Genomic DNA, 68,600 nt, shown 5'->3' on the forward strand with positions numbered 1-68,600 from the left:
GTCATGTCCAAATAACGCTTTTGTGTGTGTGTGTTTTACTGGGCTTTGAACTCAGGGCTACACCTCAAGCCACTCTGCCAGCCATTTTTAGTGTGTGTGTGAGATGGGTTTTTTCAAGATAGGGTCTCACAAACTATTTGCCCAAATTGGCTTCGAACCTCGATCCTCCTGATCTCTGTCTCCTGAGTAGCTAGGATTACAGGCGTGAGCCCCCGGTGCCCAGCCAAATACAGGGCTTTTGGAAATCTGGTGTTCTAATTGGAGGGAAAGTAGTTTAATAACCATCCTCTGAGTTCTGTCCTCTCTTTAAGCCTCCTCCTCCCCTGCAGGCCTTTCAGCCCCCTCCTGCAGCCCTTCCCTCTTTCTGAACACCTCCCCCATCCCTCCTCCAAGGTCCCTCTTGCCTGGGCCCTGGGACCCCAGCCAGGAGGCAGAAGCCTGGCCTTTTTTCCCTTCCTCGGAGTCACCCCTAGACATGGTCACCTTCTGCCCCAGCCCAGTGAGGCCCAGTATGGGGGCCACACCTGCTCAGCCAGTCAGTCTGGCCAGTCAGGCCTGTTCTGACCTGGCCCCAGACCAAAAGGGGGTGCATGGCCCACTGGTGTGGGCAGCCGAGATAAGGACCAGCACTCCTGGCTCAGCTGGGGCAGGGCCTCCAATCTGAGCTGAGGGTCTGTGGCTTTCTAGGGCCTGTGATGGCCTGCCCAACCCTGTCTAGTGGCTGGAAGGATGTCAGAGGCTATGGGGGGCCAGGGAGGGGCAGCTTCTGGGGCCTTTACTTCAAGCCTTCATGGAAAGTATTTGGTTCCCGGAAGAGGAAGTTGCCTGAGGGTCACCATGAACCCTCCAGATTCTCAAAGTCCCCAGCCCAGGAGCCAGCCTTGGATGAGTGTCCACTGTTACTCTTAATTCAGGAAGTGGGTAGTCTACACTCATGCATGTCCCTCCTTCTAGAACAAGCCACAGAAGCAGCTCTGAAGTGACCAGAAACACTTTACACCCATAGTTAGAGGAAACACATTCTCAGTTTTGTGACATTTTTTCATGGATCATTTATTTTTAAAATTTTATAACTTATACTGGGTGCTGGTGCTCACACCTATAATCCTAGCTACTTGGGAGGCTGAGATCAGGAGGATAGTGGTTCGAGGCCAGCCTGGGCAAATAGTTCACAAGACCCCATCTCTAAAAAAAGCAGAGCAAAATGGACTGCAGGTGTGGCTCAGCAGTAGAGCAGTTGCTTTGCAAGTGCAAAGCCCTGAGTTCAAGCCCCAATCTCACCAAACAAACAAACAGACAAAATTGTGAGGGGCTGGAGGAGTGGCTCAAGTGGTAGAGTGCCTGCTTTACAAGCAGGAGGCCCTGAGTTCAAACCCTAGTATCACCCCTGTACCCCCCCCCAAAAAATTGTTGTGTGGTAGGAGGCTTGCCTGGGCTTGCCTGGGTTTAGGGTTTCTGTCCCTAAAGATTCCAGGAGCTAGGTCCACTAATCTCAGTGAGATCGTCCCATCTCTGGACAGGGCCCCCGTGCAGGTGCAGAAAGACTCACCTCTAGATTCAGAAGCCAGCAGGGAGGCTCAGGTGTAGAAGCGAGGGAGATCATGTCTTTGAGGTGAAGGCTCAGAGATGGAATTGGCTTTCCCCCAGGGCACAGGGCCATGGATGGCCACTCACTTCTGGCCTTTCCTTTTCCCCTTCCCCGTCCCCTCCTTCTCCTTTGGTGGTAGGGTTTCAACTCCCTTGCCAGGCAGATGCTCTACCACTTGAGCCACGCCCCCAGCCCTTTTTACTTTAAAAGGGCTCTTGCACCTGAGATTCTCGCCTACCTCCAACTTCCACAGCTGAAATTACAGATGTGAGCCACCCTCCCAGCTTGGTTTTTGAGATAAGGTCTTGCTAACTTTCTCTTTTTTTGTCCAGGCTGGCCTCAAACTGAAATCCTCCTATCGCTCTGTCTTTTTGGAGGTACTGGGGCTTGAACTCAGGGCCTTGCGCTTGCTAGGCAGGTGCTCTACCACTTGAGCCACTCTGCCAGTCTCAGTCTCTCTCTCTCTCTCTCTTCAGTTTTTTGAAACAGTGTCTCACTACATAGCCAAGACTAGCCTGGAATTCTCCATCCTCCTGCCTCATCCTCCTGAGTGCTGGGATTACAGGTGTGCCCCACCACACCACACTTAGATAATACAATATTATCAGCATACATTTATACAGTGTATGCTGTGAGGGAGAAGAAATGCCAGGTCTGCATTCTATGCAGATACAAAGGTGACAAGTGGCAGACACGTTGAAAGACATCCAGGGTAGAGCATCCCCAAGCCTTGGGAGTGACCTTAGGCAGAAAGCTGGTGGTGAATTTCCTTGTCTTCTTTAAGGTGGGGCTAAGGGAGCCAGAGAGGCCTGCAGAGAGGTGTTTTGGGTGTGCACTGGTTTTCCTGAAGCAGGTGGCTGGGTTGGAGTCACCTGTGTCTTGGCCCCATCAGGTGTCAGCCATGTGTCCCAGCTCCGTGCCTGTGCTGTGCTCTCACTGGGTCTCCAAGACGCTTGCTTTAAATCTGATGCCATCTGTCCCTATGCTAGCCTGCTTCAGAGCAACCTGTCTTTTGGTCCCAGTCAGGTGTCAGCCATGTGTCCCAGCTCCGTGCCTGTGCTGGTCTCTCACTGCACCCCCAGGACACTGCTCTTGCCTCTCCTTCCTACCTGTGCCCCAGCCCCCACCTGCTCCTGCTCCCCTGCCCTGATGTGGTCTGCCTCTCAGCGGGTGTCCTGTCTGCCCTGCAGTCGCCTGACCCCCAGTCTTCCCTGCTCTGCTTCTGACATGCTTGGCTGAGCCCAGCAGGCAAGGACAGCTTCTTTGTCACTTCTATTGGGCACAGGTGGAAATTTCTAGGGCTGGCATCCTTTCTTCCCCCACTCCTGCTTCTCCAGTTCCATTTGGCTGTGTTCCAGGAGAGGGGAGAGCAACAACAGGAAGTGGGGGAAGGGGTGTGTGTGTGTGTGTGTGTGTGGCCATCTGGAGGGCTCCCTCCTGTATTCACAGAGCTTGTCACAGGGCCACCTGGATGGGAATGGTAGGGAGGGGCACCTGTTTAAAGTCTGCCTGTTGAGGCAAGGCCCTGGTTCTCTCTGGGCCTAGTTTACTCACTGGAGCCAGGGTCACAGGGCTGCCTACCCTGTATAGTGAAGGCTAGGCCAGGAGGAGGTCACAGGCAGGAAGGCACTTCCTGTCAGTAAGGATCTTGTCAGTCTGATCTCTTCTTCAGCCCACAGGACTGTTCCTCAGAACCTTGTAAGGAAAGCCCCAGGAGGCGTGGTCCAGGCAGAAACTGTCCTTGTTTTCCTTGGTGTGTGTCCCAATGTGGGGCAGGTGCAGGAGGGCGGCTGGGAAGCGGTGGATACCACTTTGGTCCGTGGCTGAATGTCCCTATGCACCTGCCACGTGGAAGTCCTGCACTGGGCACTGAAGTCGAACAAGGTGTTGCTCTGTGGGCCAGGACCCCCTCCTTGCCCCAGTCCAGAGGCGTGAGTGGTTAACCACCGGACAAGCCCTCCCACCTCTCCATCTGGGACATGGGTGGATCCCACTGGACTGGCCTAGCCACCCTCAGCTTCATGAGGAGTCCAGATCGTCTCCATGTCCCCCACGTGCCCGGTGCTCACAGGGCAGGCTAGCCCCCACCATGGCAGCCCGCATGATTCTCCCTGTGGAAATCCAAGGACTGTGAATCTGTCTGGGTCAGAATTGGATACACAGCCAGCCCAGGGCACCCTATGTGGGCCTGGGTAATGGGGGAGGGGGTTCGGAGACCCATGAAAGCACTGTCCCCTCAGGCACTCACCCAGCACGGTGGGAAGAGAGACAAAATGGTGAAGAGAAGCTGAGGGAATCCCTGGACCAGCTGGAATGAGCCCCTGTCACTGGTGTCACCCATCAGTGACTACTTCCTCTTGGTCTCTTCTTCCTCTTACTCTAAACCTGGCCCTTCCTGACCCTGGACCCTCTGTCCCACCCCTCTACCTGTCATCTGTCCCCAGATGCCTTTGGAACGTGTTGTAGACACTGTTCAATCTGCCACCAGATGCTCTTTCTCATGTCTGTCCTCTGTGCCCAAGCCAGGACTTGGGAACATTGACACAGAGATTTCACCCTTTCACTCTGGCTCCTCCCCCACAAGGCCAGTCTATGGTCAAACTGGATTCCTCCTTTCCCAGAAAGAGCTGTATTTCTCTACCTCCTTGCTGTTCCCTCCCCCACAATGTCCTCTTTCACCCAGACCACTGCCCTGCACAACTCCCTAGGGGACACCATCACAGGGTCCTCAGTTATTTGGTGCCTCTGCAACACAATCAAGAACACAGTGCCCCCTGGAGGTGTGCGGGCAGTACCTCTTCACTGTTGAGTCCTCCCCTCATCCCTCCTGCACCTGGGTCTGGGATCTCCCTCTCCTTTGAGATTTCATGGGACTTTGTACCCAATCTGCCTTTATCGGATGTCTATCTTCATAGAGTAAGCACCACTTACTGGGTAAGCGATGTCCCCAGGGTCTGGCCATGGCTTGCTCTCCCCCACCCAGTTCTGGCTGAGCAGGCTCAACCCCAGCAGGAGGAGGGGACAGACATCTGTGTCTCTTGCCCTGACTGAAAGCTCCAAGGTCATCTCCCCTGGCTGGGTAAGAAAGTGACATGAGAGCAACAGGGACCATGAAGGACACAGAAGTCCCTGTTCCCCCAGCAAGTCATTTCCCCAAACTCAGCCTCCATGGTCAATGACAGGAAAGTGGCTGGTGAGGCAGTGCCTAGTGATGACTTCATGATAATAATAGCGACAATGCCTGTGATGAAAGGGATAAGGACAGGATAACAGTAATTAAGGTGGCCTTTTTCTATGACCTTCCCAGGACTTCGTCCTCTACTTCCCATGAAGGGTCCCCATCCTTCCTTTCCACCCAAGCTTCTAGTGAGGAGCACTAGCGAGTGGGGACCCTGGTCTTGGGGCTGTGAACTTCCCCAGGCTTGGCTGCTGCTCCTCCCCCACCCCCACCCCACCTTATGAGCATCTAGGTGCCCCTGGGCTGTGACTCAGTGTCTGTCTCCAGGCTGACCTCAGCACAGACCTGGGGTGGGGGGGTTCAGGGGAGGGAACAGTTTCTTCTGATACTGGATGGTGACTCAGGGGCCCAGGGTTGGGGCCTTTCTGTGCCTTTGTTGGCCATGGCTCAGGAATCCAGAGAAACTGGTCACGGGGTGCCCCAGGGACTGTAACCCCTCCCTCTGCCCCCGCCCCCTGAGAGAGCCATATAACTACTCAACCTGTAGCTGAGATCCGTGTGGCAGCTGTTTGCAGAAAGGAACTGGTATGGTCACACTTGTTGGCTGGAGCACCTGACTCTTCAGAGACACACCAGTGGCTTCAGTGAGATCTCCAACTGGCTTTGTCCCACTGCATCTCACAAGGAAAGACTTTCTCTGGCCACTTTGGAATTCTAGGGCTCCCAGAGGCAGACCCCCACTGTCTTCGACATCTTCAACCTCTCCAGACGTTGAGCGATGGCTTCCATGGGGCTGCAGGTGTTGGGTATCGCCCTGGCCGTGCTGGGCTGGCTGGGCGCCATTCTGAGCTGCGCGCTGCCCATGTGGCGTGTGACAGCATTCATCGGTAGCAGCATCGTCACGGCACAGACCACCTGGGAGGGCCTGTGGATGAACTGCGTGGTGCAGAGCACCGGCCAGATGCAATGCAAAGTGTACGACTCCCTGCTGGCCTTGCCACAGGACCTACAGGCAGCCCGCGCTCTCATGGTCATCTGTGTCCTTGTGGCCGCCCTGGGCATGCTTCTGTCTGTGATCGGGGGCAAATGTACCAACTGCATGGAGGATGAGACTACCAAAGCCAAGACCATGATTGTGGCAGGCGTGGTGTTCCTGTTGGCTGGTTTGCTGGTGATTGTGCCCGTGTCCTGGACAGCACACAATATCATTCGTGACTTCTACAACCCACTGGTGGCCTCTGGGCAGAAGCGGGAGATGGGGGCCTCTCTCTACATTGGTTGGGCCGCCTCGGGGCTCCTTCTGCTTGGAGGGGCGCTGCTCTGCTGCAATTGCCCACCTCGCACCGACAAGTCCTACTCCGCCAAGTACTCCGCAGCTCGCTCTGCCCCGGCCAGCAACTACGTGTAAGGTGTCACCACTCTGCTCTGCCCCTTTTGACTTTGGTTTTGCTTGGACTGAGTTCAGCACAGCCTGTGATCCCAGGATGGCCCTGCCATGGGCCACTGGCTGCTGGGGGATGGGGAAGCAGGGACTGAGCCTGGACACTGGCCAGCAGCCCTTTGGCTCCTTCTGGGCCCACAGGGACACCTTCCCAAAGCCCCTCTGTGTCAGGGATAGTTGAAAAGAGGGGATAGGAGTTACTTGCCCTTCTGGGAATGTCTAATGGATCCAGGCGGTGGAGTGGGAGCTGGCCCCTGCTGGCCAGGACAGCTCAGCCGTGACCGTGTGTGCTGTCTGTGCTGGTGTGTCCACTGTTCCTATTCTGTCCTCCTCTCTTCCTGTGCCTGAATCTTCTGTTACCCCAGCTCTTCTCTTGCCTTTGTCCTGAGGGCACCTGGCCCTCCCAGGCCTTGGTGTGATGGATGGTTGGAGGACTGGCTGGGTTTGTTAGTGCGGCCTGGGCCCCTGCCATGGAAAACCCTGAGGCTGTGACAATGGCTGAGGCCTCACCCACCCACCTTCCTTTGGAATGGAATGCACAGTGGATGGACAGGTTTGAGGGAGGGGTGAAGGTAGAATAAACTGGTTTGGGTAGTGCCAGGGCAGGGGACCAGAGAAGCAGCCCAGGCTGCCTCCACCTCTTCCAGCCCTGCCTTGCTGCTGCTATAAGGCTCTGCCCTTCAGTGGAAGGACCCCAGGCCCCTTGAGCCATCTCCTTGCCATGGACACTAGCCAGCCTATGTGTGTGGGGGGGGATGGGAGGAATGGTGTCACCCCAGAAAAGCTGGGGCTCCCCCTGCCTGCTCTTTCATTTCTGTTTTTAATTTAAGAAGATCTGTTCATGACTGTAATTATTATTATTTTCTACAATAAATGGAATCTGTGCCCAGGATGAGTCCATGTCATCTCTGATTGTAACCATGGGTGGGGCAAGGCTGGAAGGTGAGCAGGGGGTCCACGAGGGACCACCCTGATGCAGCCAGGACATTGCAAAGAGTTTCAGGAAATTGTAAAAAAAAAAAAAAAAAATTGGAACCTGCCCCAATTTCTGGAAATTTCTGTTTAAGCTCTTTGTTTGTTAAAGGGGAAACCTTGTGTACGGGACAGTGTCTTGTATAGACCTGATAAGAACTGCCCCTTCTGCAGCCTAAGCCGCAGCTGGCTTCATCCCTTGCAGATCAAAGCCCCACTGCCCCTTATCTCCCGCCACCTCTCTTTGACCGTCCCTAGCCCTTGCTTTCTCCCAAATGCTACTTAAGGCCAGGCCCACCAAGAAAAGCTGCTGTGCCATTTTCTCTCGGCCAGCCCACCTGCTAATTAAACTATGCACATGAGATAACTCTTGTGAGCCTTCTTTGTGTGCGGTGTGCGGCGTTTTCCTAACATTTGGTGCGTTGGCCGGGAACAGGTGAGCTTCTGGCATTGATCTTCCTCTCCCAGTCAGCAAATTCAGGCCCTCACAGGTGGGAGCTGCCTTCCTTAAGCCTGGATAAACTTACTGGGATCTGAGCTGCTTTGCTGGGACCCCTGACCCCAGACTGGTGCCACCATTGCCACTCTCACTCACAGGGCACCTCCTCAAGGCCAGTGCACTTCCTGTAACTCACCCACCGCCAGCTGATTTACTCGGTTCTCCCCTGGTGAGTTCCCTCGGGTCGTGAGTCATGACTCTCTCTCTCTCTCTCTCTCTCTCTCTCTCTCTCTCTCTCTCTCTCTGTTGGGAAAATCCTAGTACTACGTCCCAACTCACTCAGCTCAGGAACCGGGTTCCTGAGGTGTGGGCGATCCTCTCGGTGAAAGACGTTCCCTTCAGGTCCTCCACTTCTCTGTTTCGTCCAGGAAAGGAATATCTTGGGGATGCCCGCTATATTCATCCTTGGACCGGGTCTCACCATGGGCACTGGACCTTCCAAAATTCCCTCTGGGCTGTCTATTGGCCAACCTCAAGCCCCTACGGCTCTCACCTGCTCTAAAGACAAAAAACCTCATTTTTCTTTCCAACCAGGCTTGACCACAATACCAATTGGACAATGACTCTAAATGGCCACCAGAAGGCACACTCGACCCTTACATTCTCAGGGATCTCTAACTTCTGTGATCGCACTGGAAGGTGGAAGGAGATCCCCTATATCCAGGCCTTCTCTTATCTCTGCTCTGTACCCTTTGCTCCCTGCCCAGGTCCTTCTGGCTACAAAAACCCCAACTACCCTCCCTGACTTTGACGCCTTCCCTTCTTTCGATCCTGCTAATGAGCCTCCACCTTATCAGACACAAGCCTCCAGTGTTCAGCAGCCAGGTCCCAGTGCTTCCCCCATCGCTCCTTCTGCCTCTCCTCCCGCTGCTCCTTTTGCCACTTCCCCCGCCTCTCCTTCTACCCCTTCCTCCACTCCTCCTTCCGCTCCCCCTTCCACTTGCCCTCCCACCAACCCGAAACCACAGGACCCCCTGAGTCCCCCACACACTCGCTCTCACGGTCCCCCCCAGCCAGCCGGTTTCCCCCTACCCTCTCTGGGAGGTGGCCGGCGCCGAGGGTATCGTGCAAGTTCATGTTCCCTTCTCTCTCACAGACCTGTCTCAGATTGAAAAATGCCTCGGTTCCTTCACCACTGACCCTGACTCTTATATTAAAGAATTTCAGTATTTGGTCCAATCCTATAGCCTCACCTGGCATGGCATTTATACCATCCTCTCCTCACCCCTCCTCCCAGAGGAGAGACGAAGGGTCTGGGACATGGCTAAGACACATGCAGATGACATTCACCTCACCACCCCTGCCCACCCCGTGGGAACGCTGGCAGTTCCAGAGGCAGAACCCCACTGGGACTATCAAACTAATGACCTAACTTCCAGGGACTAGATGGTCACCTGCCTAGTGGCAGGATTAAAGAGGGCTGCCCAAAAGGTTGCTAATTTTGACAAACTCAGAGAAGTTCAACAAGAGGAAAAAGAAAATCCAGCCAGTTTCTTGTCCCAACTTACAGAGGCATTACGACGCCACACAAAGGTTGACCCTAAAACTAAGGACGGGACAATTCTCCTTATGACCCACCTTATCTCCCAGTCAGCCCCAGATATAAGAAAAAAACTTAAAAGGCTGGAAAATGGCCCTCAGACTCCACAGGCTGAAATTCTAAATGTGGCTTTTAAGGTTTATAATTACCATGAGGAACAGCAACGGGCTGATAAGGAGAGGAGAGGTAAGACCAAATCCAGATGTTGGCCCAAGCCCTCCGGCAAACACCCCCGCCCCCACAAGGCCAGGGAAAATCCCGAATGCCTCCTGGCCCATGTTTTCAGTGTGGCCTTGCCCTAAGTGCAAACAGGGGGCCACTGGGCGAGGGACTGCCCCTCCACCTCTCGAGGTGGGGGTCTAGACCCCCTCAACGTTCCTCCTCCCTAACTGATTTTCTAGGACTGGCAACTGCGGCGGAAGACTGACTTCCAGGACTCCCAGGCCTGACGACCTTAACTTCACGGGAGCCCAGGGTAACAGCCATCATTAATGGCAGGCCTGTCTCTCTCCTCCTAGACTCCGGTGCCACTTTTTCTGCCTTGCCGGAGTTCTGGGGACCTACCAAGCCTTCTTCAACCTCCATAGTCGGGGTGGAGGGAACCCCCACCCAGCCCTTAATGACCTTTCCCTTAACTTGCATACTGGGAGACACCTTCTACCCATTCCTTCCTAGTGCTACCTAATTGTCCCACTCCACTCTTAGGTAGAGACATTCTGACAAAGTTTCAGGCCACCCTCACCTTACATCCATCCCCACAAAAGTCACAGCCCATCAACCCCTCGTCTCCATCCTTGCTTCCACAAGCTTCTCCCAACTCCTTGCCCCTACCGGCAACATTGGTGGACCCCATTGTATGGGATCTCAAAAACCCCTCCATTGCCTCACATCATGAGTCAGTTGTCGTCACTCTCAAAGATCCTTCTACTTTCCCAAATCAATCTCAATATCACATCTCTCTAACCCACCTACAGGGGCTAAAGCCTGTCATCTCAGAGCTTCTCGCTAAGGGCCTGCTTCGCCCAACTCACTCCCCCTATAACACTCCTATTCTGCCTGTACAGAAGCCCAATGGGTCTTACCGGCTGGTGTAGGACCTCCGCTTAATCAACGCGGCAGTGACTCCTATACACCAGTGGTACCCAACCCCTCACTCGTCTCTCATCCCCGGTACCACCACCCATTTCACAGTCCTGGACCTGAAAGATGCTTTCTTCACTATCCCTGTCCACCTGCAGTCCCAAAACCTCTTTGCCTTCACCTGGACTGATCCAGATTCTCACACTTCCCAACAATTAACCTGGACTGTTCTGCCTCAAGGGTTCCGGGACAGTCCCCACCTCTTTGGCCAAGCTCTGGCTAGGGACCTCCTTACCCTCCGTCTCTCCCTGAGTAAACTCCTCCAGTATGTAGATGATCTCCTGCTCTGCAGCCCCTCGCTCGAGGATAGCCAACAACACACTGCCCTTCTGCTCAATTTTCTGGGAAAAAAGGGATACCGGTGTCCCCTAACAAGGCTCAACTGTCTCTCACCCAGGTGACTTACCTGGGCCTATCTATCTCCCCTACTCATAAGGCCATCACCCTAGATCGTAAGGCCTTGCTAGCCTCTCTCCCTGCCCCCACCACCAAGGCTGAAGTTCTCTCCTTCCTCGGCCTGGCTGGCTACCTCAGAGCCTGGGTGCCCAAATTCAGTCTGATGGCCAAGCCTCTATATGAGGCATCCAGGGGTCCCATCCAAGAGCCCCTGGACTCCTCTCGGCCTGTGTCAGGCCATTTCAAGTGTCTGTTACAAGCCCCGGTGCGTCACCTGCCAGAACTCACTGTCCTTTTTTTCTTTATGTCTCTGAGAGACAGGGCTTTGACCTAGGAGTTTTAGGACACAACACAGGGCCCTCCTTTGCTCCAGTAGCACACCTCTCAAAACAGACCCCACAACCATGGGTGGGCCCCATGCCTCAGGGCCCTAGCAGCTGCTTCTCTCCTAATTCAAGAAAGTAAATAGCTCACCTTTGGGTCCCCTCTTACTGTTGACTCCTCTCATAGCCTCTCAGAGCTCCTTACATATAAAGGACTTCACTCCACGCCCCCCTCTCGTATCCTGTCCCTCCAGGTGGCCTTGGTTGAGGATGCCACACTAACTTTCGTCTCATGTCCCCCACTTAATCCAGCCACTCTTCCTCTCTCTTCAACACCCCTCATTCACTCCTGCCCCAAGATCCTTGAGGAGCTCCTGCCCAGACCACATTCAGGAGGACACCTTTCTCAGGCTGACTGCACTTGGTTTATTGATGGCAGCTCCTTTATTCACAATGGACAACGAAGAGCAGGCTATGCTATTGTCTCTAATTCCACTGTCATTGAGGCACGTCCTCTCCCTTTGGGTATGACTTCCCAAAAGGCCGAAGTAACTGCCCTGGCCAGAGCTCTAACCCTGGCAAAAAACAAAACTATTAATATTTACACCGACTCTAAATATGCCTTTCACACTTTGTTGTCCCACTCTGCAATCTGGAAGGAAAGGGGACTCAACTACAAAAGGAACCCCCATCATTAATGCTGCCTTAATAACCCAGGTCCTAGAAGCCTCGCACCTCCCTTCCCCACCTTTGACTTCTATACCTCTGTGGGAACCTGACCCAGACCAATACTCACTTCCCTCCTACACCTGCTATTACTCCTCTGTCCACTCCTCTTCTGGGCTGGTTTCCTCAAATTCTGTTGCTCTAATGTCTCTATAAGTACTGAAACCTTCCCGCCCTCTGGACGATACTCTGGTGCAAGGGCTCCTTACACACCTGTGTAAATGCCTCTACTCCAGGCCCCTGCCTTTCAGTAATAGCAGTTCCCCAACTTAATCTCTGTGGAAAGGCTGAATTCTTCTGGCTATACTCGCCCTGACAACCACGAGCCGCCTTCCTTCCCATTATGGTTGGGATTGGCCTGGCCTCCTCCATTGCTGCCACTGGGCTTACAGGTGGAGCCCTGGGCCACAGTGTCACCTCTGCAAAAGATTTTGAGGAGCACCTGCAGGTCACTCTTGAATCAACCTCAGTTTCTCTGGCCTCCCTTCAGCGACAACTCACCTCATTAGCTCAGGTTGCCTTACAAAACTGCAGGCCCTAGATCTCTTAACCGCTGAGAAAGGAGGCACCTGCCTTTTCCTCCAAGAGGAATGTTGTTACTATATTAATGAGTCAGGGCTAGTAGAACAGAATATTGATACCCTGTCTTGCTTAAGCGAAGAAATTCAACTTCGCAGGACTAAAAACTCCTCTGTCCTAGACTGGACTCAATCGCCTCTGCTCTCCTGGCTCTTGCCTTTCCTAGCGCCCCTTATTTTGTCTTTACCCTCCCAAGTTTTCTCCCCTGCATTATAAAAACTTTACAAAATGTTTTACAAGATCGCATATCTGCAGCCACCAACCAAAGATTCAATCAAGTCCTCCTCCAAGGATATCAACCTCTCTGGGGCCACCAAGGGGACCCCCACGCTAACCCCTAAGAAGACACCAAACCCTAAGGACCCCATCTGAGAACATGCGCTGCCCCCCCGCCAGCTGGAAGCAGCCAGAGGATCAAACTATGCCCCAATACCCAACCCTTTTCCTCTCCCTCTCTTTAAGAAACAAAAAATGGGGGAATGATAAGAACTGACCCTTCTGCAGCCTAAGCCGCAGCTGGTTTCACCCCTTGCAGATCAAAGCCCACTGTCCCTTATCTCCTGCCACCTCTCTTTGTCCCTAGCCCTTGCTTTCCCCCAAATGCTACTTAAGGCCAGGCCCACCAAGAAAAGCTGCTGCACCATTTTCTCTCTGCCTGCTAATTAAACTATGCACATGAGATAACTCTTGTGAGCCTCATTTGTGTGCGGTGTGCAGCATTTTCCTAACAAGACCTTGGGGAAGACTCCAGAGTCCGGGACAGATGGGAACAGCCAGGTCGAGGTCTGGGTGCCTTGTCCCAGCTTTGAGCACCGGGGCTGGCCCTCTCATCCTCCACCCACCTCCTGGCCTTTGCGTTCTTGCGCTCAGCCTGGAAGGTTCCTCCTTTCTCCACCCCTTTAGATCCTGCCAGTCCCGAAGTTCCAGTCCCCAATATCCTTCCCACAAAGCCTTCCTATGGTCCTAGATGGAGGCCCCATTCAGGTCCCCCAAGGTGCTGACAGTCACCAAAGTCATTTCACCTACCCCAGCTCAGGGCAGTCACAAGCCACACCCCAAGTTTGGCATTCTTGGTCCCTCATGGAAGAGGAAACCAGATCCCCAAGTTCTGGGCAAGGCATGTGACCCAGGCCCAAATCCACACTTCGGGACCTCTGGCTGTAAATGCGGGGTTGTCCAGGACAACCAGAGGTTCAGCAACTGCTTAGTCAGGGGTTCGACTCCTCCTTTGCTACCATTGGGCTGTGTGGGTTCTGATGTCACCTGGTTTCTGTTTCTTGGCCTATATGTCAGAGGTGGGGGGCCCAGCACACTGAGAGAGATCATAAAATCCTCTCCAAAGTGTGTCACTCAGGAACAGCCACGTTAGGGCCCATTTTTTGGTCACTTTTTTCTTTTTGCAGTGCTGGGGCTGGAACCCTGGGACTTGTACATGCTAGGCAAGTGCTCTGTCACTGAGTTACCACTTGTCATTTCTTGAACCACAGGTGTAACTGAATCCTTATCATGAAATTAACAATCATTTTCTCTTGTAAGAGACCTGAGCCACTTTCCCTCCCTAGTTAAAATTCATTTTATTTTTTTGTGGTGATTGGGGGTGATGTAACTAATGTACAATGGAAGTCTAATCAAAATCATCACGATAAATCTGCCCCCTCCCTGAATAATGAATATATCCTAAAAAAAATTTATAAAACAAAACAAAGCAAAACAAAAAAACCTGGGGCCTTACAGCCTCCTAGTCAAAAATTAAAAACCAAAGAGCACTTTTGTCTGTGTGTGTGTGTTTGAGACAAATTTTCACTGTGCAGCTCAGGCTAGCCTTGAACTCAACGTCTCTCTCCTGCCTCCACGCCTGAGCAGCTGGGATTACAGACACACCACCACGCCCAGCTTGAACATTCTTTCCTTTTGTAGCTAAGAAACCAGAATGCATCTGGATAAACTTTACCATAGATAAGGCAGCCTCTGCCATACTAGCTATTGTTCCTGTTTTTTGTTTTTTTTTTTAAAGAGATTTGGAAATAGCCTTGTCTGCCTCAAACTGGTTGAGGCCACATTCACCTGGGCCTGTACACAGTGTCCTATGAATGACTTTTTTTTTTGAGACAGGATCTTGCTATGTAGCTCAAGCAGTTCAGACACTTTTTTATGGGGGGGGGTACTGGGGCTTGAACTCAGGGCCTACACCTTTGAGCCATTCCACATTTTTTATGATGGCTTTTTTTTTTTGAGATAGAGTCTCAAGAGCTATTTGCCTGGGCTGGGTTCGAACCAAGATCCTCTCCTGATCTCTGCCTCCCGAGTAGATGTGAGCCACTGGCACCCAGCTGTCTCAAACTCTCGATCCTCCTGCTTCACTCTCCTGAGTGCTGGGATTACAGGTGTGCACCACCACGACTGGCTGATAGATGACCTTTTGACTATCATAGGCCCCCAAGTCCACCCTCAAGTCAGTTAATGCCACCATTTTCTGAACCGGCCCCTTGTGAAGAGCCTGGTTACACATGTGCACCCTCAGTCTACCTCTCCGACCTCCCATCACTGCCCCCCACAACTCAGAACAAGCACACCCTGTTTCTCCATCCTAAAAATACTCCTAAAGCCCTCTTCTCAGGGGTGGACTGGAGTTGGGGCTCCCCCTCCTCACATTTGGCTACCTCTAAATGAACCCTTTTGCAAAACTCATGACTCCATTGGGTAGCAAGCAGAACTGAGCTGGGGTTGGTGACACTGGACAGATGTCTCTTTTTTCCGGGGGCCACAGAACTGCAGAGTCGTAAGTCTTTGGGGGTTCATTTAATAGAGCCTTCCTTTGGGGCTGCAGGTTTGTGATGTTGTGCCCATTTTACAGATGGGGACAGAGGCAGGCCAGTGGATTGGCACTGCTATGGCCACGTAGAAACTTCAACGCTAGCTGGGAGCTGGCAGCTGGGCCTCGCTCCCTCACCTGGGGACCTCCTGCTTTCGGTACAGGTATATGATTCCTGGGATGAAGCTCTCCTTGGCAGAGGTTCCGGGTGCCACCTCGTGCTCAGAGGTGGCCAGTTCCCAGTGTTCTACAGGCTGGGCCACCAGGCATTCCCAGGCCCCAGCCTGCTCAAGCTCATCCAGAGTGGCTTCCAGAGCCTCCTTGTACCGAAGGTTGGATGGGTTGGTCCTGGTAGTCAGACACACCAGACCACCTGGAGGAGGGGTGGGGAGGCACAGGTGAGCTGGGTGAGTGTAGGGGCCTCAACTTCCAGGCCTGTCTCTGCCTGGGAAGTTTCCTGCTCAAGTTTTCAAGTCTGGGCCACTCTTCTCCCACCTCCATGGCTTTGGTGCTCCGTGTTCCCTCCCCCAGGAATACCTTTGGTTTCCTCAGCTTGGTGAACTCCTATGTACCCTTCAAGGCCCAAATCTCTAAGTGTCTTTTACACTGGAATTTTTTTTTTTTTTTTGAGACAGTGTCTCTCTATTGTAGTACTAGCTGGCCTTGAAGTTTTGTTTGGTTTTTTTTTGGTAGCACTGGGGTTTTAACTCAGCAGGGCCTTACACTTGCTGGGCAGGCACTCTTACCGCTTAAGCCACTCTGCCAGCCCTGTGATTGGTTTTTTGAGATAGGGTTTCAAGAACTATTTGCCCAAGCTGGCTTCAAACTGTGATCCTCCTGACCTCTGCTCCTTGGGTAGCTAGGATTACAGGCATGAGCCACAGCGCCCAGCGGCTTTGAACTCTTTATCCTTCTGCTTCAGCCTCCCTAGAGCTGGGATTAGAGGTGTACCACCACACCTGACTACACTGGGAATTCTAGACCTGATACCCTGGATGGAGGGGACTTCCTGCTTGCTGCTCACACAGCCCCTCTGCAGGAGGACAGGACTTCGTCTGGATGCACAGGAAGGAAGCACTTGGGCTCTGGACCTTGGATGAGACCCTTGATCTCTCTGAGTCTGTTTCCCAGCAGCCAGAGAGGGGATCATTATCCTGTTTGATAAGAAGGCACACGTGTGTGTGTGTGTGTGTGTGTGTGTGTCCATCCGGCATGGTCAGTGAGCACTGGATGAAGGGATGATAGACCTTGCCCCTCAGCCCAGACACTTCCAGTATGCCCACTGTGGCCTCAGATACCCTTGGAGCAATTTTTTTTCAGTACTGGGATTTGAACTCAGGGCTTCCCACTTGGTAGACAGGTGCTCTACCACTTGAGCCGCTCCACCAGCCCTCTTCAGATACCCTTGGAAGAAGTGGAAAACCCTATGCCAATGTCTGGTACGGCACCTGGAGGAAGGGGTGGGGATGGCTGGGTGTTGCTGGAAGAGGGGGACAGAGGCTTCAAGCAGGGAAGCCTGTCCCACATGGTCAGGTGGAGGGGGGTCTGGCTGGCTGAGGGGACTGGTAAGCCCTGGCTGGGCTAGAATGCCTGGTCCTTGCTGGTTTTCCCAGTGGGAATTTCCAGACTTTCTGAGCCCAACCACCACCCCTTCCTGATGATCCCATGGATGTCTGTATCTGTCACCCCTGGGTTCCCTGAAATCCAAGCCTGCCCAGGCCTCCCTAGGCTCCCCAGGGGCAGATTGCTGGGGGAGAGGACGAGGTTTCACCTCTTGACTTTCTGCTCCCGTCCTGACGTCAGCAGGTACCTCCTGGTCCTTCTGCTCTGCCATTCTCCTGACTTCATGACTTCCCGACATCTGTTCCTTGTCCCCCGCTGTGAATGTGTCCTTCCAGCCCTCAGGAATGCCTCGACTCTCAATTCTCAGAGCAAATTGTGCACTCTATACTGTCTGACCTTTCCCCAGGCCTCAGAGGGCGAGTGACAGAGGCCCTACACCTTCTGCCCAGAGTAGAGATGACATCAGGTAGGAGCCCCATCAACACAATGACCTGCATATCTACCCAGTGGGCAGACTTGACAAAAAGGGCTCACATGTGTCATCTTTCCAGAGCAGGCCCATTTCCCAGATGAGGAAACTGAGACCAGGGAGAGAGATCGCCCTCATGGCAGGCCCTAAGTTAGTGAGGAGCTGCAAGACAACGTGGCTGAAGCAAGAACTCAGGGTCATGACTTCACCCAACTGTCATTGCCATAGTGGGGGGAAGGGATCCCAGGGATGAAAGGAGAGGGGACAGAGATGGCAGAAGGTTGGAGTTGCTCCTGGGCACCACAGACTGGCCACCTGTCTGCACTACCTGTGTGTCTGCTTCTGTTGGTGGCACCTGGACGGAGTCCTGGGCAGGGTTGGGCTGGGTACCCCTGAGCGACACCCCTGAGTTGGGCCGAGGGGTGCTGAGGCTGGAGCGTGGAGTGCAGAGAGTTGGTATGTGGAAGTGTGAGCACCTGGCTTCTCACCTGGCTTGGTGACTCGAAGGAGCTCAGGTATTGCCCTGCAGGGCACCTGGCCATCACTGAGAGCTCCCACAATCAGGACTGCATCGAAGGTCCCTGGGGGTGGAGGGTAGGGAGAGAATCTGGTCTGGTACTTTATCCAAGGTGTGGCCTTAAGTCACCCTAGAGGCCAGGACCCCATAGAGGAGACTGGGGAGGGAGGAAGCCTGTCACCGGGCTCTGTAGGACCCAGCTCACATGGAAGAGGAGGTGGTAGGACCCAAGCTTGAGAGGCTCAGAGGGACAGCCCAGCAGAGAGGATGGAGGCTAGGCAGAGGAGGCTATCTTCTTGTGAATGTGGGAGGGGTGGACTTGGGGTGTCGGGTAGGAGGGGCCGTACCTTCAGAGTTGGGCAGAAGTTCCTGGCCCAGGGTGCAGAGGCTGAGGCTCTGGTAGAGGCCTCGGGCCTGGGCCTGTTTCAGCATTTCTGGGCTGCCATCCACCCCATGGAGCCGGAGGAAGCCCCGAGCCTGCAACTGGAGTGAGGGGCTCTCAGTCAGACCTACATACTCCCACCTCCCAGCTGGGTCCCTGTACCTTGGGAAGACAATGGGCCCTGCAGTGGATGTGTTGGGGACTAAGTCAGATGGGAGGCAGGGCTCTGGGTCCAGGAGTGGCAGGACATTTGACCAATGGGGCAGGGAGGCCTCACCTCAGAAGCTACCAGGCCAGTGCCACAGGCCACATCCAGGATCAGGGCGTCAGGGGCCAGGGCTGGAAGGGCTTGGGTGAGGCAGTCCACTGCTAGTCTGGGGGCTCGGTACTGCAGGACGGTCACATCCTAGGGACAGAGTGCTGATTAACACGACAGAGTTAGCCCCTGTGTGGGGTGGTCCAGGAGCCTGTCGGCTGAGCCGGTGTGATTGGGGGTTGGTTCCTGCTGGGGTTACAGTGTGAAGAGACCCAGGCATGATGTGTCTTCTGCCACCAAATGGCCATATTGGCAGCTACTATCCAGGCCACAGAAGTCAGCTTCCTAGGGAACCAAGGTAGTTTTCTGCTCAGTCCCCTGTGACCACACTAAGGCACCTCCTCCAGGCAGCATCCTGGGTCTGGATGCAGTCTCAGGCTAGGGAGGTTGTAGCTCCTGATTGTGGAGGTCAGAGCTGGAGAGGCTGGTCAGAGGGCAGGGCCATTGTGGGAGGGGTGGGGAGGAGAGGATGGTCGGTGCTCTGTAGGGCAGGATTGTCAGGCTGTCACCCAAGTCTCACTTCATCTCACAACTTCCCCAGAATACAAAGCGAACTCTTTCTGCTCTGCACGGGTCAGGATACAGGTAGGTTTACCTGGTCGTAGTCCGGAGCCCAGCGGTCATAGAAGTGGAGATTTTGGGTCAGATCGGTGATGCCATGAGCGGCCTCGACCCGTGCCAGCACCTGGGGCAGGCGCTCTCCCTCCTCCTGAGCCATTGTCCTGTGGGGACACGGCCTCCCTGTGCCCACGTCCACCTCACTCTCTCGTTCTTCCTCGGCCTCCCCCGCCCATCTCGTCCTGCTGTCGGGTCAACAGGGCCGCCCCATATCACAGCAAAGGACCCCGAGAGTGTCAGGGAGGGACGGGACACCTGCACTCTGGGCCTGCAGAGCAGCGGGCACCGGTAGGGGGAGCCGTCTGTTCGTCGTGGCTAGAGGGAGACCCTGCCCCTCACCCCCGATCTGGGCGGGGGACACCGAACCCCAAGACTTCTAGGGAGGCGGAAGCGCAGAACTCACCAAGGCTCTGACCCGCCTGGGGTTCCGGCGCGCTGGAACAGATCCGGCCACGCCCCCACCGCCCTCAGTGATTGGCTTTCTGCTGAGAGAAAACACCCAATCAAAACAAAGCGCTGACACCCCGCCCCTATCACCAGCCAATGAGCTCATGGCTCTGTCCGACAGCGTGGGAAGAGCCCAGAGTTTTTCAGACTTTTTCGTGACCGCTAGCGGGGTGATGGAGGAATTTAGCAATCTGCCCTGTGCAGTAGGCACGTGGCTATTGGACACTTAAAAAGCGGTTAGTGCGTGTGATGAATTCAGGCTTTTGAATATTCAATCTCTCTTTCTCTTTGCAGTAGTGGGGTTTGAACTCAGGGACTACCCCTTGAGCTACTCCAGCAGCCCTTTTTTTGAGATAGGGTCTCACAAACTATTTTTCCAAGCTGACCTGGAACCGTGATCCTCCTGATCTCTGCTTCCTGAGTCGTTAGGATTACAGGCGTGAGCCACGGGCGCCCGGCCCAAGAGGCTCTTTGAGGCCAGTGTCGTGAGCTCAGGAGAGAGGACAGGGTTAAGGCCCTGAGCATAGTGTGACCGCCGAGGCAGGCAGGCAGCTGGCATAGGGGACACTGCAGAGTGAGCAGATTCAGCTTGAGGACTGCCCCACACTTCAGGGCATGCGGCGGAGGAGGAAGGGCTGGAGGGTTGCAGAAAACCAGAGAGTAGGAAGAATGCCAGGAGCAGTGTTTGGAAAAGGTGCTGCGTGTGAGTGCAGATGTGTGTGTGGGGGGGAGGGGTGGCCACCATTGTCCCCTGTTGCAGATTGGAAGAAAATGGGGACTGAGACCTGATCACAGATACAGGAGCCACAGAGGGCTGCATAGCATGCAAATGTGGTCAGATGAGTGACTTCTGGCCTTCAGATTCTGGAGGGAAATGGACAGTCATGTGTCCACATCTGAGCCACAAAAGTCTCCTTTTTTTAATTAGTTATTTTTTTTAGAATAAAATCTCCATTATGGTCCTCCCTGGAGAGGGCTCTGAGCACTCAGAGGAAGGAACTAGGGACTCAAAATGATTGCATGGGACAGGGCCCTCCCCACTTGCCCATGCTGGACAGGAGCAGGAAGTAAACATTCATTGTGTTAAGCCACTCAGATTTTGGAATCTGCTTAATAAAGTAGATATCATCATTTACGTTTACATTTATTTATATTTATTTTTTGTGGTCCTGGGGTTTGAACTCAGGGCCTACCCCTTGAGCCACTCCACCAGCCCTTTTTTGTGTTGGGTTTTTTCAAAATACGGTTTCATGAACTATTTGCCCAGGGCTGGCTTCAAACCACGATCCTCCTGATCTCTGCCTCCTGAGTAGCTGGGATTACAGGCATAGTCACTGGCTTCTAGCACCATTTACCTGTATTAACACAATGATTTTTTTGGTAAGAGCACTCGGAATTCTCCCATTGGAGACAAGGGCTCTACCACTGAGCTCCACCCCTGCCCAACACAGTCATCTCACCAAGAGCAGTTTTGGCAGTGGGGAAACTCAGATATGAGTGGTCACCAGCCCAGAGCCACCCCCAAATCTGTCCTAGTTCCAGATGGTTGCATGGTGAGAATGTCGTGGAACCCATCGTCTTCAGGTGGCACTGGCTTAGACTGATGTAGTTTTACAGGTCTCATATGAGCAGCTGAGACCGGTCAGTGTGGTCTGGGGACTCAATTTTGCCAGGGTCCCAGGCTCTTGTCATCTTCCTCTGTGCCAGCTTTGTCCTCATCCTGTCCCCTCATTTTGGCTGGTACACTTCTGCACGGAAAGAGGAGAAATACCAAAACAAGTTGAGTCCAGATTTAAAAAAAAAAAAATGCTATTTGGTAAGCCCCACCCTGAACCTTCTGCCTCACCCTATTGGCTGGACTGGGTCACATGACCACTGGAAGTGAGTCAAGAGCCCTACTGGGAAGGAGCCCAGGGCTTAGGGTCACATTAGCCACTCTCCCCTGCCTCCTACTTCATTTAGGCCAATTAAAACTTTTCTTCTATGGGCTGCAGGATATTTTATTCAATAGCCAGTAAACGAGGAGGGGGCTCATTGTCTGTGTTCCCCTCCTCTGAGTGATCTGGGCTATGGGTTCTACTAGGGCTGAGCTATGAGTAGTGTCACCCTCCTGCTGTCCTCAGAGATTGTGAAGGAGAAAGGAGGGGATTTCCAGGGATCAGTGACATCTCTTTTCTTCCCTAATGTGGCATGGTTATATCTGTCATGGTGCTGGTGCGTGTAGTGTGTTATCATCATAAGGAAATTGTAAGGATCCCAGGGCCAACTGGAGTGTCAACATGGCACCCACACCAGATCTGGCCAGCGTGGACTTCCCCTTGGTGGTTGAAAGCATTTGATAACTCATCTTTGGTCAGATGGTAGCTGTGGCTGTCAGAGTCCTGGCTTTATCTTTGCAAGCCAGCAGCAAAGCTGACATGACAACAGGCTACCAGCAATTGGGGGGTTCAGACTCAAGGCAGGATAAATTAAGGACAGTAAGGCTTGGGAACCAAGAAACAGGAGCCAAGAAGGAGCCCTTTGTTAATAGGTAACCTGAAGAGCCAGAGCCAGTGGCTTACACCTATAATCCCACCTTCTCAGGAGGCAGAGATCAGGAGGATCTGGGTTTGAAGCCAGTTCGGGAGAACTTATCTCAAAAAAAAATTACGAAAAAAGGACTGGTGGAGTGAGTCAAGGTGTAGGCCCTGAGTTCAAACCCCAGTACCGAAAAAAAGAAAAGAACACAAAACAAAACACCCAGAAAACTTCATGTCTGGTAGGGAGGAATAATTTTAAGTTGACATTGACTTTATATCTTGTCTCCCAGAAGACTCCAGACATAGAACCACAGAACACAATGAAATCTTTCTGCATGGACAAGACTGGCGAGAGCTCAGAAAACCCCGGGTGCTAGGCCAAGAAGGCAGCAGGTGGCTAGGGCTTGGAAGGGACACCTTGTCTTTGCCCCTTGCTTGGGATCCCCAGAAACTGCACTGAGGGCAAGGTGTCTGCATTGTGCCCGTGGGCTTGGGGACAAGGCTCGGAGGGGTCCTAGCTCTTGCCTGGTGTGGGGGGTGGAATTGGGAGCCCAGCAGCAGCATTGCTGTGCCTGGTCCTTGCTCCTCCCCTTAGATTTTCATGTTCCCAGAGATTTTTACATCTTCATTTTTGTACCTGTGTCCTTAGCCAGGGATCCAACTCCATTGATTCCACCTAGTGATTCCAGGTCACACTTGCCCCAAAGAAAGCTAGCAGAAGGAATGATGGGAGGCCAAGTAAGGATTGCATCACCAGAGTCATTTTGGGAAGAACAGTAAGGACTCAGCCCACTCAGGGCACTGATGTGACCTTTGGGTTTAATGGAGGGAGAACTGAGGCAGAGGAAAGGTATGGGTAGTGCACCTGTCCTGGTGACAGCATGGTCAGCTTGGTCACTGTCTCAGTTCTGCATTGCAAGGTGGGTCCTAGAAGTCATAGTATTTGAGGGGACAATTGGGCACTGATCCAGGGTGCAGAGTCATTCCTGCAGGCTTGCTCTGACTTGTGGACAGTTTCTCTCCTGTTCCAGGAATGCAAAGTGACTCCAAGAGAGAGAGACTCAGGAGAGAAATGTTACATAGACAACGTAGAGCCATGGAGGGACAAAATGGAGTTGTCAGGCCAGTGACCTGTACCCTCCTTCCCATCTCCACTGTCAAGTCATCACTCCATTTCTTTGTGGGGAGGTCATTTTCTTCAGTAACCACTTCCTGCTGATGTGGGCAGGGTAGGAGTCAGATCTTGACAGGATGAGATTTTTGTTTTCTGTGTCTTTTCTTGGGAATGAGATAGGCTAGGTTATTACCAGTTTTTTAGACAAGACACCCTTTGAGTGATTGACATGCTTATGTAGAGTTAAACACCAGTCTGATCCAAAGTTTAAAGACAAAGGAGACAGATGCACAGTGACAGTAGAGACACCAGGTGTTGTCTTTTGTGGTGCTGGTTGCTCACTCGTGGGCAAGAGAGCATTCGGTGCTTTAGCAGAAGCAGTTTCTGAGGACCCATTATCTCTCCACGTCTCACCTAATTTCCGGGTCCGGGATTCACACCCTCATAGGTGAGACACAGGAGGTTTATAGCGCAGAGGGAGGGGGTGGAGACTGAGCTGATCCAGTGGGGGAGGGGTTCTCCTTGATAAAAACCAGACCAGATGATACAAGGCATAGATTTATAGCCTGTATGTCAGGCAGAAGAAAAAGAAAAGAATTCAGTGTGAGCTTTTCACACTGTAAACTAAAAGGTGACAAGTGGCAGAGACATTGCAAGACATCCACTTAAGAGTGTCACTAAGCTTTGGGAGGGAGCCAGGGGTAGGGCTGGCAGTGAATTTTCTTGTCTGCCGTACTTTGTGGCTCAGGGAGCCAGACAGGCCTGCAGAGAGGTGCTTTGGGCATGCACGTGTTTTCCTGTAGCAGGTAGCTGGGATGGGGTCACCTGTGTCTTGGCTCAATCAGGTGTCAGTCATGTATCCCAGATCATGCCTGTGCTGTGCTCTCACTGGGTCCCCAAGACACTTGCTTTAAATCTGATGCCACCAGTCCCTATGCTAGCCTGCTTCAGAGCCACCTGTCTTTTGGTACCAGTCAGGTGTCAGCCATGTGTCCCAGCTCTGTGCTGTCTAGGCTTTCACTGGGCCCCCAGGACACTGCTTTGCTTCTCCTTCCTATGTGTGCCCCCAGACCCACCTGCTCTTGCTCACCTGCCCTGATGTGGCCTGCCTCTCATTTGTTTTGTAGCAGGGAAGAGGGCCAGAAAAGAAGCAAACTGGTCTGTGTTCTGATAATGTAGCAGGGGGGAGGGGATGGCATAGCAGGGAGATAAAACTTAAAGAATCTGAATGTGAAGAAGGTCATAGCACTGGGGGTGAAGTAGCCAATAAAGCTGCATACAACCACATATGGGTTAAACCTTGCTTCTTGCTTCTGTGACTGCTTGCTAGGGTGTATAAGGCAAGGCCCTTTTGTCCTCGGGGCTCAGCCTTTGAATGTGAATCCACTGAGTCATGCTGACACACTAATAAATATTACTTCCTGAAAAGCCTTGGTGTCCATTTCCCCAATTAACTATGCCACAAGTGCCCTTCTGCCCTTGCAGGCCCCTGGCCCCATTCCTCCCTGCTCTACTTCTGATGTGCTTGACTGAGCCCAGCAGGCAAGGAGAGCCTCTTTGTCACTTCTCCTGGGCACATGGAAAATTCTTGGGCCAGCAACTTGCCCCTCTCCCACGCCTGCTTCTCCAGGTGCCATTTGGCTGTGTCCAAGGAGAGGGGGTGCAGCAGCAGGAAGTGTGTCTGTGTGGGAGGTCTGGCACAGCTGTCTTCTGTACTCACAAAGTTTGCTACAGGGCTTTCTGGTGGAGGAGAACAGGTTGGGGCACCTGGATAAATAGAAATGAATTCAAGATATTTGTGTGTCATGAGAGAGACAACACAACTCAGAGGTCAATAGGCAAGACAAAATTTTACTTCTACAGAAGGGTGTGCCACAGACAAATTGTCCAGTTAGCAAGCACACTGGGCAGGAAGTCCACTCAGGTTTTATCTCTAATACAAGTCTGCCCCTGCCCTGACTGAACGGGTTTTTGGGCTCACAATCTTTGTGACTGGCCACTTTGAAAGGGAGCACAGGAGGCTCAACCCTGAGTACCTACAGAGAGCTTGGGATGAGGTCATGGGCACTTTTAAAAAGTGTGTGTGCCTCTCGGCCTGTCACTACTTGGGTTTTCCTTTGCCATCCTCAGTGCCAAGGCTTGGGGACACAATGACATAGAGATTTCTGAGTTCTTTCTCCCAGACCGTCTGCCTTCCCAACCCCCTAAGAAACCCATCAAAATGTACTGAGTTATTTGGTGCCTCTGTAGCATAAACCAAGAATTCAGCACCCACTGGAGTTGGACTGTGCCACACCCCATGCACGCTGAGCTTTCCCTGAACCTCCAAAACTGAGTTTTCTCTTTCCTTTTGATTTTTTATTTTTAAGTTTATTTTTGTGGTACGCAGGGCCTACACCTTGCGTCACTCCACCAGCACTTTTTTTGTGAAGGTTTTTTTCAAGATAGGGTCTTGAGAGCTATTGGCCTGGGCTGGCTTCAAACCGTGATCCTCCTGATCTCTGCCTCCTCAGTAGCTGGGATTATACGCGTGAGCCACCGGTGCCTGGCTGAACGCACTACTTTCTTTGCTTTCCGTGCCACACTCACTGACTGAGCTGCAACGTATAAGAAAATGAAAAAGGCCATTCTCTTCCTCTGACCTTGCCTGCTTGCTAAAATGAAAACTACACTCTGGGAAATGAGCAAGAATGTCTTAAAGGAAGACCATTACCCTGGAGGGAGACAGTTGGTTAAATGACTCCTTTAATCACAGAAGTGTTTCTAAAGAAGGGAAAAACTTATCTTAAGAAAGGAAATGCAGGTTTGAAATGAGCAAAAGTTAAACTCATCCTTTGTTTTCTCTCTTTTTGTTGTTTTGGTGGTACTGGGGTTTGAACTCAGGGCCTCCACCTTGAACCACTCCAGCAGCCCTTTTCTGTGATTTTTTTTTTTTTTTCTGAGATAGGGTCTTTCAAATTATTTGCTCAGGGCTGGCTTTGAACTGCAGTCCTCCTGATCTCTGCCTCCTGAGTGGCTAGGATTATAGGTGTGAGCCACTGGCACCCAGACAGTTTCTGTATTTCTAAACTCTGGCCAACACAGCCTTCAGATCCAGTATCTAGGAACCCCTCTCTCCTCCCCCAGGCCCGTGCTAGGTCAGCATGGAGATAGATGCTACTCAAAACCCAGGGGCTGCGGATGCTCCCAGGGTGGGAACAGAGGGGTAGCAGCCAAACCCAGGCAAGTTCAGAGCCTGAAAACCAGGGTCCCCAAATAACCAGTGGTGCCTTATTCCATGCCTGAGGTGAAGGAAAGGATGGGGGACCCTTAGAGAAGCTGAGGACCAACTCCTGGAACACCACAGAGAAACCTCACCTGAGTTTTTTTGGGGTGTGCAGAGTGGGACTGGGGTTTGAACTCAGAACCTCACCCTTGTTAGGCAGGTGTGCTACCACTTGAGCCACTCTGCCAGCAGCATTTTCACTATGATTATTGTCATTTTAACTTGTGAGGCTCCAAAGACATCTTCAATAGGGAAGGAGGTCTTTACCTCGATCTTGGGTACTGTGTCTGTGACATTGTCACAAAAAGAATTTGGGGACACAATGAAGTAGAGACAAGGAAGTTTATTAGTAAACAAAGCAAAGAAAGGGTGGCACACTCAGAAATAGAGGTGGGCACAGGTAAGGAGAGGTGTACTGAGAGCTCAAACATCTGGGGTAAGAATGGAGAAAAGTGGGTTGTGGGCTTGGCTTAAATTCACCTTAGGATAAATATCCCCCTTTGTTCAGGACCCCTCTCTCTGGTACATTCAGTCATTCTTGCTGTTACACTCTTTTGACATTATCAATTTAGTTCCAGACATATCAAGTCTTGTCAGTTTACTAAATCTGGGTCATTGTGACATAGATGTTTTCCTTGACTCTTTAAACAAAGGATGAGCCAGGTGCTTGTGACTCATGCCTGTAATCCCAGCAGAGATAAGGAGGATTGAAGTTCAAAGCCAGCCCAGGGAAATAGTTTGTGAGACCCTATATGGAAAAATACCTTCAAAAAAACCCAAACCAAACCAAAACAAAAACACAAGGCGTGGTGGAGTGACTCAAGGCATAGGCTCTGAGTTCAAATCCCAGTCCTGCCCACACACACACAAAAAGAAATACAGAAACTTGTCAACTGGTCATGGGGACGCCCCAAGGACTAAAACCCCTCCCTCTGCCCCTTCCCCCTGCCAGAGCCATATAACTACTCAACCTGCAGCCTCAGATCTGTGTAGCAGCTGTTTGCATGGTCACACTTGCTGGCTGGCACACCTGACCTTCCAGTGGCAGCAGTGACATCTCCAACTGGCTTTGTCCTGCTGCATCTCACAAGGAAAGACTTGCCACTGTGGAATCCTACAACTCCCAGAGAAGGACCCTCACTGTCTTCGACATCTTCCACCCCTTCAAGTACTGAGCAATGTCTTCTTTGAGGCTTCAGGTGACAGGCGTCATCCTGGCCTTGCTTGGCTGGCTGGGCACCATATTGAGCTGCGCGCTGCCCATGTGGAGGGTGACAGCCTTCACCGGCAGCAAGTCCTCCCAAGGACAGATCATCTCAGAAGGCTTGTGGAAGATTTGCAATTTTCTGAACACAACCCAGATTCAATGCCCGGAATATGAGTCACTGCTGCCATTGCCAAAGGACCTGCAGGTGGCCCGTGTCCTCATGGTCACCTGCATCATTGTGGCTGCTCTGGGCTTGCTGTTCTCTGTGGTGGGGGGCAAGCGCGCCAAGAGGGTGGAAGAGGAGACCGCCAAGGCCAAGGTCACGACCAAGGCAGGTGTGATGTTCCTGATGGCAGGCCTTCTGGTGCTGGTGCCCGTGTGCTGGACAGCTTATAACATTACGTACAGCTTCCTCGTCTCTCTGGAGGACTCTGGGGAGAGTCAGAAGATGGGGACATCGCTCTACATCGGTTGGGCCGCCTCGGGACTGCTGCTGCTTGGAGGGAGTCTGCTGTGCTGCACTTGGGTGCCTCACCCCACCCACCAGCCCTACTCTGCCAAGTACTCCGCTGCCTGCACCGATGTCGTGTAAGGTGTGCTCGCTGCTCTGTCCCTTTCCAGTTGTTTCCGCTTGCACCCAGCTCAGTGCTGCCTGTGGACCAGTATGGCCCTGCTGTGAGGTGCTGACTACTGGGGGATGGATTGGAAGGAACAGAGGCTGGATACTGGCCAGCACCCCAAGGTCAGTTCTGGGCCACTCGGCCACCTTCCCAAGAACTCCTTTCACCAGGCTGAAACCCGAAATTACTGCTCACCTGTTGTCCTCTCTGCTGTGCTGCTTCCTTACAAAGGACAAAGTCTGGAAGCTAGTAGTACCTGTCCTTCGTCCTTCCCACTGCTAGGGGGAACTCTTGCTGTCTTTCTTTTATTTTTGATGGTACTGGGGTTTGAACTCAGGGCCTACACCTTGAGCCGCTCCCCCAGCCCTCTTCTGGAATGGGATTTTTGGAGGCAAGGTCTCAGGAACTGTTTTCCTGGGCTTTCTTTGAATCTCGACCCTCCTGACCTTGTGACTGGCTCCATGCAGTATTGACCGGCAGGTCAGCAGCTGTGGAGGGTTTCAGCCTCCTGACCTTGGCCGCCTCTGAATAAAGCTGTTTAGTGATATGGTGACTGCATGCGTGGCTGGGAGGGCAGCGCTGACCAATGCTTCTCCCTCCGCTTGCTCGAGGGTTTTGGGTGTGGTGTGGACACAGGAACGCACTCGTATGGGTTGGATGGACAGCTTTCCACCTGATACGGTGGCACACATGAACTCAGTGTCCCACTCCAGGGCCCATGGCTGACACCGAGAGCACCCACCATCAGCAAGCATGGCAGGTCCCTTGGGTTGTTGGTGGGGTGGGGATGTGGTCTGATGTTTTGTGTAAGGGGTGGCCTTAGACACCCCAGAGGCCAGGACCCCATGAAAGAATGTGCAGAGAAGAAGCCTGTCACCTGACTACTATGTTTTTTTTTTTTTTTATGGTACTGGGGTTTGAACTCAGGGCCTCACATTTGCTAGGCAGGCTCTCTACCACTTGAGACACTCTGCCAGCCTATGTCACCTGACTCTGTAGGACATAGCTCTCATGGAGGAGAGAGGCAGGACCCAGGTGTGGGTTGTCCTCAAATACTATGCTTGGGGGCTCAGTGAGAGAGGTCATTGAGGTCCCATCAGGGGGTGACGGAGACTGGGTTAGAGAACTCACATCCTTTCACCCTATCCACCTGTGAAGGTGAATGGGTGCCTTGGGTGTCAGATGGGAGGGGAAGTACCTTCAGGGCTGGGAAGAGGCTCCTGACCTTGGGAGCAGAGGCTGAGGCTCTGATAGAGACTGAGTGCCCGTGTGATTCAGCAGCTCTGGGATCCATCCACCCCATGCAGCCGGAGGAAACCGCAAGCCTGAGCAGTGGTGAGAGGGTCTCAGTCGTGGCCCGTTCGCTGTCTGAGCTGGGAAACTGGTGAATGTGCTGGGGACTAATGAGTCAAAAGTGGGGCAGAGTTTCTGGGCCCAGGGGTGGCAGTTTCTTTGGTCCGTGGGATGTGGGTCTTAAAGAGAGGGTAGAGGTTCTAGGGAAGCCTAACCTTGGAAGCTTCCAGGCCAGTTCCACAGGCCACGTCCACGATTAGGGCATCTGGAGTCAGGTCTGTAAGGGCTTGACAGGTGGGTGAGACAGGTGCATGCAGGTCACATCCTGGGGACAGAGGTCCCCAGGTTAACCCCTGTGGTGGGGTGCTCCAGGAGCCTGTCAGTTGAACTGGTGTGAGTGGGGGTTGCTTCTTGCTGGGCTACAGTGAGAGGAGACCCAGGGATGAGGTGCCTTCTACCACCAAAGGGCCATATTCAGGACATACTTTAGTCCCTAGACCACAGGGGCTCAGCTTAACAGGGACCTTCTCTTCTGGCCAAGGTAGCTTTCTGCTCAGTCCCCAGTGACCACGCTATGGGCACCTCCTCCAGGCAGCCTTGTGTCTGGATGCAGTCTCTGGCTGGGTAGGTGGTGGCCCCTGACTCTGGCGGCCAATCCAGACTGGAAGGGGCTGGTTAGAGGGTCGGATCATTGTGGGGGGCAGAGGAGGACGGGGTCCCTGCTGGAGCAGGATTGTCAGGCTGTCACCCAAGTCTCACTTCATCTCACAACTTCCCCAGGATGCAAGGCGAATTTTCCCGGCTTTGCACATAGAAAAACCTAGGCGAGGACCCCGGTGGGTTTACCTGGTTGAAGTCTGGAAGGCAGCGGTCATAGCAGTGGCACTTCAGGTCAGGTAGGGGACACCAGCATCTGGGGCAGGCCGGCACTGTCCTCCTGAGCCATTCTCCTGTGGGGACAAGGTCTCCCTGTGCCCAACTCACTTCAGTCATCCTTTCCCCTCGACCTCCCTTGCAGAGGAGGCTGTCAGGTCACCAGCGCAGTCCCATTTCACAGGAGGGGACACTGAGTGCGACACTGAGGGACTGGACTAAGCCTCTATGGTTAGGTCAGGGTTGCAGGAGCCAGGAGATTTCCCGCGGTGGGGAGGAGGACCTCCCTGCCCCATCAGTCCCATCTGGTTGGGGGTCGTGCAGACCACAAAGTCTTTATGGAGTGGATGCTCAGAAATCCCCAAGGACCAGGCCCGCCAGGGATTCGCGAGCTCTGGAACGCGGAGGTGGGGGAAACCATGTGACCGAGCCGGTCACGCCCCCATCGCCTTCGATGATTGGCTCGCTGCTGAGAGAAAACAGCCAATCAAAGCAAAGTGCTGCACCCCGCCTCTTTTCACCAGCCAATGGACACAAGGCTCTTGCTCTCCCGTAGGTAGAAGAAAAAACTCAGGTGAGGTTTCTCTGTGGTGTTCCAGGAGTTGGTCCTCAGCTTCTGTAAGGGCCCCCATCCTTTCCTTCGCCTCAAGCATGGAATAAGGCACCAGTGGGGTTTGGGGACCCTGGTTTTCAGGACCTAAAGCTGCCTGGGTTTGGCTGCTACCCCATGCATTCCCACCCTGTGAGCATCCGGGTGCCCTGGGCTGTGACGCAACCTCTGTCTCCAGGCTGACCTCAGCACAGGCTGGGGAGAAAAGAGAGGGGCTCTTAGACACAGGACCTGGGCCCCATGTTAGCCATGCTTAGAAAAACACAAACTGGCCAGGCACAGATCGCTAATGACTGTAATACCTGCAACTAAGAAGGCAGATGTAGAGGATCATGGTTCAAAGCCAGCCTAGTCAAATAGTTCATGAGACCCTAACTCAAAAAACAAACAAACAAAAAAAAACACCACGACAAATGGCTGGTGGAATGGCTCAAGGTGTAGACCTTGAGTTCAAACTCCAATATCACACACACCAAAAATAATAAGGGCTGGGATGTAGCTCGGTGGTGCAGAGCTTGCCTAGCATGCGCAAGGCCTTGGGTTCGATCCCATCACCAAAAAAAAAGAAAAGACAAAAAAAATAAAACAGGAACTTGTCAACTGGTCAAGGCAGCCCCTGGAACTGAAACCCCTCCCTCTGCCCTGTCCCCTGAGAGAGTCATATAACTGCTCAACCTATAGACTCAGATCCGTGGTGCAGCTGTTCACAGGAAGGTGCTTGTGGTCACACTTCCTGACTGCTACATGACCTTACAGAGACACACTGGTGGCGGCAGTGGATCTCCAACAGGCTGTGTTTTGCTGCACCCCACAAAGAAAAGCTTTCTCTGGCCACTGTGGAATCCTCTGACTCCCCGAGGCGGACCCCCACTGTCCTCCACGTCTTTGACCCCTTCAGAGGCTGAGCGATGGCGTCCATGAGGCTACAGGTGACAGGCATCGCCCTGGCCTTCCTGGGCTGGCTGTGTGCTGTACTGAGCTGTGCACTGCCCATGTGGAGGGTGACAGTCTTCCTCAACAGTGACATGTATGAAGCTGAGTTCGTATCAGAGGGCTTGTGGAAGGTCTGCGATTTTCTGAACGGAACCCAGATTCAATGCACGGAGTACGGGACACTGGAGATATTCCCACAGGACATTTTGGTGGCCCGTGTCCTCATGGTCACCTGCATCGTTGTGGCTGCACTGGGTTTGCTGTTCTCCGTGGTGAGGGTCAAGTGCACCAAGAGGGTGGAAGGTGAGACCACCAAGGCCAAGGCCATGACCAAGGCAGGTGTGATGTTCCTGGTAGCTGCCTTTCTACTGATTTTCCCAGTGACCTGGATAACTCATGGCATAATCTTCCACAACCTCAGTGTTCTGGAGGGCTCTGGGGAGAGTCAGAAGATGGGGGCCTCGCTCTACATCGGTTGGGTCGCTGCTGTGCTGCTGCTGCTTGGAGGGGCCCTGCTGTGCTGCACTAGGCTGCTCTGCCTCATCCTCCAGCCCCACTCTGCTGATTACTCCGCCCCCACTCAATGTCCTCATCCTCCCTGCAGCTAAGGAGAAGACGGTCTGTATTTCTTTCTCACTTTCTTTCTTTCTTTTTTCCCATTTTTCTTTCCTTCTCCTCACTTTGTTTCCTACATTCTTTCATACTCTCTTCCTAACATTCTTTCTTTTCTTTCCTGGCAGTACTATGATTTGAACTCAGGGCCTACAACTTGAGCCTCTCCACCAGCCCTTTTTTGTGGGTATTTTCAAGTGGGGTCATGAGAACTGTTTGCCTGGACTGTCTTCGAACCCTGATCCTCCTGATCTTATGACTGGCTCCATGCAGTGTTGAGAGGGCAGGTCAGCAGCAGTGGAGGGTGTCAACCCAGGTCTCAACCTCCTGACCTTGGCCGCCTCTGAATAAAGCTGTCGTGGATAACCGCTGACTGCGTGCTCAGCTGGGAGGGCAGCGCTGACCCGTGCTTTCCCTCCACTTGCTTGAGGGGGCGGGTGTGGTGTGGACACAGGAACGCTTGTGCACAGGGGACTGGATGGGCAGCTTTCCACCTGGTTTAGTGACACACATGAACTAAGTGTCCTACTCCAGGGCACATGGACGACACTGAGGGCACCCACCATCAGCAATGCATGGGAGGTCCCTGTGGGTTGTTGGTGGGGTGGGACTGTCGTCTGGTGCTTTGTCTGAGGGGTGTCGTTAGACACTCCAGAGGCCAGGACCCCATGATGGGAGTGTGGAGGAGGAAGCCTGTCACCTGACTTTTTTTTTTTTTTTTTTTTTTTTGGTGGTACTGGGCCTGGAACTCAGGGCCTCACACTTGATAGGCAGACGCTCTACCACTTGAGCCACTCTGACAGCCCTGAATTTTGTTTTTTGGGACACGTTCTCTCTCTGTAGCCAGGCTGGCCTTGACCTCAGGGTCGTCCTGCTTCTGACTCCCGTGTGCCGGGATCGCAGGTGTACCTACCACGCACGACTGACCAACTGAATTTCAACTCTTATTTCATTTGCGTCATTTACAGTTCTTTATGTGGCGCCTGGCCACCTGATTTGTCAGCCCGTGAAGTCTTGCCATTCAGTACCATCACCATTTTCTTTCTTTCTCTTTCTTTCCTTCCTTCCTTCCTTCCTTTCTTTCTTTTCGGGATTCACCCTTTTGAGACAAGGATTCTACTCCTGAGCTCCACCCCAAGTCCAATACAATGATTTTGCAAAGACCATTTGTTACTGAGGGCAGTTTCCAAGGTAGTGAGATGTCACCAGCAAGAACCACACCCATGTCTGTCCTAGTGCCAGGACAGTGCATGGTGAGGATGTGTGAAACCATCGTCTCAGCTGCCACCCAGCGCCTGCCTACTATTTCCCTAACCAAGGGGATCTGCAGCTCCTATATGAGAGCTGAGGTGAGCCACAGTGTTCTGGGGACTTGATCTTGCCCAGCCTCTTGTCATCCTTCTGTGCTAGCCGTGGCCTTTCATTCTGTCACCTCATCACAGCTGGTGCACTGCCAAGAGGAAGGAGGAGGAAGGACAAAAAGCAGTTATGGTGAGCCTTCAATGAAGACAGACCCTATGTAAAATCACTGTAGGCCATAAGGGCAGGGGGTTTGGGTGAAAGGCGGAGAATGTGAGGGGTTGTGTGTGCACGGGAACCATTGACAACGCTTTGCAACCAAGAGTGCGAATCCCGGGTCTCCTGTGTTGGAAGAGATGAGATTTATTATTTTCCTGACAGCAAGGATTCCTGTGGAGCACCAAGGCCAAAGTTGGCCCAACGATCCCCAGAGCCCCCAATGTCCCCGGCTGCCCTTCTGTCACTTGTCAAGCACTGCCAGCTCCTTCTCATTACAACGTGGGCCTCCTCGGGACCTCCCATGCAAAGCTTCAAGGCCTGCTGGGAACAGGAGAGGGAGTGCAATGGGGGGTTGCACTTCCCTTTTCTTGTTTTTGGGGTTAGGGTATTTCCCAGAAGTCTCAGTGGCTGGGAAAGCACAGCCTGGCACTTTCAACTCAGGGGTGGGAAGTGAGCACTGCGGGGGACATGCCTGCTCCTTGGGGTGCGGTCACAGATGTGCTCACTTGTGCATTCGAGTCTGATGGACTGCGATGTTGCAGATGCTCCAGAATCTGAGCTGTGGGCTGTGTGGTCCCCAGGTTGCATGGGCCCGGGCCACGTGGTCTCAGGCTGCGTGGACTCAGGCTGCAGTTCACTCTCCAACCCTGAGCAAGCTCCAGGCAGGTGCAGTCTGAAGTGCAGTTTACTGGGATGGCTCCAGCAGGCCGAGTGGGGTGAGGACATGGCAGTTACCTTGCCAGCAGCAGGTGTCTGGGGAGAATCAGGGTGGCTAACAATGAGGGGCAGACTTGTTGTGGATGGGTGTGGAGTTCTGGGGGCCAGGACAGCCACTTTCCTTCCTTTTGGCTTCCCTTCTCCTCTCCTCCCTTCTCTCACCTTCCCTCTCCTCCTCCTCCCTTTCAGTCTGTCCCTTCCCCTCCCCCTCCCCCTGCCCCTTCTCCCCTATAAACTTAGGCAAGAAGGAGCTGCCAGGCATGTCCTGTCCTCTCTGTCTCTCTGTTGCCTTAAATACTACTTACATGCCTTTGACTCCCTGGACTGTACCCAACTGTGCACAGGACATTTGTCCCTTGGGACCACAGTGACACACCCACACCTGTTATTTTCAGGTGTCTCATGAAAAATATCTAACACACACACAAAGAAGAGCCAAGACAAGACATATGCTGTGCATTTCACCCCTTAGTTTAAACGTTAACAAAACAGTGCTGGCCAGCACGAGGTTTCCACAGTGCCCCTCTGGTGGGTGTGCTTCCCTGCTTCAAGTCCCAAATCCAATTTCCTTGTTACCCTTATCTGACCTCTCTCCACCTGGCTCTGCCTTCCTGGCCCCTGCCAGGGCTGGAGCTTGCCCTAGCTGCCCCAGGACCTTTGCACTGCTGCTTACTGGATCTTCCTTCAGATCTTTGCTTGTCTGGTTTATTTTCAACCTTCAGGTACCTGCCACCCAGAAAGATTAAATGTTAGCATTTGGGCATATTGCGACAGAATGTTTGAAAAGAAAACGGGAAAAGAAACCCTTCCTTTCCATTCTCCATCTTCCACGTGCTGGTCCAGCTACAGCCATCAATGGTCTGGGACCATGTAGATATTTTATGTCTGCCAATCTATCTATTTATTTTCTGTCTAACTATCTGTAAAAAGAAAAAGTACAAACTACATTCTTCAAGAGGGAGTGACTCCAAAAATTGTCCATCAAAACTTAAGAATCCACACAGGTATGGGATCAAATAAAATTCCATGTGAGACGTGGTGCCTACCGTTTCTGGGTCCTGTAGTTGTCCTTATCCTCTTACTTGTGTGTGACCTTGCATTCTAACCTTACTAGTCAAGTTCATTTCCTCTCGCCTAGAATCCATCAAACTACAGATGCTCATAAAAATAATGACGACCTACAACCCTGGTCCCCTCCATAACCCCTCTGGAGGTCAGCCCTGATGCTGTGGGCCCCTTCGCCGTCCCCTTTCAGCAGGAATCAGTTACCGAATGGACTTCGTTGTCCCTGTCCTGATGGCAGGGCAATCTTGAGACTGTGACTTGAAGGACAGACTGCGGAAGGACCACATGTTCCCCAAAGATGGCCATTAACCAGGGAGAAACGCCCCTTCTCCTTCCCAAGAAACTCCTGATTGCGCCAGAAGCCGCCTCTCCTTCCCAAGAGACACCTGCTCACGCCAAAATCCGGCAATAAAAAAGCTGTAAACCCAACGTCCAAGCTGACTCGAGGACTTCCGGTTTCCGGGCCCCCTCATGTCCCCCATGTGGCCTTTCCTGTCTCTTCTCTACAAATTAATCTTCTCTGACTTTTGCTGCTCGAGTCACCTCTGATTCCATCTGAGCGCAGAAAAGGACCCTCGCCTCCCGAGAATCGCAGCGCACCGCCCTGCCCCGTTTCTCCCTCTGTTTCTCCCTCCATGTCTGCACCCCGACCATGGCTGGAGGGCTGGCTTTGCCTCTCCCGTGACCACCTGTGCCAAGTCATAAACCTCCTGTCTTTATTTGCTGTACTCAGGCAAGTGGCTGCAGCTCACGTGTGGAAACCTCAGAGGAAACAGTTTATTTACCCCCTTTGCTCTTGATGGGGAAAACACAGCCTGTGTGTGTCTTTCTTTCTGTCTTTTTTCTACTTTTTTGTTGGAGGTGGTACTGGAGCTTGAACTCAGGGGCTCACACTTGCTAGGCAGGCACTTTATCACTTGAGCCATTCCACCAGCCCTTTTTGTGTTGGGTATTTTCAAGATAGGAGCTTGTGAACTATTTGCCCAGGGCTGGCTTTGAACCTCGATCCTCTTGATCTCTGCCTCCTGAGTAGCAGGGATGCAGTCGTGAGCCTCTTGTGCCCGACTCTTGTGCGTCTTTCTTCACCAGTATAAGTTTCTAGCACTGCTTCTCAGGGTGAAGCCTGTAATCTATTGGAGGCTGTAGAAACTAGAAGAGTCCATGACACACAGTATGGATGATTATTGGGTTACTTCAGGGAGTCTGTCTGTCTGGATGCAGTGTCAGGCTGGAGAGGTGGTGGCCTCTAATTGTGGCGGCCAATCCAGACTGGAAGGGGCTGGCAAGATTGCAAGTCATTCTGGGAGACAGAGGATGGTCGGGGCTCTGTAGGGGCAGGGTTGTCAGGCTGTCACCAAGGTCACTTCATCTCACAATGTCCCCAGGATCCAAAGGGAACTGTTGGTGTGTTGCACATAGGAAAACCCAGGCAAGGACCCAGGTGGGTTTACCTGGTTGTAATCTGGAGCACAGTGGTCCTAGAAGTGGCGATTTCAGGTCAGGTGGGGGACACCAGCATCTGGTGCAGGCTGCCACCCTCCTCCTGAGCCATTCTCCTGTCTGGAGGCAGCCTCCCCGTGTCCAGGTCACCTCAGGTTCCGTTTGTCCCTTGACCTCCCTTGCAGAGGAGGCTGTTGGGTCACCAGCACAGCCCCCCATTTCACAGGAGGGGACACTGCATGGGACACTGAGGGACTGGACCTGTACATCTAAGCCTCTTGGGTGGGGGTGGAATGTCAAGAATATTCCCTCCGTGAGAAGGAGGACGTCCCCACTCATCACGCCCATTGAGTGGGGGTCGTGCAGACCACAAGGTCTTTATGGAGTGGATGCTCAGAAATCCCCAAGGACCAGGCCCGCCAGGGATTCGCGAGCTCTGGAACCAGGCCAGGGCCACGTGGCACAGCAGGTGGTCCTGCATGGACTTTTGTGATTGGCTCTCTACTTAGAGAAATGAGCCAATCAAAATGAAGCACTGTCACCCCGCCTCCTTTCCCCAGCCAATGAGCTCAAGGACCTTTCCCTCTTGCAGTCGGGAGAATTACAGAATTTTTGACACGTGTTGTGGACCCCAACTAGCGGTTTATGGCGACATCGTGTTCCCCACCCTGTGCAGGACGGGGCGCTGGTAACTGCACTAGACAGCTGAGCAGTCGAAATGTTTCAGGGCGCCTCACAAAGTGAATTTTGTATTTTCACACAGTTTCTCTCTCTGTAGCCAGGCTGGCCTTGACCTCAGGGTCGTCCTGCTTCTGACTCCCGTGTGCCGGGATCGCAGGTGTACCTACCACGCACGACTGACCAACTGAATTTCAACTCTTATTTCATTTGCGTCATTTACAGTTCTTTATGTGGCGCGTGGCCACCTGATTTGTCAGCCCGTGAAGTCTTGCCATTCAGTACCATCACCATTTTCTTTCTTTCTCTTTCTTTCTTTCCTTCCTTCCTTCCTTTCTTTCTTTTCGGGATTCACCCTTTTGAGACAAGGATTCTACTCCTGAGCTCCACTCCAAGTCCAATACAATGATTTTGCAAAGACCATTTGTTACTGAGGGCAGTTTCCAAGGTAGTGAGATGTCACCAGCAAGAACCACACCCATGTCTGTCCTAGTGCCAGGACAGTGCATGGTGAGGATGTGTGAAACCATCGTCTCAGCTGCCACCCAGCGCCTGCCTACTATTTCCCTAACCAAGGGGATCTGCAGCTCCTATATGAGAGCTGAGGTGAGCCATGTCGTCAGGGGGCTCAATCTTGCCCCAGCCTCCTGTCATCCTCCCTCTGTGCTGGCCTTGGCGTGTATGTGGGGGGGTTTCACTCTGATGATATTTTTTTCTTTTTCTTTATTTTTTTTGGTGGAATGTGGCTTAAGACTCAGCATTTATCCAGGGTGCAGACTCATTCCTGTCAGGCTCACTGTGGCTTGGGGACAGTTTTTGTCCCTTATCTTTGAGATACAATCCAGAAATGCAAGGTGACCGCAGGAGAGAGTGACTCGGGGGAAAATGGCTTTGACCTGCGATCCTCCTGATTTCTACCTCCTGAGTAGCTGGGATTACAGGTGTGATCCACCACGGCCTGACTGCAACAATTATTGTAAGAAAGGATACCAGGTTTTGAAAGGAGCACAGGTTAAAATTACCCTTTGTTTAAAGAGTCAAGGAAAACAGATATCTGTGTCACAACGACCCAAATGTAGCAAACTGACATGACTTGATATGACTGGGCAAAATTGACAATGTTAAAACAGTGCAATGGCAAAAATGACTGAAGAGAGGAGTCCTGACAAAGGGGGAATTTATCCTAAAATGAATTTAATCCAAGCCCCCAACCCACTTTTCTCCATTCATACCCTGGATGTTTGAGCTCTTGGTACACCTCTCCTCACCTGTGCCCACCTCCATTTCTGAGTGTGCCACCCTTTCTTTCCTTTTTTTACTAATAAACATTCTCGTCTCTACTTCAGTGTGTTCTCAGATTCTTTTTGGGAATATCACAGGCGTGGTGCCTAAGGCTCACGTAGAGGCCTCCTTTCCTATTGAGATGTCCCTGGAGCCACATGGGATAAAACAACATCAATAATAGTGAAAATGCTGCTGGCAGAGTGGCTCAAGTGGTAGCACACCTGCCTAGCAAGGCTGAGGCCCTGAGTTCAAATCCCTCTACTGCCAAAAAAAAAAGAAACTAATGGTGAAAGTGATAGGTTGAGGACAAAGAGAATTAAGTTGAGAGCCAGGTGCCAGTGACTCACACCTGCATGGGAAGCTGAGATTGGGAGGATGGAGGTTCAAGACCAGCCCATGAAAATATTTTGTGAGACTCCATCTCCAAAATAACCAGAGCAAAATGGACTGGAGGAGTGGCTCAAGTGGTAGAGTGCCTGCTTTGCAAGCGTGAAGGCCTGAGTTCAAACCCCAGTACCACTAGATAGAAGAAAAAACTCAGGTGAGGTTTCTCTGTGGTGTTCCAGGAGTTGGTCCTCAGCTTCTGTAAGGGCCCCCATCCTTTCCTTCACCTCAAGCATAGAATAAGGCACCAGTGGTGTTCGGGGACCCTGGTTTTCAGGACCTAATGCTGTCTGGGTTTGTCTGATTCTCCCCAGACACCTGCTGCTGATAAAGTAACTGCCACATTCTCACCCCACACGGCCTGCTGGAGCCATCCCAGTAAACTGCACTTCAGACTGCACCTGCCCGGAACTCGCTCAGGGTTGGAGAGTGAACTGCAGACTGGGACCACGTGGCCTGGGCCCATGCAACCTGGTAAGGACAGACCCTGGGAGGTCAAGGAGACACTTCTCCTCCCTAGGGAATGCCTGTCTGGATCCTGTCTGGATCCGAAAGGCATCTCCGCCCTCAGGCAGTGCAAAAAAAAGACTATTAACCCCACTCCCACCCAGACTCATGGGACTCATGGGACTCATGGGATCACCATGTCCGGGTCCCCCTGCATTCCCCAATATGCAGTCTTTCTCTTCTCTTCTCTACAAATAAATTCTCTACAAATAAAATCTTTCTGACCTCTGCTGTTAGAGTCTGTCTGTGCTTTCATTCTCAGAACAGGCTCAAGAACCCTGAGCACCTGAAATTCCTGCACATATCATCTGTGCATCACTGGGGACCACACAGCCCACAGCTCAGATTCTGGAGCATCTGCAACATCGCAGTCCATCAGACTCGAATGCACAAGTGAGCACATCTGTGACCGCACCCCAAGGAGCAGGCATGTCCCCCGCAGTGCTCACTTCCCACCCCTGAGTTGAAAGTGCCAGGCTGTGCTTTCCCAGCCACTGAGACTTCTGGGAAATACCCTAACCCCAAAAACAAGAAAAGGGAAGTGCAACCCCCCATTGCACTCCCTCTCCTGTTCCCAGCAGGCCTTGAAGCTTTGCATGGGAGGTCCCCAGGAGGCCCATGTTGTAATGAGAAGGAGCAGGCAGTGCTTGACAAGTGACAGAAGGGCAGCCAGGTACACTGGGGGCTGAGGGGGCCGTTTGGCTGGCCTTGGCCTTGGTGCTCCACAGGAATCCTTGCTGTCAGGAAAATAATAAATCTCATCTCTTCCAACACAGGAGACCCGGGATTCGCACTCTTGGTTGCAAAGCGTTGTCAATGGTTCCCGTGCACACACAACCCCTCACATTCTCCGCCTTTCACCCAAACCCCCTGCCCTTATGGCCTACAGTGATTTTACATAGGGTCTGTCTTCATTGAAGGCTCACCATAACTGCTTTTTGTCCTTCCTCCTCCTTCCTCTTGGCAGTGCACCAGCTGTGATGAGGTGACAGAATGAAAGGCCATGGCTAGCACAGGATGATTACAAGAGGCTGGGCAAGATCAAGTCCCCAGAACACTGTGGCTCACCTCAGCTCTCATATAGGAGCTGCAGATCCCCTTGGTGGGGCGCTCTGGGCAGTGCTGAGCACCAGGCAGGCGCTGGGCTGCAGCTGAGACGATGGGTTTCACTCATCCTCACTGTGCACTGTCCTGGGCCAGGACAGATGTGGCTGTGGTTCTTCTGGTGACATCTGAAAGCTCGGTGTCCCTCACACCTCACAACTGCCCCACTACTGAAACTGCTCTTGGCCACATCACTGTGTTGGACTCGGGGTGTAAGTCAGTGGTACAGCCTTGCCTCAAAAGCGCGAATTCCCAAAATCCCAAACAAACAGATCACTGTGACGAGGTATGTGGTGATGGAATCACCATGACAAATTTGTCTATGGCATGGTGATTGTAACCATGACAGGTTTAGAACTCTCCATCCTCTTGTTTCTGGCTCTGGAGAGCTGGGATTACAGGCTTGTGCCACCATACCTATGTTAGACCAGTGCTCATTCTGGCACTTTACCTGAATAGAGACCACCTGGAGAATTGTTTAAGAACCAGAGAAGTTGTGAGTTCCACTCCAGCAACCTGATTCCAATTCAGAAGGCCTGGTGCTGGTGGCTCACACATTGTAATTCTAGCTACATAGTAGGCAGAGATCGGCAGGATTACAGTTCAAAGCCAGCCTGGGAAAATAATTCTCCAGACCCTATTTCAACAAACAAACAAACATAAAAACCCATCACAATAAAGGGGGGAGGAATTTCTGGAGGTGTAGGCTGTGAGTTCAAACCCCAGTAGGACATACAGATAGCAGGGGGCACTGAAACGTTGCATTTCTGTCCTGCTGCCCTCGACACTCCCCAACCAAGGACTGAAATTGTAGAATCTTGAGCTGAGTGGCAAGACCCTGGACAGACCAATGAGGTGGTCACTAGCCACATAAGGAACGGTAATTTATGAAAATAACATATGATTTGAAATTCAAAACGTCAGTCTTACCTCATAGGATACACCTGTAATTCCAGCACATTGGAGTCAGAAGCTGGACATCCTTAGGTCAAGGCCAGCCTGGCTATAGAGAGAGAACATGTCTCAAAAAACAAAATTCAGGCTGGCAGAGTGGCTCAAGTGGTAGAGCGACTGCCTAGCAAATGAAGCAAGCATGAGGCCCTAAGTTCAAAGTTCAAGCCCCAGTAATGCCAAAAAAAAAAAAAAAAAAAAAAAAGCCAGGCACCAGGAGCTCATGCCTGTAATACTGGGTACTTGAGAGGCTGAGATTGGAAAATCGAGGTTCGAGACCAGCCCAGGCAAATAGTTCACGAGATTCCATCTCCAAGATAACCAGGGCAAAATGGACAAGAGGTGTGGCTGAAGTGGAAGAGCCCCTGCTTTGTTTGCAAGAGGGAAACCCTGAGTTCAAACCTCAGTCCCATCATACCCCCCCCAAAAAATTAGGACATTTGTGGAGTGGTTGAAGCAGGAGAGCAACTGTCTGCCAAGCATGAGGCCGTGAATTTGAGACCCAGTACCATCAAAACAATCAATAAAAGCATTTTAAAAATTCAATTAGTGAGGCGTCCTAGGCACAAATCAATGGCTCAATGGTCAAGGGCGATCAATCGCTGCGCCCGCAACCGGGCCGATTAAACGACGTCTCCATAAACCCACTGCTGACCACAACACATCTCAAAAATTCTGTAGTTCTTCCAGGCTGCTGGAGGGCAAGTCCCTTGAGCTCATTGGCTGTGACAGGAGGCGGGGTGTCAACACTTTGATTGGCTGAGTTCCCCCAGCAGAGAGCCAATCATCAAAGGAGGTAGGGGCGTGGTCAGCTCTGCCACGTGGCCCCGCCCCAGGCTCCAGAGGTCCTGAAATCTGGCGGGCCTGGTCCTTGGGAATCTGAGCATTCACTCCCTAAAGACCTTGTGGTCTGCACGACCCCCTCCCAGATAGGAGTGATGGGGGAGGGAGGTCCTCCTCACTGCAGGAAAACAGGCTCCTCCAACCCTGACCCAACCCTGCGGGCTTAGGATGTACAGGTGCAGTCCCTCAGTGGCGCACTCAGTGACCCCTCCGTGAAATGGGACGACACTGGTGACCCAACAGCCTCCTCTGCAAGGGAGGTTGAGGGAAAAAGGGCGCCTGATGTGAGCCGGTTACAGAGAGACCTTGTCCCCACAGGAGAATGGGTCAGGAGGAGGGTGGCAGCCTGCCCCAGATGCTGGTGTCCTCCACCTGACCTGAAGTCACCACTGCTATGACCGCTGCCTTCCAGACTTCAACCAGGTAAACCCACCCGGGTGCTTGCCTGGGTTTTCTATGTGCAAAGCGGCAACAGTTCGCCTTGCATCCTGGGGAAACTGTGAGATAAAGTAAGACCTGGGTGACAGCGTGACAACCCTGCCATTACAGAGCCCCAGCCATCCTCTGCCCACCGCAATGGCCCGGCCCTCTGACCGGTCTGGACTAGCCGCCAGAATCAGGGGCCACCATATACCCAGCCTGAGATTGCATGCACACGGATGGACTGCCTGCAGGAGGTGCCATGGCGTGGTCACTGAGGACAGAACAGACAGCTACCTTGGCAGCAGAGAAAGTCCCTAGTAGGCTGACCCTTGTGGCCTGGGGACTAGAGTTTGTCACCAATATAGCCCATTTTTGGCAGAAGGCGCCTAATGCCTGGGTCTCCTTTACTGTTACCCAGCAGGAGCCAATGCCTTCTCACACCAGCAGAGCAGAGAGGCTCCTGGCCCACCCCACAGTGGGGCTAACCCTGTGAAGTTAACTCAGATCTATGTCCTCAGGGTGTGACCATCCTGCAGTCGCCTGACTCACCCAAGCCCTTACAGCCCTGACCCCAGATGCCCTAATCCTGGACGTGGCCTGTGGAACTGTCTTGGTAGCTTTCAGGTGAGGCCTTCCCCAGAGCCCCTGTCCTCCCTTCAAGCCCACCATCCCACTCACCGAAGGTCCTCCCACCCTGGACCCAGAACCTTGCCCTGTTCTGACTCATTAGTCCCAACACATCCACCAGGGTGACAGCTGGGCGGTCCTGGCCAGTCTGAGACTCCCTCACCCCAGTTCAGGCTTGGGCCTTCCTCCAGCTGCATGGGGTGGATGGCTCCCACAGTTGGTGACACAGGCCCAGGTGCTCAGCCTCTACCAGAGCCTCAGCCTCTGCACCCAGGGCTAGGAGCCTCTGCCCAGCCCTGAAGGTACTTCCCTCCAATGTACACCCACGGCCACTGCTCCACCTTCACACGTGGAAAGGGTGAAGCGATCCCCTCCTCTCACCAGCCTCTGCCCCCACCGCTGGGGCCTCCATGAGCCTCTCTCAGTGAGCCCCAAACCCAGTGTCTGAGATCAGCCAGGCCTGTGTCCTACCCTCACCCCTTCATGTGAGCTGAGCCCTACCGAGTCAGGTGACGTGGACACGTGGAGGGGCTCAAGTGGTAGAGCGCCTGCCTATCAAGAGTGAGGCCTGAGTTCAAGGCCCAGTACCGACAAAACAAGCAAAAAAGAAAGAAAAAACATAGTCCCTCCAAACTGCGGTCATGGGGTCCTGGCCTCTGGGGTGTCTAAGGCCACCCCTTAGGCAAAGCACCAGATGACAGTCCCACCCCACCAACAACCCACAGGGACCTGCCATGCATTGCTGATGGTGGGTGCCCTCAGTGTTGTCCATGTGCTAGACTAGAACACATGTCCATGAACTAGAGTTGGACACTTAGTTCATGTGTGTCACTAAACCAGGTGCACATGTGTTCCTGTGTCCACACCACACCCGCCCCCTCAAGCAAGTGGAGGGAAAGCACGGGTCAGCGCTGCCCTCCCAGCTGAGCACGCAGTCAGCAGTTATCCACGACAGCTTTATTCAGAGGCGGCCAAGGTCAGGAGGTTGGGAGCCTGGGCTGAAACTGTCCTCAGCTGTTGACCTGTCCTCTTGATACTGCATGGAGCCAGTCATAAGATCAGGAGGATCAGGGTTCGAAGACAGTCCAGGCAAACAGTTCTCATGACCCCACTTGAAAATACCCACAAAAAAGGGCTGGTGGAGAGGCTCAAGTTGTAGGCCCTGAGTTCAAACTATAGTGTCGCCAAAGAAGAAAAGAAAGAAAGTAAGAAAAAATGTAACAAAGAGAGTAAGAAAGAGTGTAGGAAATAAGGTAAGCAAGAAGGTAAGAAAAAAGAGAAAAAAGAAAGAAAGAAAGCGAGAAAGAAAAAAAGTGAGAAAGAAACAAAGAAAGTGTTTTTCCTAGCCCTGAAGAGGATGAGGACCTTACAGTGGGGGCGGAGTAATCATCAGAGTGGGGCTGGTGAATGAGGCAGGGCAGCCTAGGGCAGCACAGCAGGGCCCCTCCAAGCAGCAGCAGCACAGAGGCGGCCCAACCGATGTAGAGCGATGTCCCCATCTTCTGACTCTCCCCAGAGTCCTCCAGAGAGTTGCGGTTGTGGTACCAAATGCTCACAGTTATCCAGGTCACGGTAAACGTCACCATAGCGCTGGCTGTCAGAAGCACCATACCTGCCTTGGTTATGATCTTGGCCTTGGTGGTCTCACCTTCCACCCACTTGGTGCACTTGACCCCCACCATGGAGGACAGCAAACCCAGTGCAGCCATGATGAGGCAGGTGACCATGAGGACACGGGCCACCTGCAGGAACTCTGGCATCATTAACTGGTATTCCGTGCATTGAATCTGGGTTCCATTCAGAAAATCGCAGACCTTCCACAAGCCCTCTGATACGAACTCAGCTTCATACATGTCACTGTTGAGGAAGACTGTCACCCTCCACATGGGCAGTGCACAGCTCAGTACAGCACACAGCCAGCCCAGGAAGGCCAGGGCGATGCCTGTCACCTGTAGCCTCATGGACGCCATCGCTCAGCCTCTGAAGGGGTCAAAGACGTGGAGGACAGTGGGGGTCTGCCTCAGGGAGTCAGAGGATTCCACAGTGGCCAGAGAAAGCTTTTCCTTGTGGGGTGCAGCAAAACACAGCCTGTTGGAGATCCACTGCCGCCACCAGTGTGTCTCTGTAAGGTCATGTAGCAGTCAGGAAGTGTGACCACACCCATCCTGTCCTGTGAACAGCTGCACCACGGATCTGAGTCTATAGGTTGAGCAGTTATATGACTCTCTCAGGGGGCAGGGCAGAGGGAGGAGTTTCAGTTCCTGGGGCTGCCTTGACCAGTTGATATGTTCCTGTTTTGTTTTTTTTGGTGTGTGTGATAATGGGGTTTGAATTCAGGGTCTACACCTTTAGCCACTCCACCAGCCATTTGTCGTGATGGGTATTTTCTGAGTTAGGGTCTCATGAACTATTTGCCTGGGCTGACTTTGAACCATGATCCTCTACATCTGCCTTCTTAGTTGCAGGTATTACAGTCATTAGCGATCTGTGCCTGGCCAGTTTGTGTTTTTCTAAGCATGGCTAACATGGGGCCCAGGTCCTGTGTCTAAGAGCCCCTCTCTTTTCTCCCCAGCCTGTGCTGAGGTCAGCCTGGAGACAGAGGCTGAGTCACAGCCCAGGGCACCCGGATGCTCACAGGGTGGGAATGCAGGGGTAGTAGCCAAATCCAGGAAGCTTTAGGTTCTGAAAACCAGGGTCTCCGAACACCACTGGTGCCTTATTCCATGCTTGAGGTGAAGGAAAGGATGGGGGCCCTTACAGAAGCTGAGGACCAACTCCTGGAACACCTCAGAGAAACCTCACCTGAGTTTTTTCTTCTTTTTAGTGGTACTGGGGTTTGAACTCAGGCCTTCACGCTTGCAAAGCAGGCACTCTACCACTTGAGCCACTCCTCCAGTCCATTTTGCTCTGGTTATTTTGGAGATGGAGTCTCACAAAATATTTTCATGGGCTGGTCTTGAACCTCCATCCTCCCAATCTCAGCCTCCCATGCAGGTCTGAGTCACCTGGCACCTGGCTCTCAACTTAATTCTCTTTGTCCTCTATCTATCGCTTTCATCACTGGCTTCCTTTTTTTTTTTTTTTTTTTGGCAGTAGAGGGATTTGAACTCAGGGCCTCAGCCTTGCTAGGCAGGTGTGCTACCACTTGAGCCACTCTGCCAGCAGCATTTTCACTATGATTATTGTTTTAACCCATGTGGCTCCAGGGGCATCTCCAATAGGGGAAGAGGCCTCTACCTGAGCCTTAGGCACCGCGTCTCTAAAAGAATCTGAGGAAACATTGAAGTAGAGACGAGAATGTTTATTCATAAACAAAAGGAAGGGCGCACTCAGAAATGGAGGTGGGCGTAGGTGACCAGAGGTGTACCGAATTGAATTGGCTTAAATTCACCTTAGGATAAATTCCCCCTTTGTCAGGACCCTCTCTGGTACATTCAGTCATTTTTGCCATTGCACTGTTTTAACATTGTCAGTTTTACCCAGCCATTTCGAGTGTGTCAGTTTGCTACATTTGGATCATTGTGACACAGATGTCTGTTCTCCTTGACTCTGAGAGGCAGAGACAGGAGGATGGAAAGTTCAAGGCCGACCTGGGCTACACAATGAACCCTATCTAAAAAAAACCAAAATCAGCTGGAAATTGGTGCATATGATTTATGTCGGGCTGGCAGAGTGGCTGAAGTGGTGGAGAACCTGCCTAGGAAACATAAGGTCCTGAGTTCAAACCCCAGTACCACTGAAACAAAAGAAAACAACAGAATTTTATTTGGACTGGAGGTGTGGCCAAGACGTAGAGCCCCTGCTTTTCAAGCATGAAGTGCTGAGTTTAAAGCCTATCCCACCAAAAAAAGAAAAGAAAAAAAAAATATGTATATCTTAACAGAGTGAACCCCCCGCAGTCCATTACTGATAGAGAGCCTGTTGTCCTCTCAGTTATGCTGCTACCTTGCAAAAATTAAGCCAGAACCTGACATCCTCAAGTCTCATCTGACCACCAGAGTTATGAAATACTTCCAATGCCCAGGGCAAGTCCACACTGGTGTGATCTGATACAGATGCCATGTTGACTCTCCAGTTCACCCCGGCCTCCTTATGATGATAACAGAGCACACACACCAGGACCACGACAAATCTAACCATGCCACATTAGGGAAGAAAAGAGATGTCACCTGATCCCTGGAAATCCCCTTCTTTCTCCTTGACAATCTCTGAGGACAGCAGGAGGCCACAGCCTCATAACTGAGCCCTAGTAGGACCCAAAGCCCAGACCACTCGGAGGAGGGGAATGCAGAAAATGAGTCTTCCACCACCTTTACTGGCTATTGAATAAAATATCCTGCAGCCCATAGAAAAAAAATTTAAATTGTCCTAAGAGTAAGATGCAGGGGAGAGTGGCTTATGTGACCCTAAGCCCTGGGCTCCTTCCCAGGAGGCTTCCTGGCTCACTTGCAGGCACTGGTCAGGAGAGGTCATGTGACCCAGTCCCGCCAATGGGATGAAGCAGAAGGCTTAGGCTGGGGCTCCCCACAAAGCTTTTGTGAAGGCTCACATAACTGCCTTTTGTTCTTCCTCCTCCTTCCTCTTGGCAGTGCACCAGCTGTGATGAGGTGACAGAATGAGACCTGTGTGTCAAGGCCAGCACAGAAGAAGGATGACAAGAGGCTGGGGCAAGATTGAGCTCCCTCTTGACTTTGGCCCATCTTGGCTGTTCATATAGTAACTGTAGATCTCCCTTGGTTAGGGGAGCACCAGGCAGGTGCTGGGTGGCAGCTGAGACAATGGGTTTCACACCACCTTTGGGGAACACGTGGGCCTCCCTCAGTCCATTCTTCCCCCCTCTCAAGATTACCCTGCCATTAGGACAGGGACAATGACATCCATTCAGTAACTACTTCCTGCTGAAAGGGGATGACGAAGGGGCGCACAGCATCAGGGCTGACCATGAGAAGGGTTATGGAGGGGACCAGGGTCATAGGTCGTCATTATTTTTATCGGCATCTGTAGTTTGATAGATTCTGGGCAAGAGGAAACAAACTTGACAAGTAAGTTTAGAATGCAAGGTCACACACAAGTAAGACAATAAAGGACAACTACAGGACCCAGACAGGGTAGGAACCACATCTTACATAGGATATTATTTGGTCACATACGTGTGTGGATTCTTAAGTTTTTGAGGGACAGTTTTTGGAGTCACTTAGCCTGTTGAAGAATGTAGTTTGTATTTTTTTTAGACAGATAGATAGACATAAAAAATCTAGGTGGTCCCAGACTATCAATAGCTGTAGCTGGACCAGCAGGTGGAAGGTGGAGAATGGAGAGGAAGGGTTTCTTTTCCCCATTTCTTTTCAAACATTCTGTCGCAATAATGCCCAAATGCTAACATTTACTCTTTCTGGGTGGCAGATACCTGAAGGTTGAAAATAAGCAGACCAAGAAAGATCTGAAGGAAGATCCAGAAAGCGGCCGTGCAAAGGCCCTGGGACAGCCCGGGCACGCTGCAGCACAAGCGGGGGCCAGGAAGGCAGAGCCAGGCGGCCAGAGGCCAGAGAAAAGGGTGGCTAGGAATTTGGATCTGGGATTTGAAGCAGGGGAACAAACTCACCAGAGGGACACTGTGGATACCTTGTGTTGGCCAGGACTGTTACATTAACGGTTCAAACTAAGGGGTGAAATGCACAGCGCAGGTCTTGTCCTGGGATCTTCTTTTGTGTGTGTGTTGGAGATTGTTCATGAGACACCTGAAAGTAACAGGTGTGGGTGTGTCACTGGGGCTCCCAAGGGACAAATGTCCTGGGCACAGTTGGGTACAGTCCAGGGAGTCAACGGCATGTACATGCTAGTGAAGGTGACAGGGCCGAGGAAATGAGACAGAGAGGACAGGAGGTGCCTGGCAGCTTGCCTCAGTTTATAGGGGAGAGGGGAGAGGGGGCAGGGGGAGGGGAAGGGACAGACAGAGAGGAGAGTGGGGAGAGGGAAGGGCACAGGGTGAAGGCAAATCAAAAGGAAGGAAAGTAGCTTTCTGGCCCCCAAAACCCCACATCCACCTACAACAAGGCTGCTGCCCCAGTTGGCAGACCCGATTCTCCCAGACACCTGGTCCTGCCAAAATAACTGCCATGTCCCCCTCCACACGGCCTGCTGGAGCCATCCCAGTAAACTGCACATCAGACTGCACCTGCCCGGAACTCGCTCAGGGTTGGAGAGTGAGCTGCGGCCTGGGACCACAGAGCCTGGCTACCACTCAGCCTGGGACCACGCAGCCCGTTAATCTCACAGGCACACGTGAGCACACGTGTGACTGCACCCCAGGAGCAGGAATGTCCCCTGCAGTGCTCACCTTCCACCCCTAAGCTGAAAGTGCCAGGCATTGCTTTCCCAGCCAGTGTAGCTTCTGGAAATACCCTCCCCCAAAGAACAAGAAAAGGGAAGCCCACCCCCCACACTGCACTCCTTCTCCTCTCCTCTTGCTGTTGGAGAAAATAGCAAATCCTACCTTTCCAACCATGGGGGACCGGATTTTCACACCCTAGTGTTCTACAGAATTGCAGTTGTTCCTGTGCCCCCCCCCCCACTCACAGTCTCAGCCTTTCACCCAAACCTCTTACACTTCATGATTTAGAGTAATTTTAGAAAAGGTCTCTCTTATTGTCCAGGCTGGACTGGACCTCGATCCTCCTACCTATGCCTTCCACATGGCTGGAGTTATAGGAATTTTCTACCATACCTAACTTATTCATTGAGATGGGATCTCACTTTTTTCTTTTTGCCCTGGTTGCCCATGAACCACAGTCCTCATAACCTCTATCTCCCGAATAGCTGGACCACAACTGTTTTCTATTCCCTGCACTGTGGTGGAACCTGGTGGGTGTGGGGGAGAGGCACTTTGAGCAAAATGTTTTTGGGTTCCAAAAACTGAGGACTGGAGCAAACAAAAGACTGGAGAGAGAAGAAAACTCAATGGTCACAGAAGGCCTTCCAACACCGGGGCTCACACAGATTCCTAGGCTGGGAAACGCAGAGTCCATGGGGAGAGAAGTGGGTGGGAAGGGGCCATGCCTGGGAGACAGCAAGCAGAAACCACCAGCCCCCATCAGGGTCACCCATAGCTCAAGAGCAGCCCGTGGGAGCAGTGACAGGACGACCACTGTGGCCCTCTGACCAGTGATCAGCACACCTGTGAGGGTGGCTCCAAGGGGCTACGTGGGCAGGTCTAAGGTTGGCTCTGGCAGCAACGCAAGCCACCCTCTGAAGGTCCAGCAGGACTGCCATTGCTGAGAGGGGCAGTGTCAAAGGCATTCTCCCCCCACCCCCCCAACCCTGGCTCCATGCCAGGAAGGAGGCTCAGAGGAAGAGGCTGCACAGAGTCAGAACAGGGAGCTCCCCTCCCCCACTGTCCCTTGGATGGGTGGGGTCGTCCTGACACACGTCTGTGACATCAATGTCCTGCCCAAGGACTATTTATTGATTTAAATGCACTTTACTGCAGAAGAGACTACCAGTGTGACTGTTGCAGGAAACGGCGAGGGAAACAAAGTCACCGAGACCACTAAGCAGGAAGCTGGGATTTTATTACGCTAGCAGACTCAGGGGAGATAAACTCTCAAAGGCCTGAGCCCGGATCAGAGTCAGGAGCTGAGTTATTTACCCCCCGGTGGGTGATGTAACCAGGGGGGTTTGCAGGAGATGGTTCACAGGTGGTCGGGAGACAAGTCAGTTACAGAGAAACAAGTTGGCTACAGAGTTTTCCCAAAGGTCCCTAGAGAATGTGGTCACAGTCACAGGAAAGCTTGCAGAGCCTAGCTGGAGGTCTGTGACACTTTCGAGCTTGCAGAAAGCTGCTTGTAGACCCCAGAGTTGGGAATTCAAGGCAAATTCTAGACACACAGTAAATCCCAGAAAAAAAGCCACATTGGCTCCAACATGACACCCTTCCCCCATTGGCCAAGTCCCTTCCAGCCACTGGCCAGGCTTGGTCATGTGACCCAGGCTGACCAATAGGAAAAGCAGGAGGCTCAGAGCATTGTGAAGATCTAAACTCACCTGAAGACGCTTTTGTCCTTTCCCTTCTTCCTGCACAAGGGTACCAGCCGCAAGGAGGTGACAGAAGGAGGACAAAGGCCTGGCAGAGGAAGGATGACAAGGACCTGGGGCCCTGGTGGCAAAACAGTCCCCAGACCACACTGCCGGGTCTCAGCTGCTCATAAGATCTGTAAATCCTCCCTATCTAGAACAGCTGACAGGTGCCCAGGCCACCCCACACAGGGTTCCCACAAACACTGGGCCACTTGGTGTGTACACTAAGCACTCAGTCCCTAGCAAGTGGCTGCCATGCTGTAGCAAGCCACCAGCCTGGCAGTGGACTGTCTCACCCAAGCCCTACAAGGCCTGGCCCCAGTGCCCTGATCCTAATATGGCCTTTGGCGCTGGCCTGGTAGCTTCTGAAGTGAGGTCTCCCCAGTAACTCCTGTCTTCTGTCTGCCCCCATTAGCAAATGTCCTGCCACCCCTAGACCCAGTCTCTACCTCCTGTCTGACTCATTTGGTCCCAATACATCCAAGCAGGGCCTTCTGCCCTCCCAAGGGGAAGGGACCCAGCTGGGAGGTGGCAGGACTGGGCATGAGTGAGTGCCACTCACCCCGGCTGAGGGTCAGGGCTGCCTCTGGCCGCGTGGGGTGGATGGCAGCCCAGAGATGCTGGAGCAGGCCAGGCCCAAGGCCTCTACCAGAGCCTCAGCCTCTGCACCCTGGGCCAGGACCTTCTGCCAGCTCTGAAGGCACTGCCTCTCCTACCCGACACCCCAAGGCCTCCCCTTCTCCATATTTACAAGAAGAAAATCCCCTTCTGAGCACAGCCAAGGCCCCACAAGTCTCTCTCACTAAACCCTCCACCTGAAGATCAGATGTCAGCTCAGACTGGGCCTGCCATACCTTCCTCCATGTCAGTTGGGTCTCAAAGAGGCAGGTGACAGGAGTCCTCCCTCCAGGTCCCCCCATGGTGTCATGGCTTCTACAGTGATCTGAGGCCACACTTAGACAAAGTAGCAGACCATCCCCACTCCCCTGTCCTCTCACAGGGACTTGCCATGCATTGCTGATGGCGTGTGCCCTCAGTGACAGCCAGGTGCCCTGTAGTGTGTGTCACCAAACCAGGTGGACAACTGCTCAGCCAACCCCCATGCAACATGGTCTCACCTCCCCTCCACACACAGCATCTGCCCCCTCAGGCCAGCCTTGGGAACAGTCCTGCTCAAGGTCAGCCAGCCCAACATCCCAGCCAGCCAGCATCGCTAAAGGGTTTCCTTTATGCGGAGCCAGAGGTGAGGAGGGGGAGCCACTGGACTGAAATCCATCAGGACTGTAACATTGCCAGGTCAATATGGCATCCAGAAAAAATTGAGCCAGGCCAGGGGTCCCCTCACCGGTAATCTGGTGGCAATCGAATCTGGGAGCATGTGACTATCAAGCCCAGACTTTCTCTTTGAAAGCAAGCAGCACAACTGACAGTAAAACCCGCTATCAGTAACATCGGGGTTCAGCTTGGTGACCAGAGGAAGCCTGGGGAAAGATTTCTGAGGGGCCCAGAAGGGGCCATGGGTCAATGGCCAAGCTCAGGTCCTCCTGTCCATCCCCCAGCAGGCAGCGCCATACTGCGTCACAGGCAGCACTGAGCTGAGTCCAAGCAAAAACAAAGCAAAGGGGACACCAGTGTGCTGAGAGGTGACACCTTACACATTGTTGCTGATCAGGGCAGAGGGGACAGCAGAGAGCTCGGCAGAGCCGTGTGGGTCAGCGGTGGGAGGAGGGCAGCTGGAGCAGAACAGAGTCCGTCCAAGGTGCAGCAGCCCCGTCACAACCCAGCCGATGTAGAGCGAGGTCCCCAACTCCTGCTTCAGGGTGGAGTCTGCAGATAGCTGTGGGCTTCAGGGATGACGCTGATGCCGTCAAGGTCACTGTCACCATGAGCATCAAGCCAGCACCAGGAAAGACACGCCCTCTGCAACCATGATCTAGGTTGGAGTTCTCATTGTCCACCCTCCTGGTGCTCTGGCCCCTGACCAACGACAGAAGCAAACCCTGTGCAGCGACAACGATGTGGCTACCCCCTGATCCCATGGCAGCTCCAGAAGTGAGTACTGAACACTGCTGCCTCTCGCCTGTATATGGCGCCAGGCAGGCCCTCCACAGACCCTCCCCGATGATCTGTTCTCTGATGGCTTGGGAGTTGAAAATGGCCCTCACTCACCACTAGGATAGCACACAGGACAGCATGGCGCCCAACCAGCCCAACACAGCTAAGGCGGTGCCCAAAAACTTCGGCCATGGAAGCCATCTGCTGGAGTCCAGGACGTAGAAGACCTAGGGATTCGGCTCTGCAGGCTGTAGAATTCCAAAGGCTGCTGCTGACCCTCCAAGTAGCAAAGGAAGCTTTCCCTGTGAGGGGGACAAAGCCAGTCGAGGATGCTGCCTGAGAGTCAGATGCACCAGCCAGCACGTGTGACGGGACCAGTTCCCTCCTGACAATGGTGCCATATAGATCTGAGGCTATAGATTAAGTATTTATGTCACCCATGGCAGGGGGCGGGGACAGAGGGAGGGGCTTCAGTCCCAGGGGACTCCCTGCACCCAGTGTCTATGCATCTGAGCCATGATCAATGATGGCACTGAAAGACCCCAGCCATGGGTCCCTGAGTCACCGTACAGTGTGGAAAACCCTTCCATGGCTGTCCAGGCCCATGGGGAGGTAAACCTGGAGATGGAAACTGGGTCACAGCCCAGGGGCAACTGGATGCTCACAGGGTGGGGGTGGGGGTGTCAGTGGGGGAGGAGCAGCAGCCAAGCCCTGGAAAGTTCACAGCCCCAGACCAGGGTCCCCACACCGCAGTCTCCTCACTAGAAGCTTGGGTGGAAAGGAAGGATGGGGACCCTTCGTGGGGAGGAGAGGACGAAGTCCTGGGAAGGTCACAGAGAAAGGCCACCTTAATTACTGTTATTCTGTCCTTATTACTTTCATCACAGGTTGTCACTATTATTGTCATGAAGTCATCACTAGGCACTGCCTCACCAGCCACTTTCCTGGCATTGACCAAGGAGGCTGAGTTTGGGGGGGACTTCTGTGTCCTTCATCTGTGGTCCCTGTTGCTCTCATGTCACTTTCTTACCCAGCCAGGGGAGAGTTCCTTGGCGGTGATGCACTTTAAGTCAGGGCAAGAGACACAGATGTCTGTCCCCTCCTCCTGCTGGGGTTGAGCCCGCTCAGCCAGAACTGGGTGGGGGAGAGCAAGCCATGGCCAGGCCCTGGGGACATTGTCCTGCCAGTCAGTGGTGCTTACTCTGTAAAGACACAGTATTCTGCTGGGCAAGGTGGCTTGCTCCTGTAATCCCAGCTACTGTGAATGCAGAGATCAGTACAATGGTGGTTCCAAGCACAGCCACAAAATTGGCGAGACCCCATCTCAACTAATAAACCAGGCATTATGTGTATGTGTGCCTGTGATCCCAGCTACACAGGAGGCCACAGGTAGGAGGATCATGATCTGAGGCTGGCCTTGAGCAAAAATGTAAGACCTTATCTGAAAAAAATAATTAAGTCAAAAAGGGCTCGGGGACATGGCGCCAGTGGTACAGTGCCTGCCTAGCCAGCGTGAGGCCCTGAGTTCAAACCCTAGAATGGAGGTCAGCACGCTCCGTTAACCTCTAAGTTTATTTAAGCCTTGGAACCTTATCATATCTTCATCCGAGCAGCCAAAGTTAAACAGTGCTGCTCTGGACGCCCAGGAGAGAAGTTGATTTAAGATAGGGCTGTATCAGCGGTTACTCAACCTCTTGGTGGCTCCTGCTGCATGGCAAAGGCCATGTTCCCTGTCACCCAGCGCAGGAGCCCTGGGAGCCCTGCCTCTGAGCTGTGGCCCAAAGTGAGGTCTCACCGCTGAAGGGACCCAGTGACTTTGTGGGCTCGTGAGCAGCCCTGTGGGTGTCAGACAGCCACTTCTTCCCCCAGCCCAGTGTCTGTCCTACGGGCTGTGACCACAGTGGCCGCTGTGGCAAGGAGGAGTCATTAAAGGACAAATATTGAGGGTGGGATGTGGTTCAGTGGTAGACTGCTTGCCTCGCATGTGTGAGGCTCTGGGTTCCATCACCAGCACTGCCAAAACCTTCCAGTGACCCAAGTGACAACAAGAATTAAGTTGATCTGGGTGCTGGTGGCTCACACCTGTAATCCTAGCCACTCAGGAGGCAGAGATCAGGAGGATTACAGTTCTAAGCCAGCCCAGGCAAATAGTTTGCAAGACCCTATTATGAAAAACACCATCACAAAAAAGGTCTAGTGGATTGGCTCAAGGTGTAGGCCCTGAGTTCAAATGCCAGTACAAGAAAAAAAATAGAAAACTCATTCCTGTAATCTTGGCTTCACTGGAGGCTGAGATCAGCAGGATGGAGGTTCAAGGTCATAGACAAACTACACCTTAGTTACTGTTGCCCTGTCCTTATCACTTTATCGCAGGCATTATAGCTATTATTGTCATGAAGTCATCACTAGGCACTTGGCCTCACCAGCAACTTTCTTGGCATTGACCAAGGAGGCTGAGTTTGGGGAATGAGGAGCTGGAGGAGGGGGAACAGAGACTCCTGGGGCCCTGACACTCTCGTGTCACTTCCTCACCCAGCCAGGAGAGATGACCTTAAAGATGATGCACTTTCAGTTTGAGCAAGAGACACAGACTTCTGTCCCCCCCTCCTGTTGTGGTTGAGTCTGCTCTGGCAGAACTGAGCTGGAGAGAGCAAGCCATGGCCCTGGGGACATCACTTGCCCATTAAGTGATGTTTACAGTGGTGACAATACAGAGACATTTGTGAAATGGTTCCCACCTGTAAATCCAACTACTCAGGAGGTAGAGATTGGGAGGATCAAGATTGGAGGCCAATACAAGCAACAAGTTAGCAAGACTTCATCTCAACCAATAAGCAGGATTTGGTGGCACATGCCTGTTATCCCAGCAATGCAGAGGCCTAGGTACAAGGATTGGGTCTACTCCAGCTCTGGCAAATCATGACACCCTGTTCAAAAAATAATGCAAAGTGGATGGGAGTGTGGCTCAAGTGATAGAGCACTGGCCTAGCAAGCCAGAGGCCTTGAGTTCAAACCCTACTACAGCCAAAAGTGAAACAAAACAAAAGATACAAGACATCTGATAAAGGCACGATGGGTACAAAGTGCCCTGAGGATTCAAGGAAAGAGAGTGCTCAGTCCAGGGTGCAGGCGGGGGAGCTCAGCAAAGAACGGGTGCTGCACAGCACAACTCCAGGGACACTTATGCTACAGGGGAACCAAACAGCTCAGAACACTGTGACTGGGTCCCTGAGGGGCGAGGGGAAGGCAGGGGAGCGGGTGAAACGCTCAGAAATCTCTGTCTCATGTGTCCCCAGGCTTGGCACAGCACAGAAGTTGGCATAGACTGGTGTCCTCACACTTTCAAAAGGTGCCCATGGCTGGTGGAGTGGCAAGTGTGGGGCCCTGACTTCAAAACCACAATACTGCCAAGAAAAGGTGCCATGACCTCACCCAGCCTGCCCATCAGTACCCAGGGCCAGGGTTCCCGTGGCCTCCACTCCAGTGAGAAAACTGAGGCCTAGAGAGAAGCAGGGACTCACCTTAGACAGGCAGCCCTTCCCAAGCTGCTCCTGACCTGCCATGCCTGTCCAAGCAGACTTGTAGCGAGCATTGTGACAACAGAAGGATAGAGTCCTGGAACGTCATCGACAAACACCAACTTGATTATTGTTGTCCTGTAACTACCACCACTTTCACCACCCCTTACTCACTTCCTGCTGTCACTTCTCCCTTCTGGGACACAGCCAAAAATCACTTGGAGAAGCAGAAGTGAGGTGGGGGGAAGGAAATCAGCTCTAGAACTTTCCACCTGTGCCCAGCAGAAGTGACAAAGTGAGCCTGCTGGGCTCAGTCAAGCACATCAGGAGTAGAGTAGGGAGGACTGGGGGCAGGAGACTGCAGGGGCAGAAGGACACCAGCTGAGAGGCAGCCAAACCAGGGAAGATGAGCAGGAGCAGGTGGGGCTGGGGGACCAGGTAGGAAGAAGAAGCAAAAGCAGTGTCCCAGGGGTGCAGCGAGAGCCCAGTACAGACACAGAGCTGGGACACATGGCTGACACCTGATTGATGTCAAGGCACAGGTGGCTCTGAGGCAGGCTAGCACTGGGACCTGAGTCATGAGAACTAAAGCAAGCCAAAAATCAGGAGTGAGTTAGAAATTAAGCCAGGTGGTGGTGGCTCCCACCTATAATCCCTGCTACTTAGGAGGCAGAGATCAGGAGGATCGTGGTTGGAAGCCAGCCTGGGCAAATAGTTCATGAGACCCTATCTCTAAAATACACAACACAAAAAAGGGCTGGCAGAGTGTTTCAAATGGTAAAGTGTCTGCCTAGCAAGCATGAGGCCCTGAGTTCAAACCCCAGGGTCGCCAAAAAATAAAATGAAAATTAAACATTATGCTGGGTAATCTTGTAAGAAAAGCATACAATTTATTTTTCCCTCAGAACGCCCCCTCCATTGAATTAAAATGTACAGTTAAGATAAATCTCTAGAGCTGTCTCAGGTGTTTAATGGTCCCAAGAACTAAACCTGCCCGTGTAGCGAGTCCTCTGATTAGAAAATTACTCCGAAAAATACAAGAAATAGGCTCCCACATCACGAGATCCTTCCTTTGCTGAGAAGACCAGTGACACAGCGGCCAGTTGATGGCTGAGAAGGATGACTTGGAAGTTGACAGGAATCACATCCTGGCTGGCTGACATTAACAGTGTGACTTGTTACACACAGTGGGGTCTGGCACACCCACAGCATGTGGACAATGACAACCTTGGTGTGACATCCAAGGCCAAGAACTCCCCACCTGACACATGTGGGAGACACGGCAATGACCGATTAACCCATTTTCTAGGACTGACCACCCCCATCTCTGCACACCCCAAGAAAAGCTTGAGGTCTGGGCTGGCGGAGTGGCTCAAGTGGTAGAGTTTCGGCCTAGCAAGCCCAAGGCTCTGAGTTCAAAGGTTAGAACCGCAACTCATAAGCAGGAATGACAGTCCAATGGGGGTCTGTCCAAAATGGTGATACATTGATATACAGTAAGTCTAATTCCCAGAAAAGGCACTGACAACAAAGATTTCACCCTGTCAAGACTGCCAGCGTCAGTTACAGAAGAAAAGGATCTTTCACCTTACACCCACCCCACAGAAATGCAGTCCCTAAGGCAGAGGGAGGAGCATGGAAAGTTCCAGTGCAGCCTGGGCTACACAGTGACCCCATTTCCAAAAAAAGCTCATCCAGCTTGGAAATTGGTGCAAAATTATTTTCGTCATCAGAGTGAATCCCCGGCCCCCTGCAATTACTGATACCTTGTTGTAGGGTCAGCTGTGCTGCTGGCTTCAAAAGATAAAGATAGCCTCAATTCCCATCTGATCACCAAAGAAATATGAAATACTTCCAACCACAGGGGAAGTCCACACTGGTGCCATCTGGTCCAGGTGCCATGTTGACTGCGGGTGGCCTGGCCCATTTATAATTTCACTATAATGCTAGCACACTACATGCACCAGCACCGTGACTGATCTAGCCAACCCCACATAAGAGAAGAAAAAAGATGTCACCTGATCCCTGGAAATCCCCTCCTTTCTCCTTGACAATCTCTGAGGACAGCAGGAGGCCACAGCCTCATAACTCAGCCTTAATAGAACCCAGAGACCAGACCGCTCAGAGGAGGGGAATGCAGAAAATGAGTCCCCCACCATGTTCACTGCCACTTTGTCTAAGTGTGGTCTCAGACCACTGTAGATGCCAGGACGCCATGGAGGGACCTGCCTCTTTTTGACCCATCTGACATGGTAGAGGGGGTGATAGGGCCAGGTCTGGGCTGACATCTGGTCTTCGGGTGGAGGGTTTAGTAAGAGATGCTCGTGGGGCCTTGGCTGTGCCCAGAAGGGGACTCTTTTCTAGTAAATATGGAGAAGGGTGTCGGGTAGGAGAGGCAGTGCCTTCAGAGCTGGCAGAAGGTCCTGGCCCAGGGTGCAGAGGCTGAGGCTCTGGTAGAGGCCTTGGGCCGGGCCTGCTCCAGCATCTCTGGGCTGCCATCCACCCCATGTGGCCAGAGGCAGCCCTGACCCTCAGCCGGGGTGAGTGGCACTCACTCATGCCCAGTCCTGCCACCTCCCAGCTGGGTCCCTGCCTCTTGGGAGGGCAGAAGTCCCTGATGTAGATGTATTGGGAGCAAATGAGTCAGACAGGAGGTAGAGACTGGGTCTAGGGGTGGCAGGACATTTGCTAATGGGGGCAGACAGAAGACAGGAGTTACTGGGGAGACCTCACTTCAGAAGCTACCAGGCCAGCGCCAAAGGCCATGTTAGGATCAGGGCACTGGGGCCAGGCCTTGTAGGGCTTGGGTGAGACAGTCACTGCCAGGCTGGTGGCTTGCTACAGCACGGCAGCCACTTGCTAGGGACTGAGTGCTTAGTGTACACACCAAGTGGCCCAGTGTTTGTGGGAACCCTGTGTGGGGTGGCCTGGGCACCTGTCAGCTGTTCTAGATAGGGAGGATTTACAGATCTTATGAGCAGCTGAGACCTGGCAGTGTGGTCTGGGGACTGTTTTGCCACCAGGGCCCCAGGTCCTTGTCATCCTTCCTCCGCCGGGCCTTTGTCCTCCTTCTGTCACCTCCTTGCGGCTGGTACCCTTGTGCAGGAAGAAGGGAAAGGACAAAAGCGTCTTCAGGTGAGTTTAGATCTTCACAATGCTCTGAGCCTCCTGCTTTTCCTATTGGTCAGCCTGGGTCACAACCAGGCCTGGCCAGTGGCTGGAAGGGACTTGGCCAATGGGGGAAGGGTGTCACACTGGTAGTCTCTTCTGCCTTATAGTGCATTTAAATCAATAAATATCCCTTGGGCAGGACACTGATGTCACAGGTGTGCATCAGAGAAGACCCTACCCATCTAGGGGCAGTGGGGGAGGGGAGCTCCCTGTTCTGACTCTGTGAGTCCTCAACGTGCAGCCTCTTCCTCTGAGCCTCCTTCCTCCCGAGGCATGGAGCCAGGGTTGGGGGGGTGGGGGGAGAATGCCTTTGACACTGCCCCTCTCAGCAATGGCAGTCCTGCTGGACCTTCGGAGGGTGGCTTGTGTTGCTGCCAGAGCCAACCCTAGACCTGCCCACGTAGCCCCTCGGTGCCACCCCTCACCGGTGTGCTGATCACTGGTCAGAGGGCCACACAGTGGTTGTCCTGTCACTGCTCCCACAGGGCTGGCTCTTGAGCTATGGGTGACCCTGATGGGGGCTGGTGGTTTCTGCTTGCTGTCTCCCAGGCATGGCCCCTTCCCACCCATTCCTCTCCCCATGGACTCTGCATTTGTTTTCTCAGCCTAGGAATCTGTGTGAGCCCCGGTGTTGGAAGGCCTTTTGTGACCATTGAGTTTTCTTCTCTCTCCAGTCTTTTGTTTGCTCCAGTCCTCAGTTTTTGGAACCCAAAAGCATTTTGCTCAAAGTGCCCCTCCCCCACACCCACCAGGTTCCACCACAGTGCAGGGAATAGAAAACAGTTGTGGTCCAGCTACTCGGGAGACAGAGGTTGTGAGGACTGTGGTTCATGGGCAACCAGGGCAAAAAAAAAAAAAAAGTGAGACCCCATCTCAATGAATAAATTAGGTATGGTAGAAAATTCCTGTAACTCCAGCCATGTGGAAGGCATAGGTAGGAGGATCGAGGTCCAGGCCAGCCTGGGCAATAAGAGAGACCTTTTCTAAAATTACTCTAAATCATGAAGTGCAAGAGGTTTGGGTGAAAGGACGAGATTGTGAGAGGGTGTGTGCACACGCACAGGAACAACTGCAATTCTTTAGAACACTGGTGTGTGAAAATCCAATCCCCTGTGGTTGGAAGAGTGGGATTTGCTATTTTCTCCAACAGCAAGAATTCCAGTGGAGAACCAAGGCCAAGGCCAGCCCAGGGATCCCCTGAGACCCCAAGGTTCCTGGTTTTCCTTCTGTCATTTGTCAACCCTGCCAGCTCCTTTTGGTCACACCATGGACCTCCTTGTGACCTCCCATGCAAAACCTTAAGGCCTCCTGGGAACAGGAAACGGAGTGCAATGGGGGGGGTGGGCTTCCCTTTTCTTGTTCTTTGGGGGAGCGTACTTCCCAGAAGTCTCAGTGGCTGGGAAAGCACAGCCTGGCACTTTCAGCTCAGGGGTGGGAAGTAAGCACTGCGGGGGACATGCCTGCTGCTTGGGGTGCGGTCACTTTTGTGCTCATGTGTGCCTGTGACACTGATGGATGGAGATGCTGCAGGTGCTCCAGGACCCGAGCCTTGGGCTGTGTGGTCTCCAGCTGCATGGTTCACCGTCTGTCCCCAGGCTGAGTGACCAGCAGTCTGAGAGGTCCCAGGCCACGTAGTCTCAGACTGTGTGGTCCCAGGCTGAGTGGTCACCTCTTTGAGGCCCCCAACATGCAGACTCACTCTCCAACCCTGAGCGAGTTCCGGGCAGGTGCAGTCTGAAGTGCAGTTTACTGGGATGACTCCAGCAGGCCGTGGCAGTTACTTTGGCAGCAGCAGGTGTCTGGAGATATCAGGGTGGCCAACAAAGGGGGGTAGCCTTGTTGTGGATGGGTGTGGAGTTCTGGGTCGAGGACAGCCACTTTCCTTCCTTTTGGTTTACCTTCTCTTCTCCCACCTCCCCTCTCTGTCCCTCCCCCTCCGCCGACACCCTCTCCTCTATAAACTGAGACAAGCAGGAGCTGCCAGGCTTGGTCGCCTTAACTAGCATGTACATACCTTTGACTCCCAACTGTGCAGAGGACATTTGTCCCTTGGGAGCCCCAGAGACACACCCACACCTGTTACTTTCAAGTGTCTCATGAAAAATCTCCAACACACACACAAAAGAAGAGCCCAGGACAAGACTTGCGCTGTACATTTCACCTCCTAGTTTGAACCGTTAACAAAACAGTCCTGGCCAACACGAGGTTTCCGCAGTGTCCCCCAGATGACCTTAAATCCCCTGCTTCAAGTCCCAAATCTAATTTCCTTGCCAAAATCCCCTGCTTCAAGTCCCAAATCTAATTTCCTTGCCACCCTTATCTCTGGCCTCTGTCTTCATGGTTCAGCCTCCCTGGCCCCTGCCAGGGCTGCAGTGTGCCCCTGCTGTCCAGGGCCTTTGCACGGCTCCTTTCTGGATCTTCCTTCAGATCTTTGCTCCCATGGTTTATTTTTAAGCTTCAGGATTCCACCACCCAGAAAATGTAATTGTTAGCATTTGGGCATTATTTCACCATAGTGTTTGAAAAGAAAGGGGGAAACAAACCCTTCCTTTCCATTCTCTCTCTACAACCTGCTAGTCCAGCTACAGCCATCAAAGTACTGGGAAGTTCTAAATTTTTTACGTCTGTCTATCTATTTATCTAGCTAGCTAAAAAAAATGTACAAACTACATTCTCCAACAGGGTAAGTGGCTCCAAAACTATTCCCTCAGAATTTAAGAATCCACACAGGTATGGGATCAAATAAAATTCCATGTGAGACGTGGTGCCTACCGTTTCTGGGTCCTGTAGTTGTCCTTATCCTCTTACTTGTGTGTGACCTTGCATTCTAACCTTACTAGTCAAGTTCATTTCCTCTCGCCTAGAATCCATCAAACTACAGATGCTCATAAAAATAATGACGACCTACAACCCTGGTCCCCTCCATAACCCCTCTGGAGGTCAGCCCTGATGCTGTGGGCCCCTTCGCCGTCCCCTTTCAGCAGGAATCAGTTACCGAATGGACTTCGTTGTCCCTGTCCTGATGGCAGGGCAATCTTGAGACTGTGACTTGAAGGACAGACTGCGGAAGGACCACATGTTCCCCAAAGATGGCCATTAACCAGGGAGAAACGCCCCTTCTCCTTCCCAAGAAACTCCTGATTGCGCCAGAAGCCGCCTCTCCTTCCCAAGAGACACCTGCTCACGCCAAAATCCGGCAATAAAAAAGCTGTAAACCCAACGTCCAAGCTGACTCGAGGACTTCCGGTTTCCGGGCCCCCTCATGTCCCCCATGTGGCCTTTCCTGTCTCTTCTCTACAAATTAATCTTCTCTGACCTTTGCTGCTCGAGTCACCTCTGATTCCATCTGAGCGCAGAAAAGGACCCTCGCCTCCCGAGAATCGCAGCGCACCGCCCTGCCCCGTTTCTCCCTCTGTTTCTCCCTCCATGTCTGCACCCCGACCATGGCTGGAGGGCTGGCTTTGCCTCTCCCGTGACCACCTGTGCCAAGTCATAAACCTCCTGTCTTTATTTGGTGTGTTGGGGGGAGTGGCGAGTTCACATGTGGAAACATTCAGTTTACTTACCCAGTTCACTACTGATGAGGAAACACAGCCTGTGTGATTGTCTTTCTTTTCTTTTTTCTTTTGGTGGTACTGGGACTTGAACTCAGAGCCTCACACTTGCTAGGCAGGCACTTTATCACTTGAGCCACACGCTATTCATTTTCGTGTTGGGTATTTTCAAGAAAAGGGCTTGTGAACTATTTGCCCAGGGCTGGCTTTGAACCTCGATCCTCTTGATCTCTGCCTCCTGAGTAGCAGGGATTACAGGCGTGAGCCTCTGGTGCCCGACTCTGTGTGCCTCTTTCTTCACAAGTGACATTTCTAGCACTGCTTTTCAGGGTGAAGCTTGTGAGCTATTGGAGGCTGTAGAAACTAGAAGAGTCCATTACACACAGTATGGATGATTGTTGGGTTAATTCAGGGAGTCTGTCTGTCTGGATGCAGCGTCAGGCTGGGGAGATGGTGGCCCCTGATTGTGGAGGCCAATCCAGACTGCAAGGGGCTGGTAGGATTGCAGGGTCATTGTGGGGAGAGGACATGGTCAGGGCTCTGTAGGGGCAGGATTGTCAGGCTGTCACCAGGTCTCACTTCATCTCACAACTTCCCAAGGATGCAAAGCCAACTGTTGCTGCTTTGCACATAGAAAACCCAGGCAAGGACCCAGGTGGGTTTACCTGGTTGTAGCCTGGAGCCCAGTGGTCCTAGAAGTGGTGCTTTCAGGTCAGGTGGTGGGGGGACGCCAGCATCTGGGGCAGGCTGCCACCCTCCTCCTGAGCCATTCTTCTGTGGTGCCACGGCCTCCCTGTGCCCAGCTCACCTCAGTCTCCTGGTTTTCCCTCAACCACCCTTCTAGAGGAGGCCCTGGGGTCACCAGCACAGCCCCATTTCACAGGAAAGGATGTTGCATGGGACACTGAGGGACTGGACTTGTACATCCTAAGCCTCTTGGGTTTGGTGGGGGCTGGAGGTGTCAAGAATATTCCCTCCGTGACAAGGAGGACCTCCCTCCCCCATCACTCCCATCTGGGCCGGGGACATGCAGACCACAAAGTCTTTATGGAGTGGATGCTCAGAAATCCCCAAGGACCAGGCCCGCCAGAGATTCTGGGCTCTGGAATGCAAGGCAGGACCAGCCATGCCCCCACCGCCTTTGATGATGGGCTCTCTAGTGAGAGAAATCAGCCAATCAAAGCAAAGCAGTGACACCCCACCTCCTTTCACCAGCCAAGGAGCTCAAGGCCCGTTCCCTCCCACAGCCTGGGAGAATTACAGAATTTTTGAGACATGTTGCGGCCAGCAGTGGGTTTATAGAGACGTCCTATAATTCGCCCTGTTCAGGACGGGGGCGCTGGAAACCGCACTTGACCTCTGAGCAGCTGAAATGTGGCTGGGGAACCTCACGGAGTGAATTTTGTATTTCTCAGACAGTATCTCACTATAGCCCAGGCTGGCCTTGACCTCAGGCTCCTCTTGTTCTGACTGCCATGTGCTGGGATTACAGGCGTATCCTTCCACGCACGACTGGCCAATCGAATTTCAACTCTTATTTTATATTCACCATTTACAGTTCTGTGTGGTGGTGGCCACCTGATTTGTCAGTCCAGGGCGTCTGGCCACACAGTACCATCCCCATCTACCTTAACACAGAGATTTTCTTCTCTTTTTTTGAATTCACCCTTTTGAAACAACGGCTCTACCCCTGAGCTCCACCCCAAGTCCAATAGTGATTTTGCCAAGAGCAGTTGTTACTGGAGGCAGTTTTTAAAGTACTAAGGGACACTGAGCTTTCAGATATCACCACACCCACGTCTGTAGTAGTCTCAGGACAGGGCATGGTGAGGATGTGTGAAATCCATCATCTCAGTTGCAACCCAGCACCTGCCTGGTACTCCCTAACCAAGGCGGATCTGCAGCTCCGATATGAGCAGTTGAGATGGACCATGTCGTCAGGGGGCTCAATCTTGCCCTGGTCTTCAGGACCTGCCTGGTTTTGGCTGCTACCCCTGCATTCCCACCCTGTGAGCAACCAGGTGCCCTGGGCTGTGACTCAGCCTCTGCCTGTAGGCTGACCTCAGCAGGCTGGGGGAGGAGAGAGGACCTGGACCTGGGACCTGCACTGGCCATGCTTAGAAATACAGAAACTGACTGGGCTAGGATGACTAGTGACTGTAATCCCAGCAACTAAGTTGGCAGACCTAGTGGATCATGGTTCAAAGCCAAACTTGGGAATAGTTTGTGAGACCCTAACTTGAAAAAACCCATCAGGACAAATGGCTGGTGGAGTGGCTCAAGGTGTAGACCCTGAGTTAAAACTCCAATATCGAAAAAAACACAACAACACAGAAACTAGTCAACTGGTCAAGGGAGCCCCAGGGACTGAAACCCCTCCCTCTGCCCCACCCCCTGCCAGAGCCATGTAACTGCTGAACCTGTAGACTTAGATCCGTGTTGCAGCTGTTCCTAGAACAGGATGGGTGTGGTCACACTTGCTGGCTGGAACACCTGACCTTCCAGAGACACACTGGTGGCAGCAGTGAATCTCTGACAGGCTTTGTCTCACTGCACCTCACAAGGAAAGGCTTTCTCTGGCCACGTTGGAATCCTCTGCCTCCCAGAGGTGGACCTCCATTATCCTCCACGTCTTTGACCCCTTCAGAGGCTGAGCGATGGCTTCCATGAGGCCACAGGTGACAGGCATTGCCCTGGCCGTGCTGGGTCGGCTGGGTGCCATTCTGAGCTGTGCACTGCCCATGTGGAGGGTGACATCCTTGATGAACAGTGACATCCATGAAGCTGAGTTTGTGTCGGAGGGCTTGTGGAAGGTCTGCAATATTCTGAACACAACCCAGATTCAATGCGCAAAATACAAGTCACTGCTATATGTGCCAGACGACCTTTTGGTGGCTCGCCTTCTCGTGGTCACCTGCATCATTGTGACTGCGCTGGGTTTGCTGTTCTCCGTGGTGGGGGACAAGTGCAGCAAGTGGGTGGACGATGAGACCATCAATGCCAAGATCATGACCAAGGCTGGTCTGATGCTCCTGATGTCAGGTTTATGGTGACAGTTCCAGTGTCATGGATAACTCATGACATTATCTAACAGAACCTCAACTCTAGGGAGAACTCTGGGGAGATTCAGAAGATGGGGGCCTCGCTCTACACCGGTTGGGCCGCCTCTGTGCTGCTGCTGCTTGGAGGGGCCCTGCTGTGCTGCCCTAGGCTGCCCTGCCTCATCCTCCAGCCCCACTCTGCTGATTACTCCGCCCCCACTGTAAGGTCCCCATCCTCCTCAAGGCTAGGGAGAACTCTTTTTTTCCTACTCACTTTCTTACTTTCTTACTTACTTTCTTTCTTCCTTTATGCCTTTCTTTTGGTCTTTCTTTTCTTTTTGGGCGGTACTACAGTTTGAACTCAGGGCCTACACCTTGAGCCACTCCATCAGCACTTTTTTGTTGCATATTTTCAAGTGGGGTCATGAGAACTGTTTGCCTGGACTGTCTTCGAACCCTGATCCTCCTGATCTTATGACTGGCTCCATGCAGCTGAGGAGGGTTTCAGCCCAGGCTCCCAACCTCCTGACCTTGGCCGCCTCTGAATAAAGCTGTCGTGGATAACCGCTGACTGCGTGCTCAGCTGGGAGGGCAGCGCTGACCCGTGCTTTCCCTCCACTTGCTTGAGGGGGCGGGTGTGGTGTGGACACAGGAACGCATGTGCACCTGGTTTAGTGACACACATGAACTAAGTGTCCAACTCTAGTTCATGGACATGTGTTCTAGTCTAGCACATGGACAACACTGAGGGCACCCACCATCAGCAATGCATGGCAGGTCCCTGTGGGTTGTTGGTGGGGTGGGACTGTCATCTGGTGCTTTGCCTAAGGGGTGGCCTTAGACACCCCAGAGGCCAGGATCCCATGACCGCAGTTTGGAGGGACTATGTTTTTTCTTTCTTTTTTGCTTGTTTTGTCGGTACTGGGCCTTGAACTCAGGCCTCACTCTTGATAGGCAGGCGCTCTACCACTTGAGCCCCTCCACGTGTCCACGTCACCTGACTCGGTAGGGCTCAGCTCACATGAAGGGGTGAGGGTAGGACACAGGCCTGGCTGACCTCAGACACTGGGTTTGGGGCTCACTGAGAGAGGCTCA

The 68,600-nt window shown here is 52.7% G+C and overlaps 4 protein-coding genes, 2 long non-coding RNA genes and 1 pseudogene across 11 annotated transcripts; 5 read left to right on the forward strand and 2 right to left on the reverse strand.

Annotated features, from left to right (window-relative positions):
- The first annotated feature begins 5,297 nt into the window (after positions 1-5,297).
- Positions 5,298-7,099, forward strand: Cldn4 (claudin 4). Its single transcript, XM_020185973.2, has one exon. The coding sequence runs from the start codon at positions 5,545-5,547 to the stop codon at positions 6,172-6,174; it is 630 nt and encodes a 209-aa protein (XP_020041562.2). The 5' UTR covers positions 5,298-5,544; the 3' UTR covers positions 6,175-7,099.
- Positions 7,100-15,166: 8,067 nt separating this feature from the next.
- Positions 15,167-19,521, reverse strand: Mettl27 (methyltransferase like 27). 4 transcript variants are annotated; one of them, XM_074075734.1, is made up of 7 exons: positions 19,463-19,521; positions 19,037-19,163; positions 18,403-18,531; positions 18,091-18,226; positions 17,715-17,807; positions 16,966-17,119; positions 15,348-15,567 (listed from the first exon to the last, which is right to left on the reverse strand). In XM_074075734.1, the coding sequence occupies exons 2-7, from the start codon at positions 19,157-19,159 to the stop codon at positions 15,489-15,491; spliced, it is 714 nt and encodes a 237-aa protein (XP_073931835.1). In that variant the 5' UTR covers positions 19,160-19,163; positions 19,463-19,521; the 3' UTR covers positions 15,348-15,488. The 4 variants fall into 4 exon arrangements, with proteins under 4 accessions (XP_020041561.1, XP_073931837.1, XP_073931835.1 ...); XM_074075735.1 differs by having other exon boundaries at positions 15,411-15,567; positions 16,966-17,072; positions 19,463-19,519; XM_020185972.2 differs by lacking the exon at positions 16,966-17,119 and having other exon boundaries at positions 15,167-15,567; positions 19,463-19,515.
- A 7,764-nt stretch (positions 19,522-27,285) lies between these two features.
- Positions 27,286-29,140, forward strand: LOC109702827 (claudin-4-like). The gene has a single exon (XM_074075739.1). The coding sequence runs from the start codon at positions 27,583-27,585 to the stop codon at positions 28,201-28,203; it is 621 nt and encodes a 206-aa protein (XP_073931840.1). The 5' UTR covers positions 27,286-27,582; the 3' UTR covers positions 28,204-29,140.
- Positions 29,141-30,954: 1,814 nt separating this feature from the next.
- On the forward strand, positions 30,955-35,846 carry LOC109686915 (claudin-4-like). Its single transcript, XM_020164481.2, has 2 exons — positions 30,955-32,558; positions 32,681-35,846. Exon 1 carries the CDS (start codon positions 31,916-31,918, stop codon positions 32,546-32,548), a length of 633 nt encoding a protein of 210 aa, XP_020020070.2. The 5' UTR covers positions 30,955-31,915; the 3' UTR covers positions 32,549-32,558; positions 32,681-35,846.
- A 7,200-nt stretch (positions 35,847-43,046) lies between these two features.
- LOC141424008 (uncharacterized) lies at positions 43,047-49,993 on the forward strand. Of its 2 annotated transcripts, XR_012448793.1 has the most exons (4): positions 43,047-43,219; positions 43,362-43,466; positions 43,985-44,090; positions 48,683-49,993. It is a non-coding gene; the product is annotated as an uncharacterized lncRNA (long non-coding RNA). The 2 variants fall into 2 exon arrangements; XR_012448792.1 differs by having other exon boundaries at positions 43,047-43,466.
- A 1,527-nt stretch (positions 49,994-51,520) lies between these two features.
- On the reverse strand, positions 51,521-57,884 carry LOC109686949 (uncharacterized). Of its 2 annotated transcripts, none has more exons than XR_012448794.1 (3): positions 57,743-57,884; positions 54,336-54,523; positions 51,521-54,143 (listed from the first exon to the last, which is right to left on the reverse strand). It is a non-coding gene; the product is annotated as an uncharacterized lncRNA (long non-coding RNA). The 2 variants fall into 2 exon arrangements; XR_012448795.1 differs by having other exon boundaries at positions 51,522-54,086.
- A 9,030-nt stretch (positions 57,885-66,914) lies between these two features.
- Positions 66,915-67,864, forward strand: LOC109686941 (claudin-4-like; annotated as a pseudogene).
- The last annotated feature ends 736 nt before the right edge of the window (positions 67,865-68,600 follow it).

The sequence above is a fragment of the Castor canadensis genome, chromosome 6, assembly GCF_047511655.1.
Source record: "Castor canadensis chromosome 6, mCasCan1.hap1v2, whole genome shotgun sequence".
Lineage (NCBI taxonomy): Eukaryota > Metazoa > Chordata > Mammalia > Rodentia > Castoridae > Castor > Castor canadensis.

Coding starts and splice junctions, on each gene's coding strand:
- Cldn4 (XM_020185973.2), top strand. CDS start 5,545: ATGGCTTCCATGGGGCTGCAGGTGTTGGGTATCGCCCTGGCCGTGCTG.
- LOC109686915 (XM_020164481.2), top strand. CDS start 31,916: ATGGCGTCCATGAGGCTACAGGTGACAGGCATCGCCCTGGCCTTCCTG.
- Mettl27 (XM_020185972.2), bottom strand. CDS start 19,159: ATGGCTCAGGAGGAGGGAGAGCGCCTGCCCCAGGTGCTGGCACGGGTC. Junction 17,808..18,090: donor ACTTCTGCCCAACTCTGAAG/GTACGGCCCCTC, acceptor CTCCACCCCCAG/GGACCTTCGATGCAGTCCTG. Junction 15,568..17,714: donor CCTTCGAGTCACCAAGCCAG/GTGAGAAGCCAG, acceptor CCCCTCCTCCAG/GTGGTCTGGTGTGTCTGACT.
- LOC109702827 (XM_074075739.1), top strand. CDS start 27,583: ATGTCTTCTTTGAGGCTTCAGGTGACAGGCGTCATCCTGGCCTTGCTT.